Source organism: Hibiscus syriacus, unplaced genomic scaffold (genome assembly GCF_006381635.1).
Source record: "Hibiscus syriacus cultivar Baekdansim isolate YM2019G1 unplaced genomic scaffold, ASM638163v2 tig00110162_pilon, whole genome shotgun sequence".
Classification (NCBI taxonomy): Eukaryota; Viridiplantae; Streptophyta; class Magnoliopsida; order Malvales; family Malvaceae; genus Hibiscus; species Hibiscus syriacus.
The window spans coordinates 273,657-345,745 of NW_024062609.1; the positions used below are offsets into that span (position 1 = coordinate 273,657).

General features: G+C 33.0%; 2 protein-coding genes and 2 pseudogenes across 2 annotated transcripts; 2 read left to right on the forward strand and 2 right to left on the reverse strand.

Annotated features, from left to right (window-relative positions):
- Window positions 1-25,684: 25,684 nt before the first annotated feature.
- On the reverse strand, window positions 25,685-27,386 carry LOC120216580 (annotated as a pseudogene).
- Window positions 27,387-27,731: 345 nt separating this feature from the next.
- On the reverse strand, window positions 27,732-30,969 carry LOC120216557. Its single transcript, XM_039213932.1, has 5 exons — window positions 30,529-30,969; window positions 29,195-30,118; window positions 28,727-29,041; window positions 28,098-28,591; window positions 27,732-27,999 (listed from the first exon to the last, which is right to left on the reverse strand). The coding sequence occupies exons 1-5, from the start codon at window positions 30,967-30,969 to the stop codon at window positions 27,732-27,734; spliced, it is 2,442 nt and encodes an 813-aa protein (XP_039069863.1).
- A 2,034-nt stretch (window positions 30,970-33,003) lies between these two features.
- On the forward strand, window positions 33,004-36,374 carry LOC120216591. Its single transcript, XM_039213957.1, has 7 exons — window positions 33,004-33,710; window positions 33,967-34,008; window positions 34,500-34,619; window positions 35,176-35,447; window positions 35,523-35,559; window positions 36,112-36,169; window positions 36,288-36,374. The coding sequence occupies exons 1-7, from the start codon at window positions 33,576-33,578 to the stop codon at window positions 36,368-36,370; spliced, it is 747 nt and encodes a 248-aa protein (XP_039069888.1). The 5' UTR covers window positions 33,004-33,575; the 3' UTR covers window positions 36,371-36,374.
- An 11,279-nt stretch (window positions 36,375-47,653) lies between these two features.
- Window positions 47,654-50,514, forward strand: LOC120216592 (annotated as a pseudogene).
- The last annotated feature ends 21,575 nt before the right edge of the window (window positions 50,515-72,089 follow it).

The following is a 72,089-nucleotide window of genomic DNA, read 5'->3' on the forward strand; positions in this document are numbered from 1 at the left end:
AAAAATTGATCAAGTTAATCCTATTGGTATTAAGTAAACCAGTTTAATTAATCCATGTACTAGTACAAATAATCAAATAAGCCCAAATTTTCAAATTTAACGTTTATTATTTATAAAATGTCAACTACTATCTAACAAAGTTAATATATTCGTAACATTTACGGTTCAGTAAATGAAATGTACTAATAAGAACAATGATATCCATTTCTAAACAATGAATATTAAATTTTAAAAAAAGTGACAGTAATGTTTTATTAATATACTGACTAAATTAATCCATTTACTAATAAAGAGATTAATTTAAAGAAATGTCGATAATAGAAGGATAAAATTGATTCATCTAATAATATATGTGCTAAACTGATATAGTCCCAATAATAGAGATACCTGACAAGTACTTTCACCTTATATATTTCAAAATTTCTTTTCTTAAACCTCCTTCAGTTTATGAATTAAGGTATGAGTAGTAGGGCTTTCAATCAAATGGTTTGAAATTTAATGAACCGCCATTGATAGTCGAGGTTGAGCTTTCTAGTAAACAAATAATTAAATGCGACCAAATGAAAGTTTTATGCTGAAATTTGAACACTCTCACCATGACTCTCATAAAGTTGACCACTTCTTGCATTGAATCATATTACCCTAATATTAAATAATTGTTGATTTAAGTTCTTTATAGCTTTCTTTAGTGCAATCATACTTAATTAATTATTATTTGTATGTTCGTTTAGCCTGTTGGTGAATTGTTTAGAGTCTAGTGATTCTAGATTGTAGTGTGAGCCTTTGTGTTCTGAAGGTGCAGTCTTCTGGCTGATTGCTGCTCGACGAAGGGCTGCTTTTTTTTTTCACGGCTGCTCGTGCGGTCTGCTACTTGCTCATCTCAATGTTCGTTGTGTTGATTGTTGAGAAGTCAATTCTGGGGTTTCTCTAAACAGCATTTTCGTATTCTCCTTGCTGCATTTTCTTGTTTTGGTGGTGTTCTTTCATTGCTTATCTGTAATGCAAGTATTTTATGGTGTAGTTAAGTTCTTGTAGCCTTGCTGTTTGCAGGTTTAATTCATTTTTTTCATTGATCAGGTACACTCTTTTCCTTTCATCTAGGTCTAGGGAGGGTTTTTAATGAGATCATGTTAACGATGTTTTTGTATGACTTTTCCTTTCTTAATCATACAAAATCCCCTTTCAACAAAAAAAATATTATTTTTACGTAGAATAGTTTGTATACCGACATCCCTAACTCCCGTAACTATTTAGACACCATATTCCCCGTGACATAGCTGACCTCACTATTTTTTTTTCTTTTTTGAATACATACGATAAAAACAGCTAAACAGCTTCAATCCACTAAGCTACCTACGAAATCAGCATGAGGGATTTTCATAAGAGTTCGCTGCACTCCTCGGGTGGCGCTTGGAAGGTCGTCGTACCATAAGGAATAGCCTACGCTAAACTCGCTAAGGTGTCTGCCACTGAATTACATTAACGTGGAATATGAGGGGGAAAAATAAACCCAATAAGCTCACAAAGCTCGAAAATATGTTGGCTCACTAATTTAATTACTCATAAATGATTTCACCTAATATTGTGATTAACCATATTATTTTCATGAATATATTTTAGCTAAAATAAAATATATAAATGATATATGTGTTTTAATTTGAATGCACTCGTTATGGTTTAATAATTACAACTTCAATGAATAAAATTTAATTAATCTTATTTATTTTATAATCACCTTAGCTTAATAAAAAAAACTAACCTCATTTACTTAAAAGGAATTTAGTTATCATATTAATTTGAATGATGAATTGAATTGAAGGCTTCAAATATATAAGGTAGAATTAAGGTCCAAGGATCAGCTGGTGGCTAACGACGGGGAAAATTAACTTAGCTAATTCGAGTTCGGACTAGGACTGTCTTTGGTCTGACTTGTATGTCGGCCAATGCCCTCTTCTCGGTCTCCCTCACAAAAATATACCCGATTTAAGTATGGAGAAAAACGGAATTACCTCGTCTCTTCGTTATCATAATCAACTAAAAAAATCATCTTTGAAATTACCAATAATGAGGCTCTTTTTGGATTGAAAACACAAATTCTATGGTTACCTAACCAAAATTAGGATAAACAACATATTTTGATCATTCAATTATTGCTGTGTTTCTATTTTGATCATTAAATTAACTTTTAATATTTTGATCATTAATATTAGGGTTAACTACACGATTGATCGTTTATGTTTGTGTTTTGTCTACTTTTCTTCACTGATTTTAAAAAACATAATATATGGTTATTTTCATTTTTATTTAATTAAGATGTGGTCGTCACAAGTTAGCTACCGTCAATAGTTAACAGATTAGGTGACATGGCAGTTAAATATTTTGATATAATCACATATTTAGTCCCTACTATTTATATATTAACTTAATTTAGTCATGCTTTTAATAAATTAAAATAAATTTAATCCTCTAATTGAATGATGACATGTGTCACTGGTACCACATCACCAAATAATCTCATAAAATTTATTAAAATGGACAAAATGTGTGATTATACCAAAATATTTTAACTATCATGTCACCTAATTTATTAACTGTTAACAACAATTAACCCGAGGAAATTACATCTTAATTAAATAAAAACGAAAGTGATCATATTTAATTAAATAAATAAAGAAAGTAACCATATTTAATTAAATAGAAACGAAAGTGAACATATATTATATTTTTTTGAAATCTACAAGAAAAAAATGGACAAAAGACAAACATAAGTAGTCAATCATGTAGTTAACACTTAATATGATGTTTTTATTTTATTGTGAACGTCAATAGTTAACTTTCTATTAAATTTTAATTGAGATGACAATATAATATAATAATAATTTTATTCTCCAAAATATATTTCATCAAATTTATCATAATTCCAAAATAATTCAAAGAATTTAACCATAAATTACAAACAATTTCATTTGCTTCTCATTTTATTTCTAAATAAACGTAACCCTTGAAAAAGATGAGAACTTATTCCATCATTTTATTCATGAAAATTAAAGAACATCGTATGGGTTTGGGGATCAAACCTAGGACCTGATGGGTAAACAACATTAAACCGTTGCACTTAGTTAAGTGACTAACAAAAATAATATTTAGTCTAAAGTGTAGTTGATAGGAGATTTTTTAAGAAAAAATATGAATTGGATTTGGAAAGGAACAAACAAGGGTCCTAGAGATAAGATAGCATAACTTAACTGTTGTACCAAGTTTATATAGTTGACGCAAATAATATTTAGCTTAAACTTTGTTATCATGAAACTGAGGATGAAAGTAAATTAACGAAGGGTAGCTATACTATTAGCATTTAAATTATTAAATTTTATTTTATTTTAAAATTATACCTAACGTTTATGCATGCTGTTGTGAAGGTGTCCGAATCCTTTATTCTCGGTCGTCTTTCTTTCATCGTCTCAGACAATTACCACGTTTTTTAGTGGCATTAGAGATGGTGAAGAACGGCTCAGAGAGAGCATTAATGGCTTTAATTTTTTTTATTAAACTAAGAAGATTATAAAATAATATTTGTTGTAAATATTTTTTAATCATTTTATAATAAACACTCAATTATCCTACTATAGTCGTTGATGTTCGAACTCGTAGCCTCTAAAAATAAGAACGATTCCTTTAACCACTGAGGTATTAATTTAGGTGCAAATCGAAATATTTGTATTATATTTTAGATTTTTATAGGGATATATATAACCTTTAAGATATTTTTATTTAAACGGATGTCGAAAATATTTGGATAAGAACTAAACTCAAAATGAAACCATAAATAACGAGGTTTTGCAGTATACGAACAGACAGTTCAAAGCTTCATTTTCCCTATTTATTTAAGCAAACTTGGATCTATTTGTTTTTCTAATGAGCGATTTCGTTATCTTGTTTTGCATTAATGATGATAAAGTGACGATTCTTTGGGTTGTGGCTCAATAGAATGAGTCACCCCAAACCCTTTCTCGTTTTATATTTGATTCCGGTTCACGGTACGCAAGTTATGTTTATGAACACGAGTATTTTTTTTTAATTGAGACACTTATACTTACTAAAAATGAAAATATTCAAAATTACAATAAATATTTATAATCATATTCGTAAAATAATTATATAATTTGTATATTTTATTATAACATTGACATAAGAAATTAACTACTTAGATCATACAAGACTATATTGTTAAAACCAATTAATCTTGCACGTGGAAGCAATTAACACATAAAGATCTTGATAGGGTAATTAAATCAACCAAATCAAGCTCAAGGTATAATTATTAAGAATTACAGTAAAAGAAATGAAAACTTACTTGACGATTACATTATGATAGTTGAATATCTCTAAAGCAAGAAATAATAAATGTTATCCAATCCTAATACTGTATAATCCTCAATTCACCTTGTGAAGATATCAAAACTTGTTTGATTCTTGATGAAAGAATTACAACCCCAAAATAGAGAGTGTTCTTGTTTTCTTTTAAGAGAGAAAAAGAAATAGCCTTTTGGAAAAAAAATTGTCTACTAAGTGAGCTTTTAAAAAAATGATTTCACTATGTTTTTTAAATCAAAAAATAATCGAAATGTCAAAATAACCGAAAGGCCTCTCTACTTTTCAGTTGCACATAACACCACTCAAACTTATATTTTCACGGTATGGGAGGGAGGGATTTACACCCGATAATTGCCTCCTCAATACTACACTAATCATCACCGTGTGTACAACAACAACAATTATACATTACTTAAATTATATGAACCAATATTATAAATCAAAATTTCTAACATATATATATAAAAAAAGTTAAAAACTTAATCAAAATATTCAAATGAAAAATAGATATGAACAAATTTGATTGTATCGGCAAATAAACAAAAGAAGATTAAGCTATTAAAAGACCATCTAAAACTACAAATCAGAGCTGAGCATCGTGATAAATTATTCATGAACGCAAAATCGTATCCAAATTCAACCCGAGTGTCTAGAGAAAGGAATATCAATAGGATTACAAATAAGTGTCATCTTAATCAGTCGCGACGTCGTCAACTCCAACCATGAAAATAGAAATTAAAAAACGACCAAACGATTGAGAAAGAAGACGAGAAAACGTGTCACAACAACAAAGAAAAATGTCATAAAAGAAAAATTATTCTTATTAAAAATTAAAAAACAACGGTCAACGATCAACATCAAAATCGGTGTCAACATCAGTTAAATAAAATTTAAAAAGAAAAAAAATGATTTGATCTATAGAGAGTGGAACAAAGCTTAAAGAAAAGAGAGATAAAAACATGAGTATTAGAATATAATCATTTGATATATTATTGATTAACTGTAACATTGGAGTAGTGAAATATTTATTTTTGATTAAGCTAAGGTGAATACAAAGTAGTATATATTTTAAATATTTTTAATTGTTTAATAATGAATGTTTAATCACTTTTGTTATAGTAGTTGATGCTTGAACCTAAGACTTCTAAAAATAATTATTATTATTTTAATCATTAAAATAATTTGATTTGTGCCGAAATATTAAAATATAATGTTCGGTTAATAAAATTTACGTTAGACCATTATATTTAGTTAGTAACGTATATTAGAACGATGTTTAATTCATTTGATTGAAATATTAAATTAAAAATATTTAATTAGGGAAACATACGGATATAAAATATATTGTAGGACACCGTTAATATTAGAGGTGGTAAACGTATCATTCGGATCGGGTTTGGATCAGGTCATTTTGGGTCGATTAATTTCGGATCTAGATTAAATTTAGTTTAATTTTGTTTGGATCGAATCAGATCTAGTTCGGGTGTATGATGAATCGGAATGGGTCAGGTATCAGGTCGGGTCAATTTTTGGGTCAGGTGATTATTGGATCGGTTGTTTTCCGATTCGGATCAATATCGGATATGTTGATTTTTGGATTGGGTCGAGTCAATACCATATCGATTGATTTTTAGGTTGGGTTAATACCAAATCGGTTAGATTCCGAGTCGGATCAATATCATATCAATTGATTTTTCGGTTTAGGTCAACCTTTATATAAGGTCAATTCTGGTTGAATTGGTTATGAGTTTAATCAAAATCAAGTATATATAGAATAATTTATATATATTTGTAAAAATACGAATTCTTATTTGTTAATTTTATCATTTAGGTTTAATTTCAGTTCTCAATCGTTCAATAGTTTGAATTAAACCATCATTTAGAGATGATAAATCGATAATTTAACACAAATACGATCCTATAATACATATTAGAACTAGGGGTGTTCAAATAACCGAACTAATTCGGTTAACCGACCGAATCGAATTAGTTCGGTTAATTCGGTTCGGTTACCGAATTAGTTCGGTCGGTTAACGGTTAAAAAAAAAATTAGAATTCGGTTAACGGTTAATTCGGTTCGAATTTGGTTAATTAACCGAAATTAAATTTTAAATATTAAATATATTATATATAACATATGAGCTCAACCCAAATCATTTAAAACCCAATTAATAATTTAAGATCCAATAACTTTTAAACTTAAATCAATATTAATTAATTAAAAAATTATATAAATTTTTTATTTTATAATTATATATTATTTAAATTAATTGTAAACTGTTTTTTAATTAAAAAATATTAAATATATTATATATAAAATATGGGCTAAGCCCAAACCATTTAAAACCCAATTAATAATTTAAGATCCAATAACTTTTAAACTTAAATCAATATTAATTAATTAAAAATTTTATCTAAAATTTTTATTTTATAATTATATATTATTTAAATTAATTATAAACTTTTTTTGAATTAAAAAATATTTAATTTTTATATAAATTAGAAAATTTTAAAAAAAAATTCGATTAATTCGAAATTAACCGAATTAACTGAAATTTATTCGGTTCGGTTAATATGTTCGAAAAAAAAATCGGTTCGGTTAACGGTTAAAGAAAAAAAAAGTTTGGTTAATTCGGTTCGGTCGGCCACCGTTTTAACCGAATGAACACCCCTAATTAGAACTTGTTATCAAAATTTTATATTGATCTCGTATGAAAAGTTATAATGAGAACTATTTGATAAAAAATATTTTTTTAATAAAAAATTTATTTCCAATTATAAATTTAATATTTTTTATTAAATTTTAAAAAATAATACATAACTTTATTTGTTAAGTTTTACTCGTAACATAAGTAAACATTATATTATTTTTATTATAAAGCTAATATTATTTCCTTTGTTTTAGTTGTTTTCTATTATTTTTATTATAAAACTAATATTTTATGACAAGTAAGATAAGTAAACTTTATTTATTAATATTTTCAATCTTACAATTAGATTCTAACTTTTGTATTCCTCTTAAACTCTAACTTTTGTATTCCTCTTAAATTTTCTATTATTTTATTATAAATCTAATATTTTTAATAAATTATCAATTTTATTTAAATTAATTTATTATTGAAAATTACTTTTATCGTTTAATAACTTTTATCAATTTCAATATGTTCGGGTTGTTTTCAGGTCGGGTTAAATTTGGTTCGAGTTGCTTTCGTATCGGATTAAAATTTGGTTCGGGTTAATTTAGGTGCAGGTTAATTTAGGTGTGGGTTACTTTCGGTTTGGGTTGCTTTTGGCTCGGGTCAATTTCGGTTTTGGTTCAAGTTAATTTTGGTTTTGCTAATTTTTGGATTGGGTATGGGTCGGTATCAAATCAAATTTGATTATCATATTCGGGTTAATATCGAGTATTGAGTCAGGTAAATTGGTTCGAGTAATCGGGTTCGGGTCAAATTTACCAGGTCTAGTTATTATAATATTTTTTATATAACTATGATCATATGATTTATTAGCTAATCAATTTAAATTGAGCATTACAAAAGTTAAGTATGAAGACGATATTTTTAATTTAGTTATTTTATTTCTAAAGGTGGGATTCAAATAATATTATCAAGTAACCTAGTATTTCATTCAACTAGATCAATTAGTAATTGATTAGGATATATTTTTAAAAACATATTTTATCTTCAAAATAAATTAAAAAATAAATGTGTATTAAAGTTCATATAAACTGCTTTTATTAGATTTTACATAAATTTTAATTTAATATATTGATTTAAAATATTAAAATTACTCTTATTTATAAATATTGTTGAAATGATTTTGTAACATTTTTACAGATAGTTAAATTAAATTATTAAAACATATTATTTCATATTTGAAAGCACAACCAAAAGCTTTAGTATTGGAGTTCAAGTTTGGGTTTTAAATCCAGTTGAGTCTAAAAAGTTTGGAGTTCAAACTTTTAGAGTTCTAGTCAAACTTTAATGTTTGATTTAGTATTCGATTTGAGCTCAGTAATTTTAAATTTGTGTACTTCCAAATCGAGTCGAATTAAGTTTAATTTTAAAATTTTAAATCAAGTCAAATTTAATAATACTCTAACTTGGACTCGACTTGTTTACGGGAGTAGTGATGAACACTAAAACAAGAAATGTAAATTTTTGTGGTCCACTCTGTATATTTAATTCCAATAGTTCCACAATTGAGTGGGGTCTCTAGGATTGTAAAATCGGGTAATCGTTCAGGTTTCAGTCGGATCCTGACAGGTCAGGTAAAATCGGATACAGGTCAAGTCAGGTAAATTTGACATCAGATCCAGATCGGGTTCAGGTCAGGTTAAATCAGTTCAGGTTATTTTCAGGTTGATTTGACATCAGATCCAGATCGGGTTCAGATCAGGTCATTTTCAGTTCGGATCGTTGCCAGATCAGGCCAAAACAGTTCAGGTCCGAAGCAGTTAAAAAGCAGGTTAATTCAGGTTCTGATGGACTTCAGGTGGATCTCGTTCAGATCGGGTCACATCATTGGCAGATAAAATTCAGGTCGGATCTCTATCAGATACAGATTGAGTTCAAATCGGGTTAATTTTTATTTTTGGATTAATTATTTTCATATTTCACGAACGTTGAATTGCAATTTGTAATTATATATGATTTAGAGTAAATTACTAAGAATATAAATAAGCATGGTTCAATTTTATGAAAAATACAAATTTAAGAATTAAATTGAACAAATATGAAATTACAAATAAAAATTTAAATAAATTAAACAACACACATTGATGAGGGATCAAATCAAAATAATTTTAAATTGTGAGGTTGAAATTAATACAAAAAAATACTAAATTATACTCATTTAAAAAGTTATGGGCCAATTAAAAATATAATTAAGTAATAAGTATGGATCAATTTCATATGCAAATAAAATTTGGAGGACTAAATTGAACAAATATGAAATTAAAAATAAAAATTTAAATAAATTAAACAACACACATTGATGAGGGATCAAATCGAAATAATTTTAAATTGTGATGTTGAAATTAATACAAAAAAGTACTAAATTATACCCATTTAAAAAGTTATGGGTCAATTTAAAAATAGAAATAAGTAATAAGTATGGGTCAATTTCAGATGCAAATAAAATTTGGAGGACTAAATTGAACAAATATGTTACAAATAAAAATTTAAATATATTAAACAACACAAAAGGGATTAAATCGAAATAATTTTAAATTTTGAGTTTAAAATTAATACAAAAAGTACTAAATTATACCCATTTAAAAAGTTATGGGCCAATTTAAAAATAGAAATAAGTATGGGTCAATTTCAGGTGCAAATAAAATTTGGTGGACTAAATTGAACAAATATGAAATTACAAATAAAAATTTAAATATATTAAAAAACACAAAAGGGATCATATCAAAATAATTTTAAATTTTGAGGTTGAAATTATACAAAAATGTACTAAATTATACTCATTTAAAAAGTTATGGGCCAATTAATAAATATAAATAAATAATAAGTTAAGAAAAAAATAAAACAACGAATATATATATATATATATAATATAAACTATATAGTTTACATATAATGTATATGTATTATATATATAAACTATATAGTTTATATATATTATGTATAAAGTATAAACTATATATACCATGTATAAACTATAATACTATATAGTTTATATATAAACTATTGAACTATATAGAAACTACATAGTTTATATATAAATTATATATGAATTATATATAAACTATACAATTTATATTTATATACTATGTATAACTATAAATAATATATATTGTATAAATTATATAGTTTATTAATATAAATTATGTAGTTTATATATATATAGTATATATGGTTTAGGGTTTAATATTTAGGGTTTAGGGTTTATATTTATATAAACTATATACTATAATTTATATTTATATACTATATTTTATACTATTTATTTAAACTATAGTTTACATTTATATTCAATATATATGAACTATAGTTTACATATGAACTATATATATAAACTATATAGTTTACATATATCCTATATATATATATACTATAGTTGATATTTATATACTATATAATTTACATATGACCTATAAATATATACTATAGTTTATATTTATATACTATATATTATATATATAAACTATATATACTATGTAGTATAATTTACATATGAACTATACATAAAAATCTTAAACCCTAAACCCTAAACTATATATTATGTAGTCTATTAGTATATATAAACTATATAATATATATAGACTATATGGTATATATAAATTATACATTATATATAGTTCATTAGTATATATAAACTATATAGTACATATAAACTATATATTATATAGTTCATTAGTATATATAACCTATATAGTATATGATATATACAAACTATATATTATATAGTTCATTAGTATATATAAACTATATAGTATATATAAACTATATATTAATTTATTAATATAAACATATATATATATATTAATTGAAAGAATTGAAAAATATATAAGGATCAAATTGAACAAATTTTAAATATGAAGTTTAAATTAATAAATTATAACATTAAATTTTGATTAAATTGAAAAAAGTTAAAATATGAAGCTTAAATTAATATATTAAATTATTAAATTTGGACTAAATTGAATACATTTCCCGCCTGATGATTTTAACATAACCATGGCTTCTAATCCGTCTGCTTCTAACATAAAAACCATGGCCATCATCTTTAGCCATTTCCTTCAATAATCTAATTTTTCTTCCCTTTTTTGCACTCCAATACTGGTACTTCATCTCTCGTTCTCTTTCCCTTTGATTGATTTCTATGTTTGTTTAGATCTTTTGGCTTCTTTTAGCTATAGAAAAGGTGCTGACTTTGTTTACTTTACATAACTTATTTGGTTGATTGCGAATCAGTGAAAAGTTTGTTCTTTTTTATTTTGATGTTCTGATCTGATATGGGTTTCTTTTGATGTTTAGATTTCTGGGTTTTGCATGAAAATTTATGGGGATTATTGAAAGTTTACTTTTATTGTTGTTTTTCTTATGTTTTGTTAGTGTAAATTGATGAGATATCATTGGATGAGGTAAACAGTGTTGTGGGGGAAATATTGATTGTTTCACGGGCAATACATGCCGTGGATATTTCAAGGCGAAGCTTTATTCTTCGAATTGCACCGCTAACAACGCTTCGTCCGGCCGATCGAATTCGACAGCCGATTATTCCCCTTCCACTGTGAACTCTCAACAGCTTTATTTTTCGGCAGATGTTGGAGGAAGGAGTGCAGCCTAATGCTTACACATTTGTTGTTGTTTTAAGTGCTTGTGTAGATTTAGCACTTATTGAGAGAGGTAAACAGATCCATACGCACATTGTGTTGATGTCATGTTGATCAAATAGTTGGGAGGTTTATTTTTGAATCTTTTTGAAGAACTTTTGATTTCTTGTCTCCAATGCATATATTATGGGCAGAAGGTCTAACATTGAACGTGTGATTGTGTTGCTCGCACAGGGATTCTGCAGATGTGGAGGAAGAGCAAAAGATGCTCGAAGAGGTTGGTTTGGTGCAATTTTTTTGGTGTGGTTTTTTTTAGATGTTATATTTGTGTCTATTGATTTTCCTGAATGTTGTTTCAGGCAATTAAAAATGCTCGAGAGAGTGATAGAAGAACATTGTTACGAGCCGAAGTGTCCAATTACGACTCCACTTTGATTTAAGTATGAGTTTCTTGATTTAGGTTGAATTTTTCTAACTTTTAAATCATGATTATTGATAAGTTCTAGTGAATCAAGCTGTGTTGCTTACACCTCTGTTAATTTCTTGACATGACTCGTGAAAGAAAGAGTTAACTAAATGCTTAGAAGTTATAAAAGTCTTTCTTGAATTGGATTTACATTGATTGAGATGATATGGTTCCTTTTGGAAAGACCCAATGGCGTGCTGGTATTTGAACCTCAGATCCACAACTGCTACTGGCTGTTACCTACTTCATAAAAAAGATATATCCTTGTTAGATAAACAATTCAGTCTTTGTCAGCTTGATAAGGCATGCGACTTTCTTCTTATGCCTCTCATGATTCAGTCCATTGTTTTGGTTCAAGGAAAAAGGTAATATGCAAAATTTGCCTTCAGTATACCTCTGCATCGGCAAGTTTAGAACTTGAGATCCAAAAATTTAAACATATGTTTTGTTCTTTTTAAGTTAATTGTTTCTTAGTTGAGCAGGATATATGTACTTGAAGTTATTCTGATAGCTACTAATATGTATACCGTACACTTTGGCAAAGTAAATTACCTAAGTACGATCTTTTAATATTCCCTGGTAATTTATTCTGCCAAATGCCTTAATGCTGATCCACCTTTGCTTGTAACAGATGAATAAAAGTAGTTCAAAAAGTTCATCGAAAACCACGGCCAACAAAGAAAATGGTAGGGTGGGTGAATTTTTCCTTCTACATCACTTGAGGAATATGCCAAGCTAGGTAGAAAAGATGGTGGAAATCATGATCGTCAATATGACTCCAAGAATGATTGCATTGGTGACCACGACGATGATGATTAAGATGAAGATGGTGAGGATGATGTTGACAATGAAGAACCGAATGCGTAACTGAGAAGCCTGTGAATAACTGGTGAGAAAGAATCTATGCATACATCAGAATCTTTAACATTATTTATTGACCTTTGCTCCAAGCCGTTTTCTACTCAGCTATCACTATACTAGCAGGATCTGTGATGTCCATCCGGCTTCAACAAGTTCTTACAATTTTGTCATAAGATTAAAATTCCTAGAATGTAGTTGACTGTGATGATATTACTTGCATTTTCTCTCCTTTATCCATTAGAACTTCATAGCTGAAGATGATACTTGGTAATTCTTGTGGCATGGATCCACTTCAGTCATTTATCTTTTACTTTTTATTTGTTTCCTATTCCAAGTAACATTTTTAACTATGCAATTATTGCTTTACTTTTCTAATTTACTTCAGTCCTGTAATGTGTATGTGTCTGCTTGCAAGCATCCTAACAGTTACAATCATACTTCATAAGCTTCAATTTTTTTCTATTCCCAGCTAATGTTTAGAACCATCACTTCCACGAAGAAATTTAAAAAAAAACACCAAACAAAATTGAATCAAATCCAAAGTTGAGTGACCAACTTTTGAACCTATTTATATTTGAGTGATCAGAGTGTAAAATTTTAGTTAATGCTATAACGATGGAATGATTTTTTTGGTTAAAAATCAATAAATAGAGTGATTGGTATAATTTTTTAAAGTATAGTAATCTAATATAATTTTAAAATTTTTATTTTAAAATTTTAAGTTAATTTATACTTAAATTATTAATTAATTTTCACATTAAAAGTTAATTAGATTTATGAATATTTTAACTTAATTTATATAATTTAATAAAATCATGTTTAATAAAAAATATTTAAATTTAATTTAGTGATTATAAATAAAATTTATAATATAAGAATTATAAATAATATATGGAATTAGAATTAATATAAAAATCAAATTTATAATATACAAATTATAATTAATATAAAAATTAAATTTCAAAAAGTAATCATATTAATTTAATTATCATAAGTTTATTATACATTTAAAATAACATAATTATATTAATTGTAACTTATTACTTATAAGTCAGGATAATATCAGTTCACTTTAACAACATGTCGGATCATTTACAGGTTGAGTCAATTACATGTCATGTTCATAACAGGTCAGGTTGAAAACAGGTCGGGTAATACCAGTTATTTACCAGGTCAATCTCGGGTTCGGGTTCATATCAGTCGGATGCAGTTCGGGTATCATATTTTCGGTTCAATTCGGGTTCAGATCGTTCTCATGTCAGATGCAGGTCGGGTTCAGATTCACAATTTCCAGATCCAACTCGAGTTCAGGTCAACACCAGTTTCGACTCGAGTCGGTTTCGGATCGCCACAGCACAAGTCAAAAACAGTTTTAACTCGAGTCGGTTTCAGTCAGTTTTACAAGTCGGGTCAGCTTTTTACACCCCTAGAAGGAGAAGCCAAATCCTAACACGCACAAGGAGCATGCAGTTTGAAAATTTGAACGCCTGCATTCATTCGTCTTCGTCTTAATTACTGTGTACTTCCCGAATCCCGTCCACTTAGAGAAAGAAAATGGAAATAAACGTGAATAATTACAAGAAGGTACCAAGCTATGGCGACAAAACCTTGCCATTTTCGATTTCAAAATTGCAGGAACTAAATCAATGTTGAGAGGCGGATCACAACGTCAAAAAGGTTGCATTAAAATAATAGTTTCCAGCAGGAATAATTGACAGGCCAAGCTGGCCTTTTTCTTTCCTGAGAAAAATTACAAGAAAACGTACCGTCACCGTGAATGGCATGGCAGCCGACCAACATGATTTAAAAATGTATTACCACCTCAATTTCTAATTCAAGATGAAGCATTGATCTCTTTGTCGCGCTTTTGCCTTGTTACTTCTTTTACTTACCCAAACAATATACTTAGGAATTAACAGTGGGTTATTGGCTCCAGATTTGTCATTTTAACATGGTTTAATACTAAAATAAGCGTCCAAACTATTCGACTTTATCCAAATATGTGCCTAAACTATTTTTTGACTTATCCAGGTGTCTAACGTTACAAACGTTACTCATTTATGTGCATGGGCCGTCAACGGTGTTAATTTCTCCCGTTAAGTGACATGTGTATCAATCTGGTATTTTGAAATTTATTTTTTAAATATTAAAAATATTATAATATTTATAAAAAACAATAACTTTTATTATATTATAAAATAACTTAAAAATCCTAAATCCTAACCTTAATTCAACACCAACACCCTTTTTGGCCACGACCACCGCCACCGACATAGTCCCTACCATCCTCCTACTCATATGTCGTTGTAATTTCCATCGATTGGCCGTCGAAATCGCGATTAAAATCGAAAATGTCACCCCTAGTCGAAACCACATAAGCAACTTTTCTATTGGTTGGAAATTGGCACAATTTTATGTCAATGAAGAATTACGTTTAATTAAAATTATATTTAGATGGTGAATTTTAAGATTGTTGATAATTTTAAAAGTTTAACATTTATTATTATTATTTTATTAATACATGATAAGTATAAGGAAGAATATGTTCAAAGACAACCTTCAATCATTTGACGTTTGGATGCTCATACTTCTGACATTTTTTGTGCTCGAATAACATTTATTATTATTCTATTTAGATAAACTATTATTTTTAAAATAAATTATTGATATTTTATAAATTTAAAAAATAATTATAAAATCATAGGTATTTGGGCTTACTTTTAGTCCCTATTATTTTTATTCAAGTAAAAAAATAATTAATTAAAAGATCTTTAAAAATAAGAGTAAAGTGCACAAATGCTCTTGATTATATGGTGTTGGTTTGTTGAGTCTCTTGACTATTAAAAGTTACAAATGATCCTTCAATTATAGGGTGATGTTTTGTTGAGTCTCTCAATTATTAAAAGTTACAAGATGGTCATCCGGCTATTCATATGTTACAATCTCGTCATTTTTATTTAAAAAATTGATGGTCATCTAAGTTGGATGTTAACTTGCTGACGAGGATATGATAAAATCATATTTTAATGATATCTACTAACAATATTGTTGCTTTCAAGCACTGGCTCGACGACATAATATTTCAAAGATTAGCTCGTCAACATAATGTAAATAGAGAGTTAATCTACAAAATATAGTTAGTTCGAGGATCAGATTGTATCATATCACAGTCAACAAATTAACATCACTCTCATACGGTTGCCAATTTTTTAATGAAAAATGACAAATTTGAAACAAATAAATTGTTGGGTGACCATTTTGTAACTTTTATTAGTTAGGGAACTCAACAAAACATCGCTCTATAGTCATAGGACCATTTTATAACTTTTAATAGTTGGGGACTGCTTGTGTCAAAATATAAGAACATGAATTGCACGAACCAACTCACCTCAGTGGTTAAAGGAATTGTTGTTGTTCCTAGATGTTATGGGTTCGAGCGTTGGTGGTTAAAAAATTAACAACATGAACTTAAATATGCAAGCATGAGATTTATGTGGTTTGAATTCATTAATTAGACGAGATGATTCTTTTACGCTCAACGAGCGACGTTGAGCACTGATAAATTAATTTATAAAAGTTTAAATTCTAAAGAAAACAACATATAATTATAAATTAGTTGAAAATTTAAAGGTAAATTATTTAAAATAAAGGGTAAACTATACAAGTGACCACATAACTATTACCCATTTTCATTTTGACCACCATTTTTGAAATTTTATCAAAAAGGTAACTCAACTAATTAAATGCATTCAATTAAGTCACTTGTCGTTAATATTTAACGAAGAAGATGAGTGGTAGTTAAAATATTTGGTATAATTACACATTTGATCACTATTATTTATATATTATATCAATTTGGTACTAATTTTAATAAATCAAAATAAATTTAACCCTCAAATCAAATAGTGTCATGTGTCACTAGTGTCAAGTGCAATGACATGTGTCACTGGTCCTAATTTTAACTTACTACATGGCAAACCGAAAAAGAGGCCCAACAAAGTAACAACTTATAGTTGGAGTATCTTTTGTGTACCTTACCATTTATTTTATTTGAAAATTTAGCTAAGATACCGTTCTAAAAAGGATAAATTATAATGATGGTCATTAAACTTTTAATTAAACTTTCATTATTATCATTATTATTTATTGTTAATATAAAATGTTATCTTACATGTTAAAGTCTTACTTTTTTTTAAAAAATAATTCTTCAAATCGATTGTCTTTTCAAAGGTTGATTTTTCGATGAATGGAACCATAATTGGTCAATATCAATCATGGTGAATCTCACAGATAACATAATTTGATTTCAAATTGATCTAGCGGGATGATAGTGATGGATCAAAAAGTTTGAGTTTTTAATTTGTATTATATTGTCGTTTCCTTTCATTATCGTTTCTACTGCGTTCAATGATTTATTTGATTGAAAAGATCCCCAAACTATTAATTTATTCAAATCTTCTCGAATCTCGATATTAATATTTTAATCAAATAAAATTTTATCATCATTAGAATTGACTAACAATTACTTTATTCATAAAAAAACCCAGTTTTTTAAAGGTAATTACTAATTTGAAAAATTAAGTTTCTTTTTAGGAAAGAAGACTATTGTTTTTAAAATATTAAATAAGTTAACTCATGATTGATTTTATTCTCATATGTGTTAGATTTTTAGAAGGTTCTAGATTAGATCAATAAAGAATATAATGATTATCAAGATGAAGATTTTAAATTCGTAATCCAAAATTTGAAATCTAAATTCCCAAATGCTACCTGAGGAAACTTTTGAAATTAATATATAGCTAGTTTTGTTTTCATTGAAATCAATGGGAGTTGGTTATTGGCATTGGGTTGAATTGAATGGTGGACAAAAAGTCGCGTTTTGTGGTAAATGAATGAGCCCAACTTCGTCGATGAAAAATGAGGATGCATGCCGACTTGGAATTGAGATATGGTTTCGTCTCGATCTTCTAGTGTGGTGGGATTAATCCTTTCTCTTCTTGCAGTGCTGGTTTTTCTTTATAGTTTGGTTGATGGTTAGTGTTGGTTTTTGGGTTTATCTATTCAGAGTTTAAATCTATAAAAAAATTTACCTCTGTGTGGGTATTGAGGGAAAAAGCTTGTTTCTGGTATCTATTTGTGTTTTGTTCTTCTGCATGTTAGTTGTTTGCGAAAAAGCCTCAGTGAATTAGTTTTTTTTCCTCTCAAGTTTAGTGGTCAATTTATGTTGTTAAGAGTTGTGAGAGGAATTTCCCATCACTCTTTTTTAGTCATTATGATAGTTTCGTTTTCATTGAAAGGGTACCATTAGACTTGAAAATTATGGATAGAAAGAGTGAGTTTGGGAGGGTTGGAGGAAGTGATCGTTCTGCTCAGAGGCCAAATTGTTATTCAGTCTTTGTTAACAACGTGAGTAAGAGGATTCATCCGATAGCTCTGAAGAAAGCATTTCAGATGTATGGAGTGGTCAACGACATTTTTATTGTGTTCAGAAGTAGGAAAAGACTTGTATTCGCTTCAACGTTTGCTTTTGTGAGGTTCAAGAGTAAGTCTGAAGCTAATTTAGTTGTTTTAAGGGCAGTTGGTCGAATATTGGATGGATTTAAAATTAGAGTTTATCATAGTAAAGAGGGTGTTGTGAGTTATAAGGGTTCTGATAATAGCAGAATGGTAAAGAAGGTGTGGAGACCAGCTTTAAGGGATTATAGATCCTTTAAAGAGGCAGTTGATGGTGTGCAGGTAGGTTGTGGGAAGCCTCTTGAAAGGGAAGATACTTTCCAGACTCACTTTCTTAAACAGTCTGAGAAGGTGTTTCATGTCAATATAATTGATGACAGTATCTTGAATTCTACTTCGAATTATGTATCTGTAAGTAGGAACATTCTGGTTCCTAGAGAGGAGTTATGGTGGAGGGAAAGTTGTTTGGTGGGGAGAATCAAAAGAATGTTTAATAAGGATATTATTCAATCAGCTTTCCGAGCTGAAGGTTTAAAGATAAAGGTGAGTTCCTGGCATGATCTCTTGGTGGTGCTACAATTCAGTGGTAAAGAAAATTGTCAGGTTTGCTGGGGAAGGAGGGATGAATGGTTGAGCCTCTGGTTCAATGAATTGGAACTTATGGAAGGTTATGAGCAAAAATTAAAAACAAAAATTTGGGTTATTCTTAAAGATGTTCCTCTTTTAGTATGGTCTGTCAAGTTTTTCGAAGAACTTGGCAGTTTGTGGGGCACAGTTTTAGCGATCCATAAAGAAACTAAGAGAATGGATAGATTTAATGAATAGAGAATATTAATGGAAGTGCAGTACGAATCAGCCTTACCAGAAAAGTGTAATATTATGGTTAATGGTCGAGTCTTTACTATTAGGATTCGTATATAGATCCAAGAAGAGAGCAGGGTGTTCATCGATGGTACCATAGCTGGTGATGGAGTATAGCAAGCTGACGGTGAACAGCAGGTGATAGTTACAAGGTCCCGAACGGATTGTAATGATGGTGGTGGTTCGGATGCTGATTTTGTTGAAGAAGATAATATTGCCTCGTTCAGACAGAGAAGCGTTGATAGGTTGTTAGGTAATAAACAGTATCACCATGCCTTCAAAGTGGTGGATACGGCTGGTGGAGCAGAAGGTTTATTCGAAGTGCATGTGTTATCTAATAATGGGTTGTAGATCCAGAATGCAGATGATAGTTTTGGGCTGCTGGAACTGAACATAGGTGCAACCCAATCTTGGTCGTCTTAATCTTTATCAAACAGCTCTAGACTGATGGATATGCAAATTGAAGAAGTTTCTTCGTTGCAACTGCTGGGCAAGGATGCTAGAGTTGAAGACAATGTCATTAATTTTGAGGAAACTACAAATAATTTTCCTGTTGTTCATTTTTCAGATTTGGCGAAGGCATATTTCTGTGATACATTGAGTGGTAATTCGGTTAGGGGTAAAATTCAGTGCTTAGAAAAACATCGAAAAGAAAGAAAAAGTCTTATAGGGGCCGTAAGTTGAGTGTTAAATTAACACGTCTTTCGAATCTCAGTGACTATCCTACTGGGGGTAGTCAAGGAAGATTTTTGGGTCTTAGGAATGAAGCAGAAGCATCTCTATCAGTGGGTGAGGCGTTAGGCGTGCAATTTTTAGTCTCAAGAGAGAGGGTGCTTGAGAGATTGGAATCTTTGGAGACGTCGGGTAATCCCTGCGAAAGCCTCTTATATGTGCCTTGTTCTAAGTTGTGGGGTTTGTTATTAAATGGATTACGGCCTATCAGTATTAACTTGGAATGTGAGAGATATATGGAGGATATAAAAGATTAGGGATATTAGTCGGGTAGTGGAATCTCAAAAATCGAATGTAGTTATGTCTCAAGAATCTAAAGCCAATTTAATTTCTACTTCTGTTGAGAGAAGGTTAAAAGGTAGTCTTAATATGAAAATGATTGTCTCACCTACAGAAGGTGCGTCAGGTGGTTTGATCACTTTGTGGGATAGTAGTGTATTTCGTGTTTCTTGTTATATAACTCTTAGAATAATTGTAGCATTGAAAGGTACGTTGGTTCGACATAACTTGGAAATAGGCATCATAAATGTCTATGGCCCAAATTCACATAGTGATAGAACGATCTTTTTTGATCAGTTGAATGAGGTTATTGAAAACTGGAAGCTGCCGATTATTGTGGGAGGTGATTTCAACTCTGTGAGATCTGATTTGGAAAAAACAGGTGGCCATGATATATCGAAGTCTATTTCAATTTTTGAAAATTTTATATCTCTGTGGGAATTGATTGAGGTTCTAATTTCTTGGAGTGTTTTCACTTGGTTTAGGGGAGGTGTGAATATGGCAGAAAGTAGACTTGACAGGTTCCTTATATCGACTGAAATAGCTTGCCTATTTCCAAATCTGATGCAGTGGACCCTTCCTAGAAGTCTGTTCGATCATAATCATGTTCTGTTATGAGGAAAGAAGTCTAAAAAAGTTTACAGGCCTTTTAAATGTTTAATCATTGGGCGGATGGTCCTACTTTATTCGACAAAATTTCTGGTCTGTGTGAAGCTAACATAGGCAAAGGTGTGCAGTTTGTGTTGTCGTCAGCTAAGAAAGTGACTAAGGAGTGGGATAGTGCTATACGTGCAAACAACATTGATTCGGCTTTTGAGATTGGGAAGGAAATTGATTCATTAGAGAAATTGTGTTTGTCAAATCTGAGCAGTAATTCAGTTCAATCCGAGATCACGTCATTGAAAGCAAGGTTGTGGGTAGTTTTGAGGAAAGAAGAAAGAGAATGGTTGCAAAAATCTAGGCTCAAGTGGTTCAGGGAGGGGGATAATAATACCATATTTTTTCATTTAATTGCAGCACAAAGAGGTCGCAGGAATTTCATTTCGTCTTTGAAAGTGCATAATTCTTTTTACAAAAAATAGTCTGATATCCAAAACACTTTCGTTACATACTTTAGAGATAGCTACAATGAAGTGAGAACTCTCCTAGTGAAGAGGTTTGATGTTCAAATTAAAAGAATTACTGCAGCCACTAGAAGATTCATCGAAAGTCCTTTCTCGGAAGAAGAAGTGTGGCTCACTATTAAAGCATCGGATGGATCAAGAGCTCCGGGCTCGGATGGATTTAACTTGGATTTTTTCAAGAAATTTTGGTTATCCATAAAAGGTCATGTAATGCATTTTATGGATGAGTTTTATTGGGGGAACGTTGAAAACTTATCCTTCAACAAATCTTTTATTGCTCTCATCCCTAAAAAATTTGAAGTTGTTGCTCCGAAGGATTTCAGGCCTATTTCGCTGGTAGGTAGATTATATAAGATTGTGGCTCGTGTTTTGGCGAGAAAGGTGGCTAGTTGTATGGGAGAAGTGATTGGGGATACACAATTTTCTTTTATGGTCGGAAAACATATTACAAATTGTTCCTTGATTGCTAATGAAGTTGTTGATGAGCTGAGGAAAAGTAAGAAATAAGATGTTTTGTTTAAGGCATATTTCAGTAAAGCTTATGATACGGTAGACTGGAATTTTTTGAGTCTAATATTAAAAAAATGGGCTTCGGCAGAAGATGGAGGAGGTGGGTTTATATTTGTATCTCAATGCCCTCGATTGTTGTCCTAGTTAACGGATGCCCTTCTAAGAGTTTCTCAATTAAGAGGGGTCTCAAACAAGGGTGTATGTTGTCTCCGTTTCTGTTTAATATTGTTAGTGAAGCTCTTAGTGGGCTACTTAAGAAATCAGTATTATATGGTTTATGTGGAGGGGTTATAATTGGTTCTGGAGTAGAAGTTTCTCATATCCAATTTGCTGATGATCTCATTTTCTTTTCAGAAGCAAATACTGGAAATATTAAAAACATGTGTCGTGTGCTCAAAAATTTTGAGGTAGCGGCTGGGCTAATGCTAAATATGAAGACGACAAATATTTATGGGATTAACGTGTAAGATAGGAAGGTTTGTGAATGGGATGATTCGATTGCGTATGGTTGGGCAAGTCTACCTACAACGTATTTGGGTCTTCCTCTGGGGTACAAAAAGAACTCCAAGTTGATGTGGCAACTTATCGTTTACAAAGTAAGAAATCGTCTTCAAAGTTGGAAAGGTAAATTGCTTTCGTTTGGGGGTAGAATAACTCTAATTAAGGTTGTTTTGGTTAACCTACCAGTTTATTTTATATCATTTTTTTCTATCCCAAAAAGCGTAGTTGAGTTGATTAATTCGCTTATAGTGAGATTTCTGTGGAATATTAATTCTTTTAGAGGGATTCATTGGATCAAGTGGACTAATGTTTGTGATCTGAAATCTCATGGGGGTTTGGGTATTTTCGACGTCAAGACTAGGAATAGAGCGTTTCTGAATAAATGGATTTGGCGTTTTTCTGAGGACAGTCAGTGTTTGTGGAAAAAGATTATTGTTGCGAGAAATAATTATATCCCAGATTCGATTTTGCCTAGAGCTACTAATTATCGGAAATCTTCTTGGTTGTGGCGAGACATTATTAATCCGACAATTTTGTATGGGGATGGTTTCATAGCTGAGGTAAGATGTGTTTTGGGCAATGGATCCAGAATTGAGTTATGGTCAGATTTTTGGACTGAGTTTCTCTCTTTAAAAGATGCCTTTCCGAAAATTTATGGGATTATGGTTAAAAAATCTGGTTGTGTTACAGAATTTGGGCATTGGGTTGGCAGTGTCTGGGAGTGGAATATATAGCTCAGAAGAGTATTATTTGTTTGGGAATTGGATGTTTGGAGGGAGTTCATGTTCGTACTTGAAATAGCTGTTTGTCATGGTCTATGATCGGATAGATTAAAGTGGACAGGCTCTTCTGATGGTAATTATAATACGAAGGATTATTGCTCCAAAATGGATTCTGTTGGTAAAGTGGACGATCCTAGTTGGAATTGGGTATGGTGCAAGTATGTTATGCTTAAAATTTCTGCTTTCGTGTGGAGAGCTAAGCATCGAAGACTGCCAGTGGTTACTGAATTGGTTAAGCGAGGCATTGATTGTAACGCTAATCAGCTTTGCATTTTTTGTAATTGCTTTATAGAAGATCAAAATCATTTGTTGCTTCACTGTGATGTCTCGTGGCATGTATGGAAACGATGGTGTAAGGTATGGGAAGTCAATATTGTTTTTCCTAGTAACGTTACTGAGCTAATTCAAATATGGTTTTCTCAGAAAATTAGAAGGAAAAATCTGTTTTTATGGCACATCGGTTTCTTCGGGTTGATGTGGACTATATGGCTGAGTAGAAACAATTCTAGGTTTGAGGGTAAAGTTTTTACAGTAGATCAAATCTTTAATATAACATTGTTGCAGATAGGAGTTTGGATGTATTTTTTGTGGCCAGCGAAGTTTCCATGTATACAGGATTTTGCTCGATGTCCGGATGCTTTTCTATTTGTCTGATGCCTTTGTTGGTTGCTGCCTCTGTGTTAGTATCTTGTTAGTTGTGGCACGTTGGTCTGTTGCTTTTCACTGTTTGTTTTTGGCTGCTGAATTACAACCTCATTGTAATATTGTTACAGTCAGTGTAGAAATATTGTTAGGGGGTTGGTTCCATTGTGCTCGGCCAGAATTTCTTTAGATGGTCGGATTGGGGTTTTATATCAAATTTTGTAATTGAAGGATCTTTATTTCTGTATTAACCACCTCAAGGCACACTCTTTTTCCTCCAAATAGGTTTAGGGAGGTTTTTTAAAGAGGTCCTTGAGGTGGTGTACTTTGTAACATTATTTATACAAAGTACATCTATTTCAAAAAAAAAGTCACGATTTGCATAGTCAAATTGGCTTGTAATTTGTTTGTTGCTATTACTAGCTTTGAAGGTTAAGTTTATTTTAATTTATTAAAATTATGATCAAATTGATAGAATATATATAAGTATCAGCGACCAAATGTGTAATTATAAAATATTTTAACTGTCACATCAGTTTCTTTGTTAAATATTAACGACAAATAGCTTAATTGAATGTATTTAAACAATTGAGTGACTTGATTGAATGTATTTAAATAGTTGAGTGACTTGATTGAATGTATTTAAATAGTTGAGTGATTTAATTGAATATATTTAAATAATCGAGTGATTTAATTGAATATATTTAAATAATCGAGTGACTTAATTGAATATATTTAAATAGTCGAGTGTTATAGAATTTTTCAATTATACGCGGTAGTTAAGCAAAAACAAATTGATAAGAAGATTTTCAAATCGGTACGCCGGTTTCGTATCTGATAAGTTTTGAATACAAGTCATCTTGTCCCAACAACCCTAATTTCAGGAAGATTATATCATAAATCCTTCCTATCATCTAGGATACGAATTTAAACAATAAAAATAATATATGTTATCTTTTACATGTAAGCATTTCATTCAAATCTTCTATTTTTATCAATAAAAATTAACGGGTTTTTTTTTTTGTGTCTTCAAAAGAAGTTCAATTCAGTCTTAAATTGTTTTTGTTTTCTTCAAATTACAGGAATTCATGTCTTCCACATACACGAAATTGACTGTTCAACTTGGGTTTTCAATTTGTTCGCTGCAAAAATCAGTTTTACCATAAAATGAAGAAATGTTCAGCATTGAAGAATCTGTTTCCAATCCCAGAAAATTCGGAAATGTTGAGCCTTCGGGAATCTTTTTTCAAGCCCAAAGAATTAAGAAATGTTGAATATTGAAGAATTTATTTTCAATCCGTTCGAATTTGGGGTTTTCAATTCGCTCGACAGGGATTTGACCATGGAATTGCTTGTTTGAAACATTGAAGGCAGGAAATGTCGAATAGAAGTTATTTCTTGGTCTGCAGGGTGTATGTACCAGGGCTAGAGCTCTATGAAGGTTGGGAGAATCTTGACTCCATACCTGGTGCGTACATTATCAATAAATTAAGAAAGTTTTAAACAAATTTTACTTTACAATCATAACATACTCTTAAAAAATAAACTATAATTCAAAACTAAGAAAAAAGAAGATATTTATTTGAATGTTTCAAATTCTAAGATTAGAGTTGGAAACAAGTATTTAAATTAGATTTGGAAATATGCTATGGGTTTGGTTATATATGCAATCGGTTGCGTCGCATTTATTTATTAAAATTACAAAATGCCAACATAATACGACGTTGAGACCGCTGTTCAAATTCGTATGCAAACAAGAAGCAAGGGAACCGAAGTTATATTGCTGTTAACAATCTTCACCCTCCGCACATTAAAGAAAAGAAGAATATGTATTGATTCAAAATAATATGGATTAAAGAATACATCAAATATTTGATGGAATTAAAAAGTATGCCAACGAAAACAACATAAATATAAATATTTTTAACCAAAACTTAAACTATCAGCTGCACTATGAAACTGCAACAAAGTGAAATAGAAATTACCATGTAAACAAATCAGTGGTACGACCTCAAGTGAAAATTTTGGCAATTCGGAGTATATGAGCTCTTTTCTGCGGCACTACTGAACTTCTTGGCCGCTACTTCATTTTCCTCTAAGCTCGTCTGGACAAAGTATCGTGCCCACCATGTCGAGCTCCTCAGCTTAGCCTTCAAATATCAATAATCACTTCAGCATGTCACGTTTAGTTCAGCTATCTCAAAAACCACTTACAGGTAAGGGGAAGATAATTCATATAAATCTCAAAATTTATGACTGGATAGCATCTTAACCTTCACATTTTGTTTATGACAGGCTTCAATATTACAGAAACAGAACATCGAAGAACTGCTCAGCAAGAAAAACAATCAAAGAAACTGAAACACGCAATACCACTCGTTCATTTAAAAGGCTTATGCAACAGTAACTGATGAAGATAGTAACAGCCACTTACCGCCCTTCCATATTTGGACACATCTGCAGCTTTAGCTTTCCGCTGACCTGGAAAACCTACATTTGTAACAAATATAAAAGTTCTTGGTATGTCAAAAGGCTCAGATTATATCTTTGTAATCAGATATAACACATTTGTTTAATGCATGTTTTTTTTCCTTCATAACACAAACAGGACAATGATCGATGAAAAGTGGAACATGGAGAAGAATCCGGTCATTATGACATAGATACAGCTTAAAATGCAAGGAATGAGTAAAGAATTGCTGTAGATCTTAACAGTCAAAGAATCAATCATAATTAGAAATAAAAAGCTAAATTTAAATAGGAAACCAAGTGGTTGAAATCATCAGCAAGCAAACAAGGATCATTACGGGATAGACAAGCACATATGACATATGACTTGCAAGTTCAGGGATCAGAATAAAACTTAATCTTCTTTTACCTGTAAATACTACGACTCCATCTGCTGATACCCGTGCAAAAATCTGGTAGAGTCTTGTTGAGATATCTTGGAGACAAGTAATCTAATGCATCCGAAACAATTACAAGAGGAAATGACTGAAAATATGCAGCAATATCATACTGTTTAAATGATAGTATTTAGTTTATAAGTTTTACCTTCCACTCTGGAAACAAGGTTCTTTAAGGCGGATCCTGAAAGGGGGAAAATTATTTAACATCAGCTTATAAACATAAGAACATTTGGTACATATTATCGTATTAAGTGATTAATCAATGATTAATTAATGAACCTAATCAGAAAATCAAACCTGATCCGCTATGGAAATACGCAACAATAATCAATACTCCCTGAAAATTATAATAATGAATAAAAAAGAAGAAACTTATAGAAGCATAATTAAATAAAAAATCTATAATTTAAGGGGAAAAAGTACCAGGACAGTGAGAAAAATGGCGACAAAAGGCGGAGAACGAGGCTTGGAAAGAGAAAAGAGAGCAGCTCCGCCGCCGGCGTCGCCATAAGGTCTAGAGGGATTCACTGGCCTCCGCGACATGCCTATTAATTTAGGTTATGGTTTTGTATTTTTTTCGTTATTGCTGTAAAACTATTCTGTTTCAAACCAATCAAATTGCAAAAAAGTAAATGATTCCAATATGATTAATTAAATTAATTGCATTTTCTGAAGTGTAAATCCGAGAAAGAAAATTAATTAAGGCTGATTGTTATAGATTAAGAAAAATAGAAAGGATTCGAGAAGAAGGAATTAGAGAATTAGAGATTTCAGACGAAAGAAATGCTTCATTCATTACTTGAGAAATTAAAGATCTCTCAGCCATTGTATATTTAGTTACAGGGCTAGAATTGTAAATTCATATATGTCAGCTGGCAGTACTATCCAACAGATATAACAAACTATTGTTATTTGCTCTTCACAGGTATTTGGGCCACCGAACTTGGGCTACACCATCTCTTCCTGGACTGAAAATGTTTGTTGATCCACTTCCCCCTGTCCCATGTACTCGATCTGCTCCAACTCAGAAGGTAAATATCTCTCTTCTCCTTCTTTTGCTTTAATCCCTAAATTCCCAATTTCACTCCCCTCTCGCATCTCGATCCCCAATTCTCCATCTTCAATCCCTAACCCTTGACCTCCTTCTCCCCCAATTCCCTCTTCATTTCCACGCTCTCCCTCACCTACTGTAACAATACCCCCGCTGGAATCGATCCTTGTCCCCAAGAATCAAATCCTGGAAACTATCCTCGCAGAACGGTATAATCCTCCCACGTATCATCTGTTTCATCAAGGTTCGTCCATCGCACCAACAACTGCGTAACAGGTTTGTTTTTCCTATTGATTATTCTTCTGCCCAGCACCTTATAAGGTTCGATTCGAATATGACCTTCTTCGTTCATTGCAGGAGGAACGGTGGAAAAGACTGTTGAGTTCCCGATATGCTTTTTCAAAAGGCTTACATGAAAGACTGGATGTAAACGCGACGATTCAGGTAAATCCAATCGATACACAAACTCACCAATTTTTTCAATAATTTTGTAAGGCCCGTAAAATTTTGCAGCTAACTTTAAATTTTTTCGCAGGGCTAAAGAAGTTTGTCTATATGGTTGTAACTTCAAGTAAACTGAATCCCCAACTGTAAATATTCTCTCTGTTCTGTTCTTGTCTGCCTTCTGTTTCATCTTGTTGCTTGCTAGCTTTATTAATTGTCTAATGTTTTCTCTTCTGTTCATCAATTCATTCACAACCTGTACATTAGAGTCTGTCTGCCAAATCATAGTAGGAGGCCTATAGCCATACAACGCCTGAAAATGTGTAATTTTTAAGGCAGTGTGGTAGGTAGTATTATACCACCACTCTGCATGAGACAACCACTTAGCCCACTGCTTAGGTTGAAAAAAACATCAGCCCCTTAAATACTGCTCCAAACACTGATTCACCCTTTCTGTCTGACCATCAGTCTCTGGATGGTAAGCAATACTAAATAAGGTTTTAGTACCTAATTGCTTCATTAGTTCTTTCCAAAAAAGACTAGTGAATGTTTTGTCCCTATCAGAAATGGTCATTTTAGGTTGGCCATGAAGCTTATAAACTGTATCCAAATATAATTTGGCTACCTCAGCAGCAGAATAGGGATGTGATAAAGCTATAAAATGGTTGTACTTAGTAAACTTATCAACAACCACCAAAATACAATCTTTCTTCAAAGCTGTAGGTAGGCCCTCTATAAAATCCATAGTGATTACTTCCCAAGCCTGATGAGGAATAGACAGAGGTTGTAGGAGTCTTGGTTTAGCCACATGTTCAATCTTAGTTTGTTGACACACTACACAAGACCTTATCTAGGTTGCCACCATAGCCTTTAACCTAGGCCAGTAAAAATAAGCTTTAATCCTTTGATAAGTTGCCTGTGTACCAGAATGACCACCTTGAGGTGAGTCATGTAGAGTTTGAAGGATCTGTAATCTTAGAGCTCCAGTAGCTCTAATATAAACCCTGTTTTGAAATCTAAGGATACCATTAGAATACTTCCATCTAGGATCAGCACTAGGAGTGATTGTTAATGTAGATATCCAATCAGCAACAATTTTATCATCTTTGTAACTATCTTCCACTTTTTGCACCCATCTAGGAATGATTAATGTAGTACCCATAGCCAAACATTGACCTTGATATTCCCACTGTCTAGAGAGTGCATCAGCAACCACATTAGATTTACCCTTCCTGTATTGAATAGAGTAGTCTAACCCCAACACTTTAGTCAATCCCTTTTTCTTAATAGCAGTAGTTAATTTCTGCTCTAATAAATACTTGAGAGGTTCATGGTCTGTTTTGATAACAAAGGGAATGCTTTCTAAATAATGTCTCCATTTAGAAGCTGTTAATAGAATAGCCAGGTACTCTCTTTCATATATAGATAGGGCAACATGTCTAAGACTAAGTGCCTTGCTAAGATAAGCAATAGGTCTTCCATCCTGAGATAATACAACCCCAATTCCTCCTGAACTTGCATCTATTTCCAAATAAAAACACTTACCAAAATATGGTAATGCTAAAACAGGGGCAACACACATAGCCTGCTTTAAATTTTCAAAAGCCATTAAAGCCTCATTAGTCCACTTAAAGTTGTCCTTTTTAAGCATCTGTGTCAAGGGTTTGTTAATTGTACCATAACCCTTAATAAACCTTCTATAATAACCTGTTAATACCAAAAATCCACGCAATGATTTAAGAGATTTTGGCACAGGCCAACTCTCCATAGTTGTCACTTTAGAAGGGTCGGTAGAAACCCCAGAAACTGAGATAATATGACCCAAGTACTCTACTTGGGTCTGTCCAAAGAAACATTTGGACATCTTAGCAAATAATTGATTAGTCTTCAAAACTTCCAAAACTAACTGGAGATGAACAATATGATCTTCCATAGAAGTGTTGTAGACTAGGATATCATCAAAAAAACCAAGACAAATTTTCTAAGAAATGAACTAAATAATTCATTCATTAGAGCTTGAAATGTAGCAGGGGCATTTGTAAGCCCAAATGGCATTACCTTAAACTCATAGTAGCCCTGATGAGTTCTGAATATTGTCTTATAGATATCCTCAGGTTTAATCCAGACCTCAAATCAATTTTGGAAAAATATACTGCTCCATGCAACTCATCCAATAGGTCCTCCACCACAGGAATAGGAAATTTGTCCTTTACTGTCATGTTGTTTAGCTTTCTATAGTCTACACAAAACCTCCAAGTCCCATCCTTCTTTTTGATTAAAAAGACATGGAGAATCAAAAGGACTTTTGCTTGGTTGAATAATAGATGAGGAGAGCATATTAGCAATCTGCAGTTCTACCTCAATTTTCTGGTGATGTGGAAATCTATAGGGCCTTAAATTAGTTGGAACAACATCAGTTTTAAGAGGAATAGCATGATCATGATTTCTTGTAGGAGGCAGACCTGTAGGCTCAGCAAAAATATATTGGCATTGGTCCAAAAGAGGTTGAATAGTTGTAGGAATACTCTTAGAACCATCAGACATAGTGCATAGTACTACATATCCCAAAATAGATGAATCAGAAGATGTCATCTTCAATAGGGTAGCTTCTGAAATCTGCTGCAGAAAATTAGATTGTTGTTGACCCTGTATAATAATTTGCTCCCCTTTGTATACAAAACTCAGTGTCATGTTATTGAAATCCATTAGGATTGGACTAAACAGTTTCATCCAGTCCACACCTAATACCATATCACTGCCCCTAACTGAAGTAGTCTAAAATCATGTATAAAAGAGTGCCCTTGCATCTTCCATTCCACCCCATTACACCTTGCTGAACTGTAAAGTTGTTGTCCATTAGCTACTGTAATAATCAAAGGATGAGGAGTGGTAATCTGATTACCAACATCAGCCCACTGAGGAGTTAGAAAACTGTGGGTACTACCAATGTCAATCAATATATTTAATGGTCTCCCTTGAATTGTTCCTTGTATCTTTAATGTATTATAACCAATACATCCAGTAATAGCATTCATAGAGATTTCTAAGATTTCCTCTTCTTGCACTATTTACTATTCTAATTCTGCTGGAAAACTGTCTGATTGTAGAACAGTATCGTTTTCAATCATCATATTTAACTGCTTAATTTTGCATTGATGACCTGGAACAAATTTATCTCCACATTTGAAGCACAAATTATTCTGCCTTCTATAATCCATTAAATTCTGATTTGGTGATATGTTGGCTGCATTCTTCTGTTGTACTGGTATTTGAGTTGGCTTTTGAGTAGATATAGGGTTTGGGTAGGATGAATTTCTGAAAGCTGATCTCAATCTTGTACCTTCAAACTCCAAAGACAGCTCATATAGCTTAGCTTGCCTACATGCCTCAGATATTGACTTAGGTTCCAAAGCTTTAACTCTGTGTTTAATATCCTCCCTTAACCCACTAACAAACAGATAAACAAAAAATTCTTCCCCTAGTGTAGGATTTTATAACAACATATGTGGCTGCAATTCCTCAAATCTGTCCTGATACTCTTCCACATTCCCTTTTTGCACTAACTCTGTAAACTCCTCCACTATATCAGCAAAAATTTTGTCAATGAACCTATGACATAGGTCTGCCTCAAACTCATGCCAAGTAACATGATGTTTTTGCATAATGTACCCATCAAACCATATTTCAGCCTTTCCCACTAAATACATTGAAGCCACTTCAACTCTTTGCTCATCAGCAATATTACAAAGAGAAAAATATTTAAGACATTTTTGTAACCATCCCCTTGGATTAATTCCCTCAAAAATTGGCAGCTCAATTTTTGGTTTATGCCACATTACCCCTGACATGTTGGAAGACCCCCCCCAGTACCTCTTCTATCCACCTCTACTACCATTAACTGATTTCTAACAGCACTGATCTCCCCCAATAGATTGTCATTTTTACAGCTAGCCAAATGAACAGGAAAATCCCCTGGTTTAGACTTAAGAATTCCAGGCTCTTCAGGGTTATAAGTAAACCGAGTCTTATCATTAATTACTGCCACCTTAACAGGTTGTTTACTACTCATATTGGATGAGTTAGGAGTCTGTACCTGATCCCCAGCAGACTGGTTTTGATCCTCCTTTCTACCAGTCAGAATCTTTAAGATTTCCTCCACAAATCCATGATTCGTAGCCAATCTAGATTCCAGCATAGAAATCCTCTCTTCTTGAGTCTCCCACCATTTAGGTGGATTAGACTCATCTTTTCCTTGTTTCACCAGTGCTGTCAATTCTTCCATATGCTTCTGCAACCCATCTAAGTCTTCTGCCATGTTCTGATTCTTCTTGGGCATGCCACCAAACTTGCCAGAAATCGAGGCTCTCGATACCAATTGTTATAGATTAAGAAAAATAGAAAGGATTCGAGAAGAAGGAATTAGAAAATTAGAGATTTCAAACGAAAGAAATGCTTCATTCATTACTTGAGGAATCAAAGATCTCTCAGCCATTGTTTATTTAGTTACAAGGCTAGAATTGTAAATTCATATATGACAGCTGACAGTACTATCCAACAGATATAACAAACTATTGTTATCTGCTCTTCATAGGTATTTGGGCCACTGAACTTGGGCTACACCATCTCTTCCTGGACTGGAAACCCCCCCCGGTCCCATGGACTCGATCTGCTCCAACTAAGAAAGTAAATATCTCTCTTCTCCTTCTTTTGCTTTAATCCCTAAATTTCCAAATTCACTCTCCTCTCGCATCCCGGTTCCCAATTCTCCATCTTCAATCCCTAACCCTTAACCTCCTTCTCCCCCAATCCCCTCTTCATTTCCGCGCTCTCCCTCACCTACTGTAACACTGATTTGTTATTAACCGAGATGATAGAGTGAAGGACACGTACATTTGTGCGGGAAGAGCCAGGATTGGATCTCGGTTTTTATCAAAAGGCGCGTGATTTCCCACTCCAACGGTTTTGATTCCTAAACGTGAAAATTAAGCATTGTAGTCGCGCCCAATATCTGCCTGATTTTGGCCAAATCAATCCAGTAGACGAATGACGTGTACCTTGCCGCAAAGTTGAACGAGTTTCTGAACTCTTTATCGGGTATTAGAGACATAATCAAATTCAAATTACAACGGCGGTGAAAAGAAGAAAAATTTTATTTTTTCTGCATAAAAAATAAAATAGAGGAGAGGAGCGGAAGAAACCCTAACAATGCGATTAGGGTTCGGTATTGGGATTAAAATTGAATTCAAGAGAAGCGGTTTTTGAAAATTCGATCATTGGAAATTGGAAAACCCATATCAATGGGAGGCGAAGACGCTGAGAGTGATAAGAGTAGGTCATCTCAAAACAGAGCTTATAAAGGGAAAGGAGAAGACCCCAAACTTTGGGGAATTCTCCTCTTTGGTTTAATTGGCGCCACTGCCACCACTGTCGCTGTAAGTTCTTCCGTTTCCTCTTTTGATGTTTCAACCTTTTAGTTAACCGGATTAATATTTTAACGTTTGGTCAAATAAGCCGTGGCTTTTGGTTTTTTTTTTACATAATTTGATTTTTTGACCTTAAATTTAATTTAAGAAGAAAGGTTACTTTTTATTTCTGGAGAATGGAAACAATTGATGCTTCTAAAGTTTCTCTTGGTCTGAGCAAGCTGTTTTTTAGAATATCCCTTTGATTGTAGTTGCAATTTGGCAGGTAAGTCAGCTGAGGAGGTCTGTTGATTGGATATTTTCTCAGGTATACAAAAAAGTTCTTTCACAGTTCAGCTATAGATGACTGTCTGCTACTATACTTTGATATGGTGGTGGTCTTGAGGAAAAATCTTGGCTTATACTACTTTGCTGTCAGTAACTTCATTGTTTTCTTAAAGGGGATGGTGATTGGTGTAAGGAATATTTTTTTCAGAAAGTTTCAATTGTTTTCTATGAAGATTACTTTTGTAGCTATAAATTGATTTAAAGAGGAAGATTTAGTTCTATGGCTTATTTGAAACCAAAATTATTGCTTTGATACTGTGACAGCTGCCATTATGTTTGATTGCTGTACTGTTGAACTACCATATGGATTTATTGTGTCTGCTGATATCTTGCGAAGTACCGTGATATCACAATCAAGCCTTTTGCAAACTGAAAATTATCTTTATGCCTCAAAACAGTTTGAGTATAGCGTTTCTTATTTCTCGTTTCATATTCACCAATCTGAGTATGTGTGTGATTGCACCATGAAAGTTAGCCAGGTCGCAATCATCTCAGAGAGGAGGTTCTTTTCGAACATCCTTTCAGGAGGAAGCAAGGAGAAGGTATAATCGTCGAATGCAAGAAGAGTATGAGGAAGAAATGGAGAGAGTGGTAAGTTTCGGTTACGTGTTAGCGTCCTCTATATCTAACTACCATATTACTTCCTAGAGATCTTGAAACATGGTTTCAAAGCATTAGTTTAGGTTGTTTTAAACTTGTAATTGTTATAGGCAGATATATACTTACTTTGAAGGAGTGATAAGCTGTAACATTTAGCACTTGATGATGACGAAAACTTGTATCATGGGATATTTTGAATCTCTGGGTGATGTACCCAAGCTTCATGTGGCTATTTTGTGCCATGATTCTTCTGGAAGTTATCTATAATGCTTTTTCTCCTTTTTTTTAAGTTTGTGTTTTGATAAATTGGAATAGAGACCTGAGAGAATGTAAGTTGTGTGGGCTGCAAGTCTTGTGTGCAAATCGTGTCTTCTTTTAACACAAATACCCACATTCTATTTGGGCCTTACTATTCCTAGTCCTTAATATTTTATAACAATTTCAAAAGCTGGGGAGCTGTGCATTTAGCCGTGCTCATAGTAATCTCCTTTTTGGTATACCATTGGGATATAATCTTATTGTTAACTAATTATGTTTCTCTTTGTAGGAGCGAATAAAGCGCATGCAAAGTGTGTTTAACAGGGAGCGAAATAGGTACAAAAGGAGCTATGAGAACTGGAGTGAGTATGGTCATGGTCCTTATCATCAGCACTCCCAGCGAGATGACTGGTATTGGAAGGCTGAAGCACAATATAGAGATGACTGGCATCGGAAGGCTGAAGGACAATATGGAGATCAAGGAACGAATTTCAGGCAATCCCAGAGAGAGAGTAGGATATATCAGTTATCACATCACTACTCAGTTTTAGGTCTCGACAGGTAATGCTGCTGTAACATGGTTTATAAATGCACAACCATAATATTTGACATTTCTGAACTTCCTTCTCTCCACAGATGCAGAACTCAACCATATACAGAAGATGAAATTAAGGTATACTGAGTTATATTTATAATTCTTTTACGTTGCTGCTTATGTTTTTATTTGAGGTATAATGCATATTCCATTTTTTAAAACTGAAAATTCAGTTTGATATAAAGGTCATCGATTTTTATACCATGTGACATTTCTGGTATATCTTTATCAAAAGTTTTGTTATAACTTTATCCACTGTACCGCTCATCTTTACCAGTTGATTCATGATCTTCTCAAGGTAGAATGATTGTTAGTACATGTTAATGTTCATCAAATAACCATCTTAATTTATCAATGAACAATATTTTTTTTAGACTAAGAAATCTGAAAGTCTAAGTACGTGGATTCTTGTGTTTAAGCATCGTAATCACAAAATTGGTCCGGTCACCTCATTTCACAGTTTGCCGGTCTCTGTCATTGTCATCTTAGATAGCTTTTAGGGGTTTTTTTTTATCGAGTGATATCAATCAAAGAACTTAGAACCCGAGATTATTTTGATTTCTTGTCATTGCTGGATTTCATACCATGCCTGTGATGCTGGGCACTGAGATTTAAATTATGTGTCTACAGGCCGCATTCAGGGCCAAAGCAAAACAATTCCACCCAGATCAGAACCAGGACAATAAAGGTGAGATGTGATGGACAGTTAGTACTAAAAGCATGTAAATTTTAACAGCATTGATTTGGGGGTTTTTTTATTTTATTTAATGTTATATTCCTTCCCGGGACCTTGTGTTATATTTCAGAAGCTGCGGAGGTAAAATTCAAAGAGGTAATGACATCATACGAGGCCATAAAGCAAGAAAGGAAGAACATGATGAGCGTATGAAAAAACTGTGTTTCTATGCAAGTGTTGGGAAATGAAGTTCAAGGATAGAGGCGATGTACAAGATTCAAAACCCCATACTTGTACCTCGACTTCACAGTTGAAGAGTTCACATTCATCGGTCATTGATCCCGATCTTCTTTTTTCTCTCTCTTTATCAGTTTATACTGAGGTTGTATTTGTAGGTGTAGGCATTTAGTAAGAGATGAATAATTAGACTAGAACGTAATCTCAAAGTTCATTTTATTATCGTTAAGAAATATACATTCATTGACCGCTGACAAACAGTATTATTGTAGATAATTTTAGGGTAAACTACACCAATGGTAACTATGATTTGAGTGAGTTGTTTTCTCCACTGGTCTCAAAATTAACAAATTGATCACTAATATTATCAATTTATAATAAATTAATCATTGATTTTATCAATTTGTAACAAATTGGTAACTCTATTGTCATCCCCTTAAATTGATGATGTGGCACAGTTAACAAAAAAGTTAATATTTAGTTTTATCCTTAATTTTTTGTTCAAACGCCAAATAGGTCTTTATCAGATCGAAGCCCAACTGTTATAGCTTCATCCACTAACGTTAAAACATCAATTAGCTGCTGATCCTTATTCCCATATGTAATGGGGTAAGGGGGAGGTAGGATAGTAGGCTGCCCCCAACATCAGGTTGAGAGTAACTTCTGTAGGAGACCTTCGAATTATGAAATGCCCTCTGTAGGACTCGATCCCACGACCCCAAGGTTAAGAACCTTGTGCTCTACCAACTGAGCTGGATGGTCATTTCTTAAAACATCAATTAGCATTGCCGTTAATTCCCAAGATCATTGCCGGTTACTGATGTTGTGAAACTTGGGTTAATTTCCACCAATAACAATTCACCTTGAAAACTATTATCTAGGTGACTAGTGTGAAAACGATTGTACTAAAAATCACCCCAAGGTAGATTCCCAGGAAAGAGGAGGGGTCACAATGGTCCCTCTTAAAACCCACTTTCCTTAGACAGAACTACCAAGACAAGTAATTTTAATAGGACAATAATTAACAACAACTATACCCGACAATAGTTATTAAATAGACATAAAAGAGAACACCAAAATATTTCACTAATAGAGGAAATATTACAAAGAGAGAAAGAATACAAATAGCCTTTAAAATAGAAGAAGGCTTATATTTGTGGGATGATTAACTAAGGAGGAGGAGGGCTTTATTTATAACAAAAGAATTTCCCCTCCTCCTTATACACAACCAATGTGGGACTTCTGCCAAAAACCAACAAATCTCCACCTTGGCAAATTCCACACACATCTCTAAAAAAACAATCTTTTAATTTGTAACAATATTGACCAAGTATAAACAATGTTTAAACTTGACCGCAGTTACCACTTTTGTCAACATATCAGCAGGATTCTCAGTGGTCCGAATCTTCTGGATTATGACTCCACCTTCTTTTAGAATCTCTCGTACAAAGTGATATCGAACATCGATGTGCTTCGTCCTTGCATGGTAAACCTGGTTCTTTGCTAAATGAATAGCACTCTGACTGTCACAATGCACTTTGATGTGCTTTGTTCCATTCCCAATTCACCAAGCAACCCTTGAAGCCAAATTGCCTCCTTCACAGCCTCTGTAACTGCCATATACTCTGCCTCTGTAGTAGACAAAGCCACTGTTGACTGTAAGGTGGACTTCCAACTGACTGGTGCCTTTGCAAATGTAAACACATAACCAGTAGTTGATCGACGCTTGTCCAAATCACCTGCATAGTCTGAATCACAATACCCAAATACACACTGACCATCTTGTTTGTCCTGCTGAAAGACCAAACCAACATCTACGGTGTTCAGAATATACCGCAGAATCCATTTCACAGCTTGCCAATGCTCCTTTCCAGGATCATGCATATACCTGCTCACAACCCCAATTGCCTGTGAAATATTGGGTCTCGTACACACCATTGCATACATCAAGCTACCAACAGCACTTGCATACGGAACCTTTGACATGTATTCCCATTCTGCATCATCCTTAGGTGACATGGATGCACCGAGCTTGAAATGAGGAGCAAGAGGCGTACTAACTGGTTTTGACATCTCATTTATGCCAAAACGTTTTAGTACCTTCCTCAGATATTCTTTCTGAGACAAGCAAAGCCTCCCCAATTTCTTATCCCTTGATATCTCCATTGTAACACCCCCAACCCGTTTCCGATCCGGATACGAGTCCGAAGTGTCACATTGACTTTTCAAACATTTATTCGTATAAAATAGTGAGTAATTTAAAAACTTTGATAACATTTAACTTATTCAAAACGTTTACAAAATATATATCAGAGTTCATACAATTTATATCTTTAGACTACATGCCAACTACACTCTATATACAGTACCTATATTTTCTGATCTGACATTTGGTAAGGAAAACTGACATGTCTTGCTCCGCATTACTACTTACTATTCTCGAAACCTACGTGTGAAACAATCACACGCTAAGTCGAAGACTTAGTGAGGCATAACAACTTATAATGCACTTTATAACATATATCAATACATGCATGTTCTGTTCTATCATGTTATACCAATTCCATGCATTCTTCGTATCATATAAAATCATATCAGATTAATTACAGTAAATACATACATACACATAATTCATCATTAACAGTTTATCATGTAATCACATACTTTTATGGTTAACCTTTTCAATCAAACACTATACATACACAATATCATATCATTTCTATAACATTTATCATACCACTAACATATATTTGTTCATATCTCTGGATTAGCCCATGTACATATGTGAGAACTATCGATATGTGAGTCTATAGAGGTTGTGCACTAATGCTGTCACCACAACTCGTATAATTGCACCGAAGTGCCGCGTAGAATTGCACCGTAGTGCCATATAATAATGTCCATAAGGACCACATATTATTCCTTAAGAATCATATACATATACTAGGGATCAAGTATGTGTCTTTCAAGACTTCACACATGTTCCACATAATATATATATATCCCGAAGGACCGCGTAGAATTGCACCGTAGTGCCATATAATAATGTCCATAAGGACCACATATTATTCCTTAAGAATCATATACATATACTAGGGATCAAGTATGTGTCTTTCAAGACTTCACACATGTTCCAAAGAATATACATATGTCTCGAAGGACCGCGTAGACCCTCGACTCTTGGCATGCCAACTATACCCCTAGCTCTCATGATACATAACATGGGCGTTATCATTTATTTCATTTCAAATATTCACATAAACTTGTAATTCACTTTCACATATCACGTATCACATAGCTTCTTTTCATATTATCACATAGTCACATAGTTCACTTACACGTAGATCATTTCCATATAAATCACACGTCACATATATCATGTTTTCATATAATTTCTATCATTTCTCACCCAATCACACGTCACATATATCATGTTTTCATATAATTTCTATCATTTCTCACCCAATCACATTTATTCATGTAAACATACTTATCATATCTTGTTCACATAAGATCATATACTTCATATAACATATAGAAACACCTAGAACACTTTCACGTAGCTTATATCAATTTTCAGAGTCCTTTCATATTACCTGATGACATATATCATATAGATATATAATAACTGATATCATATTATCTACCTTATGCTCCATTTCTTTGTATTCCCTTTTTCATATCAGCATACATTTAAATATTCTTATATGTCCTATCAATATCCTATAAACTTACTCATATTCTCATATATCATATTTTAATATAATTTGTATAGTAATACTCTATAATTGTATCATATAATGATTTTACCCAAGTATTCCTTTATAAAGTTTATATTACATGTTCAATTAGTCTCATGCTATCTTATAAATAATTTCCATTTATTTTATATCATTTTCCTTTTCTACTCACATAAACCATCTATTTATTTAGTTCAATTTCTCATGACTTCCACAATACTCTTTAATAAAACTTTGTAGCTCTTCACTATAATACATAAACCATAGTTTCCTTTAATTTATCAATCTTCCCTATATTACTTATGTATCCTTATTTATGCCTTCGAATTCATACTATTCTCTTAGAGTCTTCTAACATTTCTCGTATAATCACTTATACCATATCATATAACTTATACTTGATTATCTTATTCTCTCATGTTCATTTCATTTCTTATGACTCTATCATATAACTTATTTCATGTTCTTCCATGATTACATATTAAAGTCTTACATACATCATATAGCATATACAAAGCATATCATTATCTTTAGTCATGCATACATACAATCAATGTAATACAGATAATCACATATAATTATAACCACACATAATCATGTCCATGACTTCATGCATATTACTCTATGAAATAGACTCATCGCAAGTCTTATTTCCATTAAACACTACATATCACTAGTATGCACTCACCTTGCCTCACTAGTCCATTCCAATCTCTTATCTTCCCTTGATCGATCTTACTTGCCAAATGTTCCGGAATTGCTTTACGCGCAGAATCTACATAAATGTACATTTTGAGGCAATTATTAGATACCTACACCTTGTAATTGGATACTAGCAACTTAAACGAACTTATTAAACCAATATTCCCATTTTTCCTTTAGGGGGAATCGGTTCCCTACTAAGAGGGTATCAATTCCCTCATGACATTCTGGAAATTTTGTTCGTTTGAAGGGGTATCGGTTCCCCTTGAATGGGTACCGATTCCCCTTGCCCAGAAATCATATTTTCAACCCGAAAATTACTTCATTTCCTCTCAAACACTTCATATATCATCCCCTTTTCATTCTTAACTCTAGTACACATACTTAAACCAATCTATATTCATTTATTTCATCTTAAACCTCAAAATCCTATCTTCCATATGAGATTCAAAAATCATACCAAATTTTCAATGTGTTCTAATTCCAATTCTAACACTTCATACTTCTTAATTAGATTGATGACAAGTCAAATTCATCCATAAAACTTCAACAACCATACCATATCAAAATTTCATCTTAAAACTCATATTGCAAATTCCTTCATAATTCCTTTATCTTATTGTTTAAATCCCATATAAGCTTTCCTTAAGCTTATTTAATACCCAAAGAATCAAAACTAAGCTTAAAACTCAAGAATTAACCAACTGAAATTAAACTTACCTTTGCCTTGCTCTCCCATGTATGAAGAAGAAGAAAGGAGAAGAGAACTCTGGATGTTTCTCACATTTCCCACGTTTATATTACCTTTAAAAGGAATATAAAAATCTTTCTGGTCAAATGACCATTTAACCCTTAATTTCCTTTAATAATTACTAAATAACCTTCATCATATATATATCCAATAATCATTGAACTATTTCATTCTTATACTTTAGTCACCAAATTCTGAAACTTTACAATTTGGTCACTAACCCGGTATTGAGGATGTTACATCCATGCCTAGAATCTTCTTCGCTTCACCAAGATCCTTCATCTCAAACTCCCTGTTCAATTGAGTCTTTAGTTTCGCAATTTCTGTCTGACTCCTGGAAGCTATCAGCATATCATCAACATAAAGAAGAAGATATATATAGGATCCGTCTTCTAGCTCACGTAAATACACACAATGATCATATTTGCTTCTTGTGTACTTCTGCCCTATCATAAACTTGTCAAATCGCTTGTACCACTGCCTTGGAGATTGCTTCAATCCGTACAACGATTTTTCTAATTTGCACACCATCTCTTCTTTTTCAGCAACTTTGAATCCATCTGGCTGAGTCATGTAGATTTCCTCATCCAAGTCTCCATGTAAAAATGCAGTTTTTACATCCATCTAAACTAGTTCCAAATCCAACTGCGCTACCAAAGCCAACAAAATTCTGATGGAAGGATGTTTTACAACTGGAGAAAATACCTCATTATAATCAACTCCCTCCGTTTGAGCGTAGCCTTTAGCCACCAATCTTGCTTTGTAGCGGATGTTATTTTTGTCAGGAAATCCATCTTTCTTTGCATATACCCACTTGCACCCAATTGCCTTCTTTCCCTTCGGAAGACTAGCTAGTTTCCACGTTTGATTCTTTTGAAGGGATTGCATTTCTTCATTCATGGCGATCCTCCACTTTTTATGTTCTGAACTTTGAACTGCTTCATTAAAAGTGGCAGGAACGTCATCAATTGCAATTGGTGATGCAAAAGAGACCATATCAGCATAACGAGCATGTTGTCTAATAGTCCTCTTTCCTTTTCTGAGTGCAATTGATTCATGCTGCTGTGGAGGTTCTTAGGTCTAAACCTCTTCTTCTTCTGACTCTTCTTCTACCATAGGAGAGTCAACATCAGTTTCTTTACTGGTTGGGACAAATTTGCTTCCTTCAAACTCCACCTGTTTGGGAGTTCCATCTGTCTGCTCCAATTTTTCTGAAGTCACCTTTCTCAACATGGTAGATTCATCAAAGGTAACATCCCTGCTGAAGATTATTTTCTTTGTTTCTGGACACCAAAGACGATAGCCTTTCACACCAGAGGTGATCCCCATAAAGATCGCCTTCTTTGCTCTTGGATCCAGCTTTGACTCCTTAACATGGTAGTATGCAGTGGAACCAAACACGTGTAAGGAATCATAATCTGTAGTAGGTACTCCAAACCATTTCTCTAATGGTGTTTTACCACCAATAGCAGTCGATGGTAAACGGTTGACAAGGTGACAAGAATAGACCAAAGCCTCAGCCCAAAATTCTTTGCCTAACCCAGCATTAGACAACATACACCGAACCTTCTCCACTAATGTCTGGTTCATACGCTCTGCCACCCCATTCTGTTGTGGTGTACCTCTGACAGTGAAGTGCCTAACAATACCTTCCTCTTCACAGACTTTCAGAAATGGATCATTTTTGTACTCTCCACCATTGTCTGTACGGAGACGTTTGATTTTTCTGCCTGTTTGAGTCTCCATCATCTTTTTCCATTTAAGGAAAAATCCTAGCACCTCATCCTTTGTCTTCATTGGATACACCCAAACTCTCCGGGAAAAATCATCAACAAAGGTGACATAATAGTGTGTTCCTCCCAATGAAGTTGTCTTGGAAGGCCCCCATACATCTGAATGAACATAATCCAAAATACCTTTAGTATCATGGATTGCTGTTCCAAATTTCACCCTCGTCTTCTTCCCTTTGATGCAATGCTCACAAAAAGCTAATTTGCAAGCCCGAGCACCCTTCAATAATCCTTGATCTATCAGTAATTTCAAGGATTTTTCACCAACATGCCCCAATCGCATATGCCATAACCTGGTTGCTTCTGACTCCTGTTCATCAGTAGAAGATGCCACTGCTGCTGTCCCAACAATTGTACTACCCAGAAAGAAATACACATTGTTTCTTTTTCGGAGGTTTGAGCTGGAAGATTTGTTGAGAGCTTCGGCTGAAATGTTAGGGAAAGGTGGGTTCGAGACGACGTATAAACTATAAAGTGGTGCTCGACGATGGGAATGTGCTGGCCGTAAAGATATCTAAAGACGCAAACAAGGTGGGAAGAGAGAGTTTGAGCAACAAATGGACGTTCTGGGAATGTTAAGGCATCCCCATTTGGTTAGCTTGAAAACCTACTATTTTTTCAGGGAAGAGAAGCTCTTGGTCTACGATTACGTGCCCAATGGTAGCTTGTTTTGGCTAATTCTTGGTATGTTTCAGCTGGGTTTTTTTTTATTTGCATTAGTTTCAAGTTCATTTTACACGAAATTGTTGTCTGGTTGATGTTGCAGAGGGTGGCTGAAGTAGCCACCATCACTGGGCAGATGATATAATTGTGGGGTTTATGGGTCACTTACTCGTAAGTGCAGGCCTAAGGGAAAGCAGTTTGATTATTGCATTTGCTTGGATAGATTGCAAAACTTAAGTTGGTGGTTGAACATGAATTTAATTAATTAAGGATTAATATAAAAATAAATTATCAAATTATAGCTCAAATTAATTTTTGGTACTCGAAGAATTTTCTGATAAAAACATATGCCTAAAATTTTCTCTGTTATTGTTTTAATTGCTCAGTCTAATTGCCGTTAAAAAACTGATATCCAACTAAAACATGAAGCGTGCCTTTAATTTATTTTATGATATTTTCTTTAAACTCAAATATAAAATAACATAAAAAATAACAAATAATATATTTTAATCCTTATTTAAGGTAAAACAAAAATTTATCGTCATTTTTCTCTTCTCACTCTCTCCCTTGAATATCGTCCTTTCCTCTCTTACATTCTTATTTCATTTTGTCGTTGTTTAACCTATGGTTTACGGTTAACTTATTGAACTAAATTGAAGCCATAAAAGTTACATAAGTTTTTTATTTACTATTTATTTGTTAAAAAATGTCGGTGAATCTTCAAAATTATGTCACAATTCGAGGAACGTGTATTGTTACTATAAAATGAAAGTCCCCATTTACTGTAAAATTACATAACTTATTTAAATATAAGTTGTAATATTGTATCTCTAAGCACATAAATTCTGAAATCACTCATATTTACAAACTAGAAATAATACTCTAATATGTCTATCAAACCATTTTTTCTTCTTCTCCCTTCACAAAACCATTATTTCTAACAATTTTCAACGTCATTTTTACCCCGCTTAAAATGTCTTATATATGATGATATTATAGTCACCTTAAAGATAAATTGCAACATTACACGTTTATAATTAAAAGGGTAATCTATGTCAAATATCACTCACTCACCTTTAGGCTCGGGCTCGTTTATGCCAGCAACGTTTTAATTTTGTCAATTTTAACACTAACGTTTAAGTTTAACTGCAATTATGTCACTCCGCCATTAATGGCGTAACGACACGATGACATGGCACCTCCGTGCCGTGACGTTGCTGACGTGACTCCCTCACCAAAACGATGTCGTTTTGGCATGACTGTGTTGGTGCTAAAAAACCTCAAAACGACGTAGTTTTGTTTGAGAAAAATTAGTAAATAATGCATTTGAAGGGAAATAAAAGTTAATACATAACCACTATGCCAACTTAGATTTTTTATTATAATTCTATAAACATAATATACATTAAGTCAACATTCGAAAAATATTTTCTAAAAAAACCATGAAATTATTAAAATTCCAAAAAAACACCTTAAATTCCATAAAATTTCAAAAAACTCCTAAATTCCTAAAAATTTAGGGAGTCAATAACATAATATATTTGAACAGTTTGATATATTGAACTTGTGTTATTGATTTATTTCCCTACGAAGCATGTTCTAAATGCTCATTTGGAGTCAATAACAGAAGTGGCATCAATAATGTTTGTGTTTGAAGTATATTGAATAACATGAAAATCTTGAATTTTTATGTTGTTTTAATGATTCTAATTTAATTTTAATGTGTTAAAATTATTGGTAAAGTATTATAAGTGATTAGGTTTAATTTTTCGGTCATTAGGAGGGTTAATGTCGTGTTTTAAGTCGAAAACAATGTGTTGTTTGTAATTTGTTTTCTACCCAGTTTTACAAAATTTGCAATTTAGTCCAAGAATTGAAATTGTTTAAAATGACATATAACTTCTGCTCCCTTTATTTTGGAAATTTGTAGAATGATTTTTAAGTTTAATTATATTAGTTTACTGAAAGTTCCAAACTATTATGTAAACTTTATGATTTTTTGGGATTTTTAAGAATTTAGGAGTTTTTTTAGATTTTATGGAATTTAAGGTGTTTATTTGGGAATTTTAATAATTTTATGGGTTTTTTAGAAAATAACTTTTCGAATGTTTACTCATGTTATGTATATTATGTTTATAAAATTATACCAAAAAATCTAAATTGGCATAGTGGTTAAGAACTAACATTTATTTCCAAAGGTTATGGGTTCAAATCCCTTTAAATGCTATTTTTATTTACTTTTCTCAAACAAAACTACGTCGTTTTGAGATTTTTTAGCACCAACACAGTCATGCCAAAATGACGTCGTTTTGGTGAGGGATCTACGTCAGCAACGTCACGGCACGGAGGTGTCATGTCATCGTGCTGTTACGCCATTAACGGCGGAGTGACATAATTGCATTTAAACTTAAACGTTAGTGTTAAAATTGATAAAATTGAAACGTTGCTAGTATAAACGAGCCCGAGCCTAAAGGTGAGTGAAATTTGACATAGATTACCCTAATTAAAAATTTAAAAAAATCAGTTTTCCACCCAAAAATAGTATTCAAACTTTGCAGGTTGCTTTGTCCCTCATAAATCTCGCGATATTTTGGATCATAAAAGTTACATTGCGCGAAGAGCAAGGTCATTTTATCCAATTATTTTATTAGCTTACTTGGAAAGTATACCCACGTCGGATGTATCTCTCGTGTTGAAAGGTACGAAGATTTAACACCTTGTTTACATACCATGAGATCGTCTGATATGGACAATTTTAGGTTATTCTTTCAAATAATTCCGAGTGCTCTATTTTTTAAAATAATTATTTATTTAAAGTTTTTAATATAAAATTACCTATTTTCTTGCTTTTTTACCCGAATAGCATATTTTGTTTCCTTTAAACCACATGCAGGCGTTTCGAAGGAAATCTCATGATTTTCTTTACCGCACTCGTAATTCGTCCGATAATTTTTAAGGCTGTGTTTCCATTCATCAATATGAACATTAATCTCTCGTGGTTTTCTTTACCGCACTCATAATTCGTCCGATGATTTATAAGGCTGGGATTCCATTCATCAATATGAACAATTATCCTCGTCTTTCTATTTTCTGTTTAAAGTCTTTCTGTGGGTTAATACTTTGTTTTATCGTAAAATCCTTTTTTCTTTTGTTCTGTTGTGTCCAATTTGACTCAGTGATGTTGACAGACAACGTACTGTCGTTTTTGTATCTTAAAAAATAAATTTGTTTTTAAGAAAATCAAAATCAAAGACGTGTTGAGCTGGGCTAAACCCTTGAGATAACATTTTTAAATAAATTATTTCACGAAATAATATTCTTTTAAAATTAATTATTTAAATAAAATGATATCTACGATGTTGATCGTAAATCACTATACCTTTCGAACGACCTACTACACACACGTCCCCAAGCATAGGAGAGTTTAGCCTGTTGAGCTGTTACCATCTTTTTCCCGTCTCTGTTGAAATTTTTGGTTTTTCAAAAAGCCACCTACTTTTGCAAGCTGTAAGCCTCTAATTGAGCGAGAACGAGCTTTTTGGAACTTCCTTAATTCCCCCCATCTGCAGCTTTGAACTGAGAAGCACAAGCTTATCCTTCGTTGCTTTTAGCAAACACGAACAAGTTTTGCTCTTCTATCATCCGATCCGATAATGTTGTTCATCTTTTAGCTGTTTTTTTTTACTCTCCCTCGTTTTTGATTTTGTGACCCCTCAAGATCGAACCAAACAGCAAAGTTAGAAAAACCCAACAATGGCGCCGTCCTTTGATTTATGGGCAAAAGGCAGGCATAAAGGAACCCCGGTTGTTGTCAAAATGAAAAACCCGAACTGGTCCATTGACAAGGTCGAGGGTCTATCTGACGACGATTTCCTCATGGACAATACCCCAACCGGTGCTCGAGAAAAGGCGCGTAAGAAAAACGCGAAGCAACTCACTTGGGTTCTCCTCTTAAAAGCCGACCGTGCTGCTGGTTGCTTAACGTCCATTGCCTCCACATTCGTCGCCCTCGGTTCAGCCATCTGTCGCCGAGTCGCCTCCGGTCGAACCGACGCTGACAACAGTTCCTTCAAAGAAAACAAAACCGTTAAAACCAGGTTATATAACTGCATCAAAGTGTTCCTTTGGTTGTCTTTGCTGTTACTCGGTTTCGAGGTTGCCGCGTACTTTAAAGGCTGGCATTTTGGTGCCCCAAAGCTTAAACTGCAGTACGTTTTTACTTCGCCGTATGGTGTTAAAGACTTGTTCGATTTGCTATACTATCGCTGGGTTCTGATTCGGGTGGAGTACCTCGCTCCCCCTCTTCAGTTCCTCGCTAATGTCTGCATTGTGCTATTCCTTATCCAAAGCATGGATAGGTTAATCCTCTGTTTGGGTTGCTTTTGGATCCGTTTCAAAAAAATGAAGCCAATTCCCAAACAAGGCGCTGTTGCAGATCTTGAATCTGGGGAAACTGGTTTCTTCCCAATGGTTCTCGTTCAGATCCCTATGTGTAACGAAAGAGAGGTAAATCAAAAAGGGGGGAAACAAACATTTTCATCATTTTAAAAGAAAACCCATTTTGTAATTATGGTTTAATTTAACAATTTTTATTTGCAGGTTTACCAACAATCAATTGCTGCAGTTTGTAATTTGGACTGGCCGAAATCGAAAATTTTGATTCAAGTTTTGGATGATTCTGACTATCCAACGACTCAGCTACTTATTAAAGATGAGGTGCATAAATGGCAACAAGAAGGTGCCAACATTGTATATCGGCACCGAACAATCAGAGATGGTTATAAAGCTGGTAATCTTAAGTCCGCCATGGGTTGTAGTTATGTTGAAGAGTATGAATTTGTTGCCATTTTCGATGCTGATTTCCAGCCTACACCTGATTTTCTCATACGAACCGTTCCCCACTTTAAGGTAACTAAATTAACTTGTCATGTTTTGAGTTAAATTCAATTTAGTGAATTCAAGCACGATTTAGCATGTCTAGGATTAGTTGAACTGAAATTCTGTTTTTGGTTTTTTTCTTACAGGATAATGAGGATGTAGGATTGGTTCAGACAAGGTGGTCATTTGTGAATAAGGATGAGAATTTACTAACGAGATTGCAAAATATAAATTTAGCCTTTCACTTTGAAGTAGAGCAACAAGTGAACGGGGTTTTCATTAATTTCTTCGGCTTTAATGGGACTGCCGGAGTTTGGAGGATTAAGGCTTTGGAGGATTCCGGTGGGTGGTTGGAAAGGACAACAGTCGAGGACATGGATATAGCTGTCCGAGCTCATCTTCAAGGATGGAAGTTCGTTTTTCTCAATGATGTGGAGGTATGGCTTGATCGTAATCTGTAATATTCCTAGTTGGATTTTGCAGCCAATTGACTTTCATGGAACATAAATGTTTGTTGGTTTTTGTTATCTGTTTAACAGTGTCAGTGTGAGCTTCCTGAATCCTATGAAGCTTATAGAAAACAACAGCACAGATGGCATTCTGGACCTATGCAGTTATTTCGGCTTTGTTTGCCGTATATTATCCGTGCTAAGGTGAATACATTTTTTGCAGCTCACTTTTGTTAACCATCAATTGTTCTATTTTGTTGAATTTTGATTCCTATGTTCTTCTGTAATTTGATCGATGCAGATTAGTGTATGGAAGAAATTCAACTTGATCTTTCTGTTCTTTCTTCTTCGAAAACTGGTGCTACCGTTTTATTCGTTTACTTTATTCTGCATAATTCTCCCAATGACCATGTTCGTTCCAGAGGCTGAGCTTCCAGCATGGGTTGTCTGTTACATCCCTGCTACAATGTCGTTCCTCAACATCCTACCGGTGCCGAAATCCTTCCCATTCATTGTTCCTTACCTTCTTTTCGAGAATACCATGTCGGTGACGAAGTTCAATGCTATGATATCCGGTCTTTTCCAACTTGGCAGTGCATATGAGTGGGTTGTTACAAAAAAATCCGGTCGATCATCTGAGGGTGATCTTGTTTCCTTAGTCGAGAAAAAGCCAAAACACAATCGTGTTGGATCAGAAGCCAATCTTGAGGAAATGAAAGCTGATCTCGAGCAAGAACAAGAACAAAAGGCCAAGAAAAAGAAGCATAATAGGATATATAGGAAGGAGCTGGCTCTCGCATTCCTCCTCCTAACAGCATCAGCTAGGAGCCTCCTGTCTGCACAGGGAATCCATTTCTATTTCTTGCTGTTTCAAGGGATATCCTTCCTTCTTGTCGGTCTAGACTTGATTGGTGAGCAGATTATGTGAAGGACAGATTAGGGGCTATTGTAGCAAGTCATGGATGATAAAAATCCGGGCTAAGCCGGTGGACGTTGAATCTGGGTATCACTGCAAAATGATCTACTCTCTAGAGTCCGACCCCAATTCCACCCACAGTATAAAGATAAAAATGGTGTCGCATTGACACACAGAATAGCCTCCATTTTGAACATAGGCATGCTTGAGATTTGTGTACTGTTCACTGTATGTAGCGAAAGTCCCCCCCTTTTTTTTATTCTTTTGTTTTAATGTCAATTCTTTTGTAAGGAGAAGCAATTGTTGTTCAAAACTTCAAACAGGAACTAATAAGTTACAGTTTCAGTTCCGATCCCTTTGATCAGAGCTTTTCCAAATACAGGAAAAGTGAAAGGAAGCTTGGTGATATCTTTATCATTATTGTTTGCCTTTGATGTTTGTACAGCTATTTGGTTAGGTTTTCGGGGGTCCTGTACAAATTCTTATAAAAGGTCCCTTATTTTTTAGATATATTCGATTTCAGGGTAACAATAGTGGTGTTTTTTTGATAAGCACCACGATAAATCTATCTATAATGATGTTTTATCAATAAAACCACAATAATAGTGTCGTTTTTTTTTAAAACGTCGTAATATGTTCATTTATAGTGGCGTTTATTCAAAAAACGTCACTATATATATACTGTTTTGAGGCTTTTTTAGAGACTCTACAAGGTCGTGCAGTTTGCGTCGGCCAATCACGACGCTGGCTATTCCCTCCACCGTTTACAAAACCTTCCCCTACCAACCCTAATTCCATCGAAACGAAAACCACCTTTCTTAGTATGTACGGGCAATAAACCTTAAAGCGATCCATGCCATATCTTAGCACATGCCGAGTGTTTGTCATCCAGTCTAGAAACATGCCTTTTCCATTTTCTACGTGCTTTTCAGGGCCACAAGTGGCAGTGTACTAATGTAGTTTCTACGGTTTTTCATTTTTTAGGTAAAGCTATGCATTCATACTTAAAACTATTTAAACTTTTAATTTTTTTTAAATCGTACTTAACGTTTAGTTTTTGTTTTATTTTAGTATCCTGTCGTTAAAAACGTAACACACTCAGTACATAAACTATCAGTTTTAGTCTATTTTAGTACTTAATTTTTTATTAAAAAAATCAGAACTTAACGTTAAATCTTGAACGAGGTACTCTTACCCTACCAATAAACGCGAAAAAGGGATTTACTATTTTTTTTAATTATTTGATGATATTGTAATATAAGAATTAAGGATGGCAAACGGATACAATTTCGTGGATTTTGCACAATACCCGCTCTAATTGGGGCGGAGATGGGTATAATTTTAGTGGGTAGTGGGCGGGTATGGATTTAGAAAGTAGTACCCGTCGCGGGTAGTGGGCGGGTGATAAGTTTGAGACCTTACCCGTCAGGCCACTAAATACTCATTAAATTTTGGATCATTATGAATTTAGGTATAATTTTAGAGACTAATTTATAAATTTTAATATTGTATAAAATATAACTTATAATTTAACCATATATTAGGGATAATTTAACTAAAGGAACAATGCTGAACGACTTTGTTGAATTTGTAGACTAAAATAATGATGCAATTTTAGAAAAATCTGATTTAGACAGGTACTTAGAAACTGTCAACATACTACTTGTTGATGATTTTGATATTCTTAACTGGTGGAAAACAAATGTAAATAGTTAATCAACTCTCCAACAAATAGCAAAGAATATTTTGAATATTCATGTCTCCACTGTCCCATCAGAATCTGCATTTAGTATAAGTGGAAGAGTAATTGGTCCTTAACGTAGTCGACTACTTTCGGAGACGATTGAAGTATTAATGTGTTCTCAGAATTGGCTTTGGGCCGATATTAAAGGTAATCTTATTATTTAGTCTATGTTTGTTGTCAAACTATGCTTAATTATCTTATTAAAGTTTAGTTACTTATATTAGTTTTGCCTTCTATTATATATGTAGGTAGTAGTGAATTTAAATTAGAGCGCTCTCAATTGGAGGAAATAGATAATGATGATTGTAATATTGGAGTAACACATGTCATAAGTATTTTCTAAAATTTGAGAATGTTGTGACAGAGAACAAAAATATTATGTGTTTATCATTTATGTTTCTAGGCTTTAATTATGTTTTTTATTATAGTGTTTTATGTACTTTAAGATCTATGTTAACACTTGACTCAAATAATCATTGGTTTATTTTATTATGCTTCTTAATGGAAATATTTGTTTTATGTTTGTTGTTTATGTATAATTTAAGATTGCTCTCAGGCGGGTCTAACCGGGTACGTCTCAAGTTAGGTAGTGGGTGAGGAGATTAATTTAAGAATGTACCCGCGTGGACGGATGGTAGATTGAATTTTTAAAATTTACTCAATGAACTTTATAGATTGAGTTTTTTTTGTCACTCTACCGTTTCCTCTGTAATGGATGATGTGGAATAACTTAATATTAAATATATTACATCAGATTGATATTAAATACAAATTATTAATATTTAATGCCACATAAGAATTTAAAATAAAAGTAAAAAAAACAAAACCTAAAACTACTCAACCCTAATTTCAAGCTTCTTCTCCAACCTCAACCCCCAAATCATCACCGACCGTTCAAAATGACAACCCCCACCCGCAAGTGCAGGAACAGAAAACAACTATACAGTGACTGGATGCTAAATTGGTTTAGATAAAAAGAGGGAGAGAGATAAAAAAAAGTGAAAGAAGAAAAAGAATAAAGAACTAAAAATGGGATAATATAAGTTTTTAATTATTATTTTTTACTTGTATTTTAATGATTATTTTAATGATTAAAAAATGTTTATTTAGCTCACGTCATAATACCATTAAAAAGTTAACAGTGGAGGAGTGACTAAAAAAAATTCAATGTTTAAAGTTCAGTGAGTAAATTGAAACAATTAAAAGTATGATGAGTGAAATAGGAGATAAGTAAAATTCACTGAATAACCGTGTAATTTACCCAAATATTTATGAGCTAGAACAAACCTACAACCGGGATCACGAGATGGTGGGGGGAAGAATATTGTTTGCTACCAAAGATACTCGGTTTAGATTCGGGACGTTGACAACTCCAAACCTTAAATTCCTTAACAAAATGAAAAAGCATATATTTGCGTATTGAAGTGATGTATAGATATGAGCTGCAACTGTGCGGCCGGGATATGCTGCTGCCTGCTGCCCTAATGTCTGCCTACCTGAACAGACCGTCACCTCAAAAGCTTTTTGTTTGATGTTGGGCCTCCAGCGAATGAGATTAAATACGTTACATTTTGCTGCTCTTAACTTGCATTGTATCACAGTGAAGCAAGAGACAAAAATTTTGCACTGAATGAATGAGGCTGAGGAGGATGCAGCAGTAAATGCCCAGGTTGTGAGAAGGAACCATGCCTGGTAAACTGCCCCTAATTTTTGAAAACTCAAAAATTAAACAAAGAAATGCACAATGTGATAGCTTAAAGCTTGGGGCCGACCTGAAATTGGTGTATCAACCAATGGCCCCTCCTGTTCAAGTATTGCCAGGTTTAGCTGGACTTTCGTTGACATCAAGTGTTCAAGTTTGAGCCAAAGAAAGCAGGGAGAAAGAAAACATCAGAAAAGTGGGAAGAATCTTCTTCAAGTTGGTTCTGTAAATGGATGCTGTTTCACAGTGTCCTTCCAAGTTCAAATGAAAAATCTGAAAATGTACAAGTCCCAATCAGAAGCAGGCGGAAGGGTGGAGAATTAGCCTGTAGTTTTTAAGTTCTCCTCAGCAGAACACAAGACGACTCCATATAGGACATCACCTATCCTTTCCCTTTCAATGTCTTGGACACATCCTGGAATATTTACATAGTTATTCTGATGATTTATGTTTTTAAGGCACCATCAATGCCACTTATATTACGGGTGTAGTTTTCTACCAATGAATTATATAGTTATTGACGAAGTACAGCATTATTACTATAATTTCATTTATATAATGAGGCTTTAGTAATTTGTGTATGATACTTATGTCACATCCGAAATTAAAAAGAAAAAAAATTGTTGTTTTCAATTTTTCAACTAGTTGGTCACTTATTCACCAATGCGGGAGATTTATGGAGTTGGGGCTTTACAATATTTGGGACAGTCACTTGTCTAAAAAATATCCATCTTATCATATAAAAACATTAAAAATTATTTTCTTTTACTTGTCCAAATAGGTGACAATGTGATACTTCAATTGTCCTTCCCTTGAATGCCAAGGGACAGGTTCAAAAAATTAGGTGTATTAACCAAAGGCTGAAAGATTATAAAAACATGTTTATAACCCAATTGTATTTCTGCCTTTCGGGTTACCTTTAATCACGTCTGCTATTTTTAGTTCTCAAAATTATATCACTCTACTGCAAACCCAGAGCTGGTTTCAGCTGGGATGACAATCTAACCTGAATTTGACGAGTTTCGACCTGATGATCTGATAGGGTTAAATTTTTTTCATTAAAAAAAAGTTTGGGTCGGGTCGATTTCGGATGGAGGGTGAAAAAATTCGACCAAATGATTATAATATAATTTCTTACAAAATGTATTATTATTTTTATTTAAATCCTTATTTTATATAAGGTTGGGTCGGATTTATACTCCAAAAAATCAGATTAAAGTAGAAGTCGGATGGAGATATATATTTTTCATATTAGGTCGGGTCGGATAGAGAATACATATTTTAAAATCAGGTCGAATTGACCAAAAACCTAACACTAACCCGACTAACCCGACTCGTTGTCATACCTAATCTCAGCTTTTGAATTAATTAGAATGTATGATCCAGGTCGTGTGCAACAAGAATAAGATTATCAACCCATGACCAACTTTGATTTTACAATTCCAAGCTGGCATGTAATCATTTTTGTTGACTAAATTCAAAGGAGGGACCTCAACTTTTGAGAAATTCATATTCACTGTTTTTCTTTTTTTCTTTTTTAATTTCTTTCCTTTTTGTGTTAGCTTTTCAATTTTTTTTTTTATTTTTTTACCATCAATCTCCCCCATTGTGACCCTTTTGCATTCTTGGGGTTTGTCAGTGTGTTTCCCTTTATACGTACGCACCCCCCTTTTTTTAAACCAATTTCTTAATGTTTTTTTCCTTATCTTGATTTAATTCCTGTTGACATCTTATGACACCCTTTTTCTATGCTCCTGTCAAAGGTTAGTTGATTTTTAATTCAATATTGTTGAAGCATTTTTTTCATTACCATTTTCATATAAAATTATTATTGTAGACACTTATTTTCGAGAATTTATCTCGATTTTTTATCTAGTGTTTTTTATTATAATATTATATATATGTACATGTGTGTTATAGTTGAAAATATATGTATAGTTTTAAAATATATATATTTTAAAAAATATGTATATAAATATAGTTGACAATGGCAAACATACCATGGTCCGTTCTCAAGCACCTTATCACGAGCAGTGACGTTGAAAAAATGAAAAATAAAGAGATCATCACCAGTCAATCGAACCACCACTTCTCTCATCTTTCTCCAAAGAGAATTAACCACATGCTGCATGGATCGTAAATTGGGAAAACGTCCAAGAAATTAACCTACCAACAAGTACTTCCAACACTCAGATACCCTCGTTTATGTAACTTACTATTTGATGGTGGTTTTTTCCCCCTTTTCTTTTATCATTATCATTTAGAATCTTAATTGAGTTGGGATTATTAAATAATTAATTTGGAAAATGATTGAATAATAGAAAAGGGATACTACTAATTTAATTAATTAATTAATTTTTTCATCATTTTCTCTTTTCTTCTAGTATTATTTGTTTTACCGTAAAAAAAACACATGTTCGCTTTCTCCATTGGTTTCGCATGCTACACCTTAGGGTCAACATTTGCATTTTAGCGATGTTGGTGAACATACTATTGTTCATGTTCATTGATTCGTTTACATATATTATGTTTGTTCGATTCGTTTACAATACTAAGAAATTATCAAGGATCTTCCTTTTTTTTTAGCGATGTTGGTTTTCTTTAAGGTTTTTTTTTTTGGCACTTACTAATAGCAAACATGTCATTTGACTTGTGTGGAACTTTAGTTGATCTTGGGTTGGGTTGCCAAACTCTTAAATTTTACCTTATTTTTTAAATAATATATCCCCATATTCTTTAAATTAATTTTTATTTCTCACCCAATATTTCATTAAATAAGCCGTGTAACTGCACCGAATGATGATGTAGTAACTAAATGACAGCATGGGGAAGTAAAATATAGTAAAAAATAGAACCACCAATCCGAAGAGCCTGGGAGTGGGCTGGGCCTTTTGTTCTCCTAATGAGAAAGAGAATAAGTCTAAGGCTTTTGATGGGACGCCGAAGCACCGAACGGGATTGTCTGTTGTGATGATAAAATTGACCCAATGACCTAGCAGATAAAAAAATTTGACTCATCTTCAAAATTATTTTGAGATTTACTATATTTGTTTTAGTGATTTAGAACTCGTTACGTCATCGTAACGAATTTTAATGAAATATATTTTTATTAGAATTTATTATATCGATATAACAAATTTTAATAAAAGATATTATTTGGATAAACTCGTCATGTAGGCGTGTGATGAGTTTGCCATACACTATAACATTTATCATCAGTAGTAGATCCCAAAATAAAATTCGAGTTAACTTAATGGGCTAATTTTTAACCCGCTCAGCTTATTGGGTCAATTTTACCTGTTGTCTAATCAGGGGGATATTGTGTCAATATTACCTTTTTGGACAAAAATTACGAATGGTCACACTAATTTCCTATGACACTATTATTGTTTCAATTGATCTTTGAATTATAAAAAATTTAATAATTAGACTTTTATTTTATTTATTTAAAAACTGATATTATTTTGTGGATGTATCTCACACTCGTCAAAGAAGTATGCGACACACTTGCCTCGTGTTGGCAGTACGATTATTTTTATTAAACATGTTGCGAGTATTCTTAAAGGATTGCCTCGTGAATATCAACCATTTGTGGTCGTTGTTTATGTCATGAGAGAGTCTCTCGCACTCGAAAATATATGCACCATGCTTGTGAATGTTGAGACTCAACTTTATGGGTTTGATGCGCAAGCTGCCAATGGCTGTGAATCTTGCCCAAGGGAAGGATTTGAACCTGTCCAGTGGAGGCCATGGCAAAAATGGTGATGACTAAACCTCTCATCCATCCTCATTTTCTAGTGGTAGATCTAGTGGAATAGGTAGAGATCGCTCACAGTTCAGTGTCAACTGTGTGGTTTGATCGACCATTTGGTTAATCGTTGTTGGCATATATATAACGAGTATTATCATTGTGTGTCCAACAATCAGAGTGCGTCAGCTAATGCAAACTATTCTACCTTTGGTGGTGAAAATGTGATTCTTGATTGTTATTACTACAACAACACTAAGAGTTAAGTCAATGTGCAGTCTAATGTGCAACATAAGGCCCATGCAACTATTACTTCATAAGATCAATGGATTGTTGATTCTGGTGCCACGCACCACATGACATCTGATGCGACCAATTTCGTGCACAAGTTTGACTTCAGTGATCTAGGTAATATAACACCCTGAATCTCGGATTAATAGTTTGGGCTAATCAAAGAGAGAGATTTAAATAAACCCATTAGGCTTGCCAAACCCTTTGTCCAATTATGGGATGATTTGCGCTTGTATTGGGCCCAAAATGCTATAAAAAGAGGTGTTATTGAATTTGGGTCAAATAAGGAAGGACTAAAAAAGTAAATAACCCCTAAAGTGTTTTAAAGATTGAATTCATTAATTTGAGGTTAAGTCACCTAAGAAATAAATAAGGAAAAGTTCAAAAAATTTCACCCCATTTTTGTCTTTTTCTCTATTCTATATCTTTTTCTTCTTTTCTTGGTGGATTGAGCAATGCAATAAGCTTTATTGTCTTCCATCCCTAGTCCACAAATACAAAGATAAGTATGAAAATCCCCATCTTGTAAGCCTTATTTTAAGTCCTCATTCTTAGAGTTTGGTCATGGTAGCCATGGAAGAGGTTTAGTGGGGGTTTTAGGTTTTAGAACCTTAGGGTGATTATGGCTCATTTTTAATGTTTAGAATCACTTTTCTACCTCCCCTAATTTCTCTAGATGAATTAATGACTCATCCTCAGGCTTTGCTTTGCCTGAGGATTTACTATAACAAAATCAATCAAAACTCCTCATGTTATTTACTCTAATTTCTAGAGAAACTCCTCAGTTTTGTATAGAATAAAATGAAGAATTTAATCTAAGTAATTTGAAAGGAAAGTAAAAATTGAGATAAAAAAAAATCAATATAACAAAAGCTCCCTCAGGCTTTGCTTTGCCTCAATTTCAATCGATCATTGAATAAGATTTTTGCTTCGGATTAAAGCTGGTTACAGTCTATAAGGTCCAACGCTTGTAACTTGTTTTTTTTTTCTCACGTAACTGACGATCTAAAATCAATCTTTAGATCTCAGTCCTTATTTGGACTAACCACGACTATCGTAGCTAGGGCTGTAAATGAGACGAGACAGATCGCGAGCTACCCGAGATCGACTCGATCAAGGCTCGATAAATACTCGGATCGAATGGACTCAACTCGAATTCTTAACGAGCCGAAACAAGCTACTTGATACTCGACTTGAAAAGCTCGTGAGCAGCTCGAAAATATAACATATTAAGATTTTATTTTTTTAAATAAATTATTAATAATATTAACATTTATGTGTTGATTTTTTTAAAAAAATAATGTAAGGTTTTCATGTATTTAAGGTTCATGTTCGAGTTTGAGTTTGAGTTTGAGGCTTCAATCTAGTTAAGTTTAAGATTTTTTTTTTTCATTTTGAGCCTTTTCGAGCTGCTAACGAGCTTCTGTTCAGGATTTCGAGTTCGAGTCGAGCTTAAAAATTTTAAGCTAGCGAGTTTTTGAGTCGAGTCGAGCTCCATTTCAGAGTTTTCGAGTCGAGTCGAGCTCAGCAATACTCGAGCTCTACTCGGCTCGTTTACACCCCTAATCATAGCCAGCAACAATTTAAATTTGGAAAAACCATACTCGGGCTATGTTATCTCAATGAGAATCGAATCCGATCTCAATTTCCCTTAGCGGACTGCTGCTAAGTGTGTTCTCATGAAGTCGAACTCGCTACCAGTTGATTCTTCCTCCCAACTTTAAATCGAAACAACAATCAAGCAACATGCACTTTTTGAAATGAAAGTGTTTTGATTTTTAAAGGAAAGACCGATTGTCAATCCAAGTTTGCAGAAAATTGAGAATATAACCCGAAGTATTAGGTGCTTTTCAATTCTCACAATTGGAATTGAGTCATTGCTTCAACCTTTAAATATGAGTGTTGTTAAGCGTATCCTACGGTTTCTTACTTGAATCCTATATTATGGGTTGAAGTTTACTCTAATCACCTCTGGGCTCAAGGTTACAACTTTTTCAGCGAGGACTGGGAAGCAAGTGTCGACGATCATAGATCCATATCGGGTCATGGTGTGTTTGTTGAAAGTTGACTTGTGGTCTGAAACTATAAGAAACAAAATGTAGTTTTTCGGTCGACCATGGAGGTCGAATACAAAAGTGAAGCTAATGCCACGGCTGAGGTAACCTGGGTTTCTACTTTACTTATAGAGCTGGGAGTGTCGTTGCATGAAGCATGAGTCGTTTGGACCGAAAACATGAGTGCGATCGCTTTGAGTGTGAAGCTCATATACTATACTTATACCAAGCATGTTGACTTCAATTAGTTTATCATCTTTTAAGGTGTTTACTTGGAAGTAATTAAACTAGTCAAAGATTATGGAAGTAAGAAGCATCTCTAGGTGTTATTGAATTAAAATTTTCCTAGGGTTTACCATTCTCGTTGCATTATTTAATCTTTTGTCATATTCTCTTGCCAAAAACATCAAATGCCCTTTCTCCATGAAAAAATATTCAATGCTTTTTCTTGGGTTTTAGAATATTTCAATCTTTAATGGATGCCATGAGTGGAGCCCAAACTCCAATTAGTTTAAAGTGTTGTATCTAAATATATTTTATTAGTAGTATGCTTGGAGTTTTAACCAAGGTTTTGAGCTTATTCCTCTTATAATTTGCTTTTGTCCACCATGCTTGCACTTTTCGTGGGAAGCCTAGTCAACCACGTGTCGATCAGGGGCAGATCCAGGGGTTGTCAGGGGTAACCCGGGTAATCCCTCAAATTGTGAGAAACATTGATCAAATGATATTATTTTAGTATTTATATATATATATATTTTGTGATTTTTAGGTCGAATCTCTATATTTCAGTTAAATTCTTATAGAAAAAAAAATTATACAATAAAATTGTCTACTTAGTGTTAATTTTTTCTAATTTTTTTCATTAATACAAGTGTCACCTTTAATATTGTACAACCCCTAAAAAAATTTATAAAATTTTTTTTATGCAACCCATAAATTTTTATCTTGGGTCCACCCCTGATGTCGATAATAAGCCATGTTGGAATGAGTAAACGTTGATCAAGGTATATTTAGAGAAACGGTCAAACAATTCGATCAATTATTGGTAAAATCGCGACCATAACATAAACAAATCACATCAATGTGCATCAGTCACTAGGAATAAAAATCAGTGCGTTGAACATCCAACGATGATATTATGTTTCTTGGAAAATTTGAAAGGCTTAATTATAAAATAAGTGTCTAATATTATAAATATTATTATTTTAGGTATTTGGGTAATCAATAGCGTTAATTTCCTCCGTTAAGTAACATGTGTCATAATATGATATTTTAAAAAATTTATTTAAAACCAAACAATTACAAATATATATATTTAAAAAAATTAAAATAACTCCAAAACTTTAAAAACCTTTATTTCAACCCCTAAACCCATGTCAATTAATGCCATTTGCCGTCGAAGAAGTTATACCCGACCTCACCCCCCGGCAACCAAAATCCCTATGAAATCGTGATCATTCAACGTTCGATTGACGACGAATCGACGTTTTATACCAGGCAAAACCCTAGGATGAAAATCGCAATCCCACACGATTTCGGCGGTCAATTAACGACAACTACAACGGCATATAACTAGGAAAATGGCATAGCCTATGTTGAAGATTAGTGATCGTGGCAGGGAATGGCAGCGGTTGTAGGTTTAAGTTAGGATTTTGGGGATTTTTATAGTTTAACAGAAATTAGAATTTTTTTACAAATAAAATAATATTTTTTAAAAAAATAAGTTTCAAAATTACCATATTAAAACATGCGTCACTTAACGGAGTATATTAACATCGTTGATGGGCTAGACACCTAAAATAATAATGTTTGTAACGTTAAGCACCGAGATCATTTAAACAATAGCTTAGGCACTTATTCGTGAAAAACACTATAGTTTTGACACTTATTTTATATTTAAACAAATTTGAAAAACCTCAGTTGACCTTACACTAAAGCCAACGCTGACAGCAGCTCAGGGTCGATTTTATTAGAACTAAATTATAATAAACATAAAATCTAATTAGGATTTGATCATGTTAAATCACCTAGAATAAAATACTAAATGCAGAACTATAACTGAATTAATTAACCGGTTGAAATTATTGAGTATTTCTTTGATTATGATATTCCAAAAAGATATATTTTCTCTTGTCATAAAACTCTCTAGCAGAGATAAAAAAAATATACAAATTGACATTTTTTTAAAATCACTATCTAATTTATATAGACTGAATACTAAGCCAGCCATTTAAGTATTTATATTTATGTCCCTCGTGAAATTATAAATATAATCTATAATATTTACATTTTAATGTCATGACACTTTAATACCTATAACACATTTAACATATCGAATTATTTAATTTTATGTCATATTTTTACGAATGTATTGTTAATATAATAGATTTTGATAAATAAATAAAAGGGACAATCAAATGTTCGCATAAATGAATAAGGAGTTCGGAATATTACTAACTAATTTGGATGATCAAAGTTGAAATTGATAAAATATATTATATGTCAAGATGGTATTGTTTAAAGCATTTCGGAATCTGTTGGAACTAGAACGCAGCATGCTTCATTGGCACATGCAAATCAAATTTATACGATAAATAAGTAGTTTTAGACACAAAAATCGACACTAACTGGGACGTGTTAGAATCAAATATTAGAAGGATAAGGTATTTGATTTTAAAATAATAAAAAATATTATATATTTAATTTAAAAATTTAAGGAGCAAAAGTCTAATTTTAACTTTTAAACTTCTAAACTGATAAAAGTCTAAAATATTATTAAACAAAAAAATCTTAGGAGGGGCAAGAGACCATTCCTGAACACTAAGGGTGCGTTTGGTTCACGGAATGTAAGATTATCAGTGGGAATAAAATATTACCAGGGAATAGGATTACTGAGAATGTTGTATTTTGTGTTTGGTTAGTTTAGCAGGAATATAAGATTATCATGTTTGGTTAAAAGAATAAAAGATTATTGGAACGTATATTTGACCAAATTATCCTTATTATATATTTGTTTTTTTAACAAGTTGGAAAATATGTATATATTTTATTTAAAAATTTTAAATTTTTTTATATAATTTTTTTACAAAATTAAAAATATAAAAAAGTTTAATGAAAGGGTAAAATTTTATTTTAACCTTTCAACTTCATATAAAATTTTACTTATAGATTTTTTTGTAAATCTAAAATAGTTTAAGGATAAATTTGTAATTTAACCTTCGTAAAATTTTTATTATTTAATGACAGAAGAATAATATTTTTGGAAAAAAAAATTAAGGGTATTTTATTCTAAAACGTCGGATATCCAACAATACCTAAGAAAATGGAGGTAATGACATTCCCGGTAATATATTCCAAAAAATCTACTATTGATAATAAAACATTATCGGGAATGAAATTCTCAACCAACTAAACATGAAAATGTGAATTTTATTTCCATGAGAATCTCACATTTCTCGAACCAAACAACCTCTAAGGTTTATTGAAGGATGATAAGCACTATGCCTGGTCATGATCTTGTCCAAAAAAGAGTGGCCAAGCTCGAGAGGAGAGTAGCAAGTAGCTAGGGATTTCATTTAAATTGAAAAGTTACAGCCGAACCAGCTACATTTATGGTTATCCATTTCATTTTAAGCGAAGCCATATTCGCAGAAGATAACAAAATGGTTGCTCCGAACTTTTATTTTCCATGAATACATTAAATGGGAAAAGAAAGAATGAGACCGAAGGGAGGGCAGATACCCTTTTTGGAAAACGAAAAATTTCTTAGACAACCCCTTGGAAACGTCGGAGCTTAGGGTTTTATTTATTTATTTGCTTTGGTTTTTGTTTTTTAAAACAAAGGGAGACACCAAACCCAAGTCGATGCACCTAGGTAGGAGGACAACAAGGCAAGGATGTGGCTTGGTTTGGTCCTCTTGAAGAATTCAATTCTATATTATTATGAACAAAAAAAAAATATAAGACATGCCTTTGGGATTACACACTTCTTTGGACTTACAAAACCCTAGGAAAGGATTAAATTAAAATTATGGTGTTGTTTCCCATGCTCCTTCGATTATGATGTGTTTGGTTAGGAAATGTGAGATTTTTATGGGAATAGAATCTACATTCTTCCGTTTGATTATCCGAGAATGTCATTTTCGGTAATCTTACATTATCAATAGTGAATTTTTTGGGTATATTACCGGGAATGTCATTATCTTCATTTCCTTAGGTATTGTTGGATTACCGACATTTTGAATTAAAATGCCCTTAAAATTTTTTTCTTTTAAAAATATTCTTATTATGTCATTAAATAATAAAAATTTATCCTTAAACTATTTTAAATTTATAAAAAAATCTATAATTACAATTTTATATAAAGTTCCGGAGTTAAATAAAATTTTACCATTTCATTAAACTTTTTCTATTTTCAATTTTATAAAAAATTTATATAAATTTTATGAATTTAATTTTTTAAAGAAAATTATAGTAATATTATTGTAGAATTCAACTTGTTAAAAAAATTATATAATAAGAACAATTCGGTTAAACATACATTCCAATAATCTTTTATTACTTTAATCAAACACGGTAATCTTACATTTTTGCTAAACCAACCAAGCACAAAATATAATATTCACAGTAATTCTATTCTCTGATAATATTTTATTCTTATTGGTAATCTTACATTCCATGAATCGAACGTACCTAGATGTTATTATTCATATTCATCGTCCATTAAACAAACGGAAAAAAAAAAGTAATGTTGGTCTTTTCCCCATAACGCCTTCCCAACGCAAATTGCTTTTCTATCTCTCTGCCATGGAAACTCCCAGAAAGTTTATGCCTAAAACTCTGGGGGACAACTTGATGTTCTTTTTTAATAACGTATATCGAACAGGTTGTATGATTGTATTTTAAGTTAAGAATATTTTAAAAAATAAATTTATAAAATTTTAAGGAACTATAATCTAAATCATTTTTTTATATCTTTCTATAACACGTAATACTAAATACATAAATCCTTACTATATGCCCACGCTTGCCCAACTTTTGTGAGTTCTCTCTACTTGTAAAGCTAAAAGAATAGAAGGCAATATTGAAAAGGTGAGGAAGCTACAAAGCTCGTCACGTGAGCATATGACGTCAACTGGGGTCAACCTACTGTACTATATGTTTCGTCGCCTGTAATTATTAGGAGTGTGTAAAATTATATAACCCGGTTGATCTGATCCGTCGACCCGGATCTAAAAAAATCGGGTAATTATCTAAAAAAAGTTATTCGGCCGGGTCGGGTACCCGGCCCGACATTTCCCGGGTCGAGCCCGGGTCACAAAATCTAGCTTTTTCGGGTACCCGATTACCCGAGTACCCGGTTAGTTTTTATTTTTTTTTTATTTTTTTATATATAATTATATAAAATATAATGAATTATTTATATTATGGATTATTATATTTTATATTTCGAACTTTTAAATTTTATGTTCGGATATTAGAGTATGTAATTCAAAGTTTTGAATATTTAAATTTGTGTATATATTTTTTTAAATTAATAATTTGAAAATAAAAAATTAAAAATCGGGTATCGGATACCCGATTACCGGGTACCCGCAAAATCCGGATACCCGATTACCGGGTACCCATAACATCCGGGTCGAGACACGGGCCGAGAAATCGTCGACCCGGAAGTTCCGGGTACCCGAAAATCGGATACCCGAAAATCCGGGTACTCAGATTTGCACACCCCTAGTAATTATTACATGCTTAGTTACAGTGGTATTCTAGAAATATTTTTTAATATGAATATAATTACATTAATAATAAAAGTTTTTTTGTATGGGACAAATGTAAACAAAATTTTAAGATGGAAAGATATAATTACATTAATTATGTGAGTTCTCTCGTATTTTCTTAAGACGTGGGTTTTAAATTTATCATGAGGGGATATTTGGTTCATGTCATATTGGATTATCGAGGGAAATAGAACTTCATTTTTCTGTTTGGTTGGCAAAAATTTTCAACCCCCAATAATAAGTTATTTCTGACAGTGATATTTTAGGGTATATTACCGGGAATGTGATTACTGCCTTCTCTTAGGTATTGTTACATTCCCGGCGTTTTAGATTAAAATGCCTTTAAATTTTTTTTCTAAAAAATATCATTCTTCTGACGTTGAATAAAAAAACTCTACGAAAGTTAAATTACAAATTTTTCCTTAAACTATTTTAGATTTAAAAAAAATCCATAATTAGAATTTTATATGGAGTACAGATGTTAAAATAAATTTTTATCCTTTCATTCAACCTATTTATCTTTTCAATTTTGTAAAAAAAATATAAATTTTATGAATTTAAAATTTTTAAAGAAAATATATAAATTAATTATAGTAAAATTATAGTAGAATTCAACTTGTTAAAAAAAACAAATATATAATAAGGACAATTTAGTAAAATATACATTCCAATAATATTTTATTCCTTTAACCAAACAATGTAATCTTATATTCCTGCTAAACGAACCAAACACAAAATACAACATTCTTAGTAATCTTATTCCCGTCGGTAATCATATTCTCGCCAATAATCTTACATTTCGTGAACCAAACGCACCCTGAGTATTATCATTTTTCCCTAGAGTCTCGTTTTCCTCCTCTCTAGGTAAATATAATATTATATTTAGGATTTATCAAAAATAAATAAATATTTAGTGAAGACACTCGAATTCGTCCATTTAATTTATTTTATACAATATATATATATATATATATATATATATATATATATATATATATAATATATAATATTATTCATTCATTTGGTTCCATGTTACATGCCCATTACACACAAACAAGAATAGCCTAAGGCTAGTGGCCCAAACCCACGTGCAAACCAGCAATAAGTAGTCCTATAGCAAACTTAGGGTTTGTAAAAACCCTAGCGCCGCATGTCCATCTCTGGTCCCGTGTCGTTCAGTCAACCAAACCCCGATCGAAGTTCCCTCGCATAGCACACCTCCCACGGCCGGTTTTCTCAGCGTCGTGACCGCATGAAACACAAGCAAGTAACAAATCAGAATCGTGGACTCAACAAACACAGCCAAACCGAGTTTTACTCGGAGCAAAACACTAAAATAGGCTTGTTCTTTCGATTATAAATGCATGTAAATCATCACGATTTGGGGGGATCACACGATTGTACACGCAAATACTGAAACAAAACACTAGAAAACACGAAAAATCATAATAATACCTTGTAGATTTCGAAAGCAAGAAAGAAATAAAAAAGGTATTTTACCTTGATTTGGCGTGTTTGGCCTTGTGCATGTTGTATTTCACTTGTTCTCTTTCTCGTTTTTCTTCAAAACGGTCGATGAACAGAGGGCGTTTTCAAGATCTACTTTCGTATATCTAGCCCCTGAGGCTTGTGTTTTTGAAAATTATTCGAATTTTTAAAACAAAGAGGAGAAGGGCTTTCAAAAAAACCGAAAACTTTTTATATTTTTTAGCCGGCAAACGGCAATCGGTGCCAGCAATGGCGGTCGTAATCTGGGAACTACGGCGGCGTTCATGTGTTCATCAAGAACACATGAACTGGGCAGAGAAAATGAGAGAAACAGGGGATGGGTCGGCTGATTAAATTAGAACAAATGAAGCTTTTAAAAAAATTAACTTTTATACTCGGCCCACGAATACCCGCGCAAACCGACCCATTAACAAAGGATCCGTGTGTTTTTATTAAAAATAGGTATACTGCACTTTTGTTCCCTCTTATTTTAAAACCTTCCATTTTGACCCCAAATCTGATTCTAAACCCCGATTTTGTTCTAATGTGACCACTCAATTTGTTTTTCTTTTCAATTTGGCCCTTGTTAAATTCCATCATATTTTTTTATTTTTTTAAATCTTTAATTTTTACTTTTTACTTTTTATTATATTATTATTATTATTATTATTATTATTATTATTATTATTATATGTATATATATATATTCCTATTTATTGGTTTTACTCTATATTTGACTTATATATATATTCGTTTGTTTTTTCATTTTTTATTCATCTCACTTATATTTATTTGTTCACTTTTTTTCCTTGTTTAATATTTTATTTCTTTTATGCATATTTATTTACTCACTTTTTATCTTGGTTTCTTTTTATTATTTATTTTTATATTGCTTTTTTTATGTGTATGTTCCCTTTAGTTTTCTTATTTCATTTGTTTATTTATTTACTTTTTGTTATTTTGCTCATTTATCTTTTTTTATTTTTCCATCTTATTTCCTTTATTTTATTATTTTTTTACTTTATTCACTTTCATTTTTTAATGTCCTTAGGTTTTAAAAGAGGTGTTTCAATCTATCGGAGGTAAGCTTTGGGTCATTATTTTTACCTTTTAATTTAAAGTTACAATTTTCTTAATCTAAGACAAATGGAAATTACGTAGTATCGAAAGGGCAGTTCAAGGATGTTAACCATTCCTTGACTGTAACCGACTCCCGAATCTGACATATCTTTGGTACAACGCAGATCAGGTAAGATGGTGTCCGACCCACCTAAATTCGTTTTAAAATGGTTGGTGGCGACTCTAATCCAATTATTCAAGTTGAATCCCAATTCTGGGGCCCAACCGAAAGACGGTTCCGACAGCTTGGTGACTCAACTGGGGACCCAAGTAAGTGAGTCAGGCTAAGGTAATTTCCAGTTGTCTTTTTAACGAAAAGGGTAAGTTTAAATTTTAAGGTAACATTTCGATCTTTATTGCTTACTTCTGATTATATTTTCAAGTAAATAGTTGTACTAACCATTTTCTAATGATTTCAGCCTTCCAAATTTTTTCACCTAAGGCTCTATACCCGAGCTCCGAACTCTATTTAAGTGGGGGTGAAAATGATATCTTTGTGTGAATTTATTCACCGCATAGGCCTAGCGAGTAGCTTTCGAGATTCATATATCTTATGTCTTCGTGTGAATTTATTCACCGCATAGATATAAGGGAATGTGTTATCTCGAGTTTAACTTAGTCCACACAAGCCTGTGATGGGTTTAGAACTAAGGGTTTGGCAAGCCCAATGGGGCACCGGCAAGGAGAACTCTTGTACCTTTTTAGAACCTAAACTGGGAGACTATGGAGAATTAAAGCCTACCCCGAAACAATATTTCAAAACCTAGGATGTTTTTACCGTAACCTTGCTATTTGTTTGTCTTTCTACTTTTCATTTTTTCTTTCATCATTTATTTATGTTATTTTATTATTTTTATTTTGCTAATTTTTTGCCTTTGTATTTGTTTTAAAGCACTTGCATCATTTAAAAAATGTGTTGATCCACCAAAAACGTGTTTGTTAAATATGAATAATTCGTATTAATGGACAAAGGGGTTGTAATATAAGGGATGAAAATATAGAGGACAATCTACAAGGCGACTATGTGTCACAATCAATTCAGAATACATGGCGCCCACAATTGAAGAAGTATATCACTCTGTTGCGTTATATAGGACTCAGAATGAATCAGGCCTACATCAAGCACAATAAAAGTCTATCTTAGAAGAACTGACTGACAGAGGTTGCAGGGGAAAGATGAAGGTCACTGATCTTAGGAGTCCCTTCAAATACAACAATGGAAAAACGATAGCTGAAATTGGAGACTATTGCTGACACAGACAAATAAATTTCACATAGTTCCTATCAATTGAGGGCTCCAATGACGTATTCGTTGGGAACAGGCTCAACAAAGGATAAATGCCAGAGATGCAGTCATTCAAGACTTCTTGAGCCAGTAAAAAAAGCAAGTCAACATTTGAACGGTTCATCCAGAGAAGCCGGAGCAGTTTGACAGGTTATTCAACCGGTGACAGACGAAAGCAGAAAACTAGTCAATATGTCAGAAGCTGTCAGAATATTTTTGTCTCTTAAAAGATAAAACATTTTTGTCTCATATAAGGATTATTCATAATAACATGCACATTTTTTGGATCAATTCCTCGAACATCTCATGCATCATGCATTTAGACATATTTTGCATTTTGTTATTTTCTTTGCATTCACATTAACTAACGAAAGAATGCTTCAAAATAAAGGAATAAATATTGGATACACCACCTCACGCGTTAGACACACCCCATCCGCATAACACCCGCTTGAAAAAGAGGCAAATGGAGGCCAGAATCATACAAATAAAAAAGAATATGACAAAAAAGCAGAAAGAACTGGAGGATAAGATGACTCAGAACAGTCAAAGTACCCTGGAGTCCATCAAGAAGAACCAGGAGTCCTTGGTCGATCAAATTATGGCCAAGTTATCGGGTCTCCAACAAGCCAGTATACCAAGGGCAGATTCATCTGAAAGAGTCACTATACCACCAACCCCACAAGTGGTTATCTCACCTGGGATCTTACATAGATTACAAGTTGACTCATATGCTATCAAGGGAAAGCCATATCTTGTGCAAATATACAAGTGTCCGCAACCAACACTGACAATTATCCGGAATACTATCATATCCCGGATTTTGACGAGGAGGATAAGGCAAAGAAGATGGAAGAGAAGATCAAGATGATAGAAGATCAGATGAAGATGGTCCAAGGGGACCATGATTATTATGGAGTGGACGCAATGGAACTGAGCATGGTTCTAAATTTGGTGCTTCCACCAAAGTTTCTGGTCCCCGAGTTCGAGAAGTTCGATGGGAATAGCTATCTCTCAGCCCACATCACTATGTTCTGTCGGAACATGACGAGATATAGGGGAAATAACCAACTCATGATTCACTGTTTTCAGGGGAGCCTATCCGGTTTAGCTATCCGGTGGTACAACCAGCTCAGCCGAACTCATATTAAGACATGGAAAGACTTAGCCAAGTCTTTATTGGAGCAATACAAGCATATTAACGATATTAGACCAGACCAGGTTATGCTACAAAAGTCTGGAGAAAGAACACAATGAAAGTTTCCGACAATACGCACAACGATGGAGGGATTTGGCTGTGCAAGTTCATCCACCTTTGGATGGAAAAAAACACCAGAAAGTTGTTTGTATAGACCTTGAAGATGCCTTACTTTGGGCACCTGGTGGCAATTACATCATAAACTTTCTCAGATCAAGTTATGGATGGTGAGATGATCGAGCTAGCTATAAAATAAGGAAAATTTGAGGGAATGGACTCCAGTGAGAGACCTCTCATGAAAAAAAGAGCGAGAGATCAACAATGTCAACACTTACAACGCTAACAAAGGTGTTACGATCTCAACCACTACAGTTGTACCATCTGGTACTTCTAAACGAACTCAGAGAAAACCAAGGAATGAAAGTGAATCTTACCTGACTAATCTGGGGATTATACCTCATAATGTATTCCATAAAAAGACTCGCTTCAGTCTAATCCCAATGACATATGAGGAGTTGCTCCCAACGCTAGTTGAGAAGAATCTTGTGACTCTGGTTCAATCCAAACCTAGAGAGGCCATATATCCTGAAGGACATGATATTTACGCCATATGCAGTTATTATATCGGGAGCTCAGGGCACACCATTGAGAACTGTGGGGCATTGAAACGTAAGGTCCAAGATCTAATCGATCCAGGGGCATTGACTTTCAACGAGTAATGAGGCATTCTGATTAAGTTGATTGGGGCATCCATCATGAGTTTTGTTGTGTTCAAATTTTGCTTGAAATTATTTTTCTTTTGTGCTTTTTATGTTCAAAAGTCACTTGACGTTCAAACATTTTAAATAAAATATTTTCTTATGAGGAAATGAACAAATTTTAATCTTAAATTCCTTGAATATCACCTTAATTAAAAGTTGTTTAATAAATTGAGGTTGTAAATCTTTGACAAATGACAAGATTAAACCCTGCAAAATAAAGACCCCTTGGTCCTAATTTAAAATATACATCAGACTACACGCTCTTCTCCTACAGGGACTGAGCTAGTTTTCTCTTCTCTTGAAGAGTCTATCAAAGGTTTGGTATTCAGGTATGTGTTAGGAGCGAACAAAATGGGGCAACTAGCACATGATATTGCAAAACTAATTGGCTTATACTTTTGTTTAAGACGTTCAGTGATGATCATGATCTTCTCAGATGGAATGGTCAAGTAGGTAAATCTAGTTTAGGTCAGTTGCTTGGGAATTGAACTCTAACGATGAGATTTTCTGACCTTCAAAAACACATAGACTATAACAAGTTCTTCTTAACAAACTTAAGAAATTGGACCCGTATACCCATATTATAATATTATTTATATACAATAAAGCTTGAGTTGTCCCTCTAGAGCAATTGGTTAA

Bases quoted from the DNA above. Each gene is read 5' to 3' on its own strand.
- LOC120216557 (XM_039213932.1), bottom strand. From the start codon at position 30,969: ATGACACTGAGTTTTGTATACAAAGGGGAGCAAATTATTATACAGGGT. The intron at 28,592-28,726 runs GTGAATCAGTGT...ACACATTTTCAG, and splicing joins CTGATGGTCAGACAGAAAGG to GCGTTGTATGGCTATAGGCC. The intron at 28,000-28,097 runs GTTGGTGCGATG...CTTGGGGACAAG, and splicing joins AACAAACCTGTTACGCAGTT to GATCGATTCCAGCGGGGGTA.
- LOC120216591 (XM_039213957.1), top strand. From the start codon at position 33,576: ATGGGAGGCGAAGACGCTGAGAGTGATAAGAGTAGGTCATCTCAAAAC. The intron at 34,009-34,499 runs GTATACAAAAAA...GCACCATGAAAG, and splicing joins TTGATTGGATATTTTCTCAG to TTAGCCAGGTCGCAATCATC. The intron at 35,448-35,522 runs GTAATGCTGCTG...TTCTCTCCACAG, and splicing joins TCAGTTTTAGGTCTCGACAG to ATGCAGAACTCAACCATATA.